The sequence below is a fragment of the Mytilus edulis genome, chromosome 7 (genome assembly GCF_963676685.1).
Source record: "Mytilus edulis chromosome 7, xbMytEdul2.2, whole genome shotgun sequence".
NCBI classification, from domain to species: domain Eukaryota; kingdom Metazoa; phylum Mollusca; class Bivalvia; order Mytilida; family Mytilidae; genus Mytilus; species Mytilus edulis.
Window position 1 is genome coordinate 76,502,157 of NC_092350.1, and position 60,948 is coordinate 76,563,104.

At 32.6% G+C, this 60,948-nt stretch overlaps 3 protein-coding genes across 3 annotated transcripts; 1 reads left to right on the top strand and 2 right to left on the bottom strand.

The window, feature by feature from the left end:
- The first annotated feature begins 3,498 nt into the window (after nucleotides 1-3,498).
- LOC139483435 (uncharacterized) lies at nucleotides 3,499-3,936 on the top strand. Its single transcript, XM_071267457.1, has one exon. The coding sequence runs from the start codon at nucleotides 3,499-3,501 to the stop codon at nucleotides 3,934-3,936; it is 438 nt and encodes a 145-aa protein (XP_071123558.1).
- A 6,444-nt stretch (nucleotides 3,937-10,380) lies between these two features.
- LOC139482222 (uncharacterized protein R10E11.5-like) lies at nucleotides 10,381-17,256 on the bottom strand. Its single transcript, XM_071265952.1, has 2 exons — nucleotides 16,083-17,256; nucleotides 10,381-12,143 (listed from the first exon to the last, which is right to left on the bottom strand). Exons 1-2 carry the CDS (start codon nucleotides 17,104-17,106, stop codon nucleotides 11,761-11,763), a joined length of 1,407 nt encoding a protein of 468 aa, XP_071122053.1. The 5' UTR covers nucleotides 17,107-17,256; the 3' UTR covers nucleotides 10,381-11,760.
- A 17,817-nt stretch (nucleotides 17,257-35,073) lies between these two features.
- Nucleotides 35,074-60,454, bottom strand: LOC139482250 (MAM and LDL-receptor class A domain-containing protein 1-like). Its single transcript, XM_071265983.1, has 17 exons — nucleotides 60,320-60,454; nucleotides 54,840-54,998; nucleotides 53,452-53,649; nucleotides 50,601-50,753; nucleotides 48,919-49,077; nucleotides 48,567-48,761; nucleotides 47,877-48,038; nucleotides 47,382-47,525; nucleotides 46,559-46,756; nucleotides 45,890-46,051; nucleotides 44,868-45,011; nucleotides 44,159-44,415; nucleotides 42,300-42,411; nucleotides 40,498-40,697; nucleotides 37,732-37,892; nucleotides 36,510-36,706; nucleotides 35,074-35,159 (listed from the first exon to the last, which is right to left on the bottom strand). Exons 1-17 carry the CDS (start codon nucleotides 60,375-60,377, stop codon nucleotides 35,113-35,115), a joined length of 2,706 nt encoding a protein of 901 aa, XP_071122084.1. The 5' UTR covers nucleotides 60,378-60,454; the 3' UTR covers nucleotides 35,074-35,112.
- Nucleotides 60,455-60,948: the final 494 nt, after the last annotated feature.

Genomic DNA, 60,948 nt, shown 5'->3' on the forward strand with positions numbered 1-60,948 from the left:
TATCCCGTTTGAAATAAGTTTTCTACAAGTACAACCAAACTTCAGAACCAAATTTTTATACCTATTGAAGAATTTAATAAAGGTTTTAGTAATTTGTGGTAACAAAATCTCCGACGTACGTTAAAATCAAAAACGTCACAACAGACACAGGCATAACAAACGGGTTGTGAAATATAAACACCGTAAGATGGTGCCAAAGGAACATCACCAACCAAAACGAAAAATTAATAATAGGGAACGAAAAGTCGTCCCTTTTGTCGTAAATGTTAATGCGTAGTCTCCCGTTTAAAACCGAAATATCCAATTCTAGGAAAGGACAGTTATTACCGTTTTAATTTGAGTTGTTTAAAGTTAGTTCCTTTAGGTTTTCGGCAGTATATTGAGAAAATCATCTTGATTATTTAACGAAAAATATCATGAAGATAACGGTAAGTGTTGTTAAATTTATCAATTAAATGCAATATAGACGAGTCTTCACTGAGTTTGGACATACACTGTGATTCATAACAGTACAAAGAAAATTGTAATAATTCAACATAAAAAATTGTGAGTCATAACAGTCTGCTATTAAAGGGGCGTAATTAGTGCCCAAAAGGAATACCTACAACCTGTCGATTATCTTTGTTGCCGAAACGTACATAAATATCATCAAGGAAAGAATTAACAGTTTCAATCATCTCATCACACCTCCATTAAGTATATCTAGCATATTTACCTTTCTCATTAAGAGGCTTTACATGAGTTTCAGCAAGTATATTTTTCAGACTCGGACTTCTCTTGAACTGAATTTTAATTTGCATATTGGTATGCGTTTACTTTTCTGCATAGGGGGAGGGTTGTCGTCTCATAAACATGTTTTTAAACACGCCGCAATTCTGCGCCTGTCCCAAATCAGGAGCATCTGGCCTTCGTTAGTTTTGTTTGATTTTTAATTTTTTTTCTTGTGTATAATTTGGAGTTTAGTATGACATCCATTATCACTTAACATTTTTTTTTTATCAAATCTCAATATTCCACTTTGACAATTTGCTGAAAGTGACTATACAAAATAAAAATAAAGGTGAATCTTGTCGTTAAATTTAGACTAACGTACTTCAATAATGCCATTGAAAAGTTAATCGTGAAACTCGTGCTTAAAAAATTCCCGCTGAAATGTGTGTACTCGTGGTTTACGGAAGTAACATATCGGACGTAAGTGTATTTGACACTATTTTTCTCTGTTTGATTATATTAAAATCGTGTTTTATTTGCAATATTATTATTTTTGAAAAATAAACTTGATTTAGAAAAGAATGCTGTTTTACTGGATAAAACAAAGACTCTTTTAACTGTTATTGTGGAAATGAAATACGTGCTCCCTTTTCGTTCGTTCGTACCTTTCGTCAATTTGTAAGAAAGCTCTAGTAAGTGATAGTAAAATTATAGTAGCCCACAATGCATTTTATTCCACTGTATATACATATTGATAGCCTGGTATCCTGACCCAACATCTAGCTGCGCGTCGTGACAAGATTAGCCAGGACCCCAGGCTAACATATTGATAGTTTAATCAATCGTGTCATTGAACAAATCTTCATACCAACCTCTGAGTATCTTTCCCTCTGAAACGTCGGGACTAAATCCTGCGACTATATAAATATGCACGGTTTATGTACATAACGTCTTGAACTTCTTTTTTTCTAAATAGCTTTAGCAAATATCATTATCGTGTTCAAATTTAGTTCAGATTAAAACAAAAAGACTAATTTATATAATTCTAAATTTGTTATCCGTACTGTTCATCAATATGTATGTCGTGTTTAGTAATTAAAACAAGCGGAGAAGAAAAAATAGCGGTATGCAAACTAATATTTGAAGTTTAGATAGTATACAAAGTTTAGGCAGTGGAATAAAACATTCATTTCCCATGGCCTCGGGAGATATGAAGATTTGTTCACCCTCGAAATATCACATTTCCCTCGGGCAGATCCAGCGTGAAATATGAATATTCTTGGGTGAACAAATCTTAACATCTCCCTCAGACACGGAAAAATAAATGCATAGTATGAGTGCATTTCTTTCTAACACACACGATGCAAACGGCTAAGCGCGCACATGTTTTGATCATGTCTTTCAAACATACGTTTGCAAAGTTCACACAAACTCTGCAGACGATACAAATGCGTCTGCAGTTTATCGTTTGTTAGTACAAACGCTACATTTGTTTCTTACTTCAATCGATTAAACAAAGTATTTGTTTCTACGTTTGTAAAAAGTCTGGGGCCGTATGCATAAAACATCTTAACTTAAGTATTCCTTAAACTTAGATTTTACTAAGAATTTCCTTAGTTAAGTAAAATTCTTAAATGGTATGCATGAACTTACTTAAGTCTTCACTTAACTAAGGAATACTTAAATCGGAACCTTTCTCTAATTACCGTATGAGATACATTAATAGTTATCCCATAAGGACGCGGTGTGTCAGTGTAAGATCATCCCGATGGCCGGAGGCCAGAGGGTGATCTTACACTGACACACCAAGTCCGAATGGGATAACTATTTTACATCCCAGCTGTTTTAGATCAGACGAAAAACCATTTACAATTCATAAAATCTAGTTTAAAACGCCACACAACCATTATAATATACTTTATATATTACTATATGATGTATACCCTTTATGACCCCCTAACACGATGAGTTGATATCAAACAATGTCAACTCGCCCCACTGGCCAATCGGCCCACACTATATCGCCACTTTATGAAAAAAATCGCCCCGCTCTTGTAACCGACTCGCCCAATTTAAAAAAAGTGTAAAATCAAATTGAACAATCAGTCTGACAACTCATTTATTTAACGAAAAGGATTTAAACCCCACTGAGTAAAGGTCTGCCAACTCGCCCCCAGTTATAAAAATATCTTGCTTCCTTTAAGTATGTTAAATTTTTGATAGTTTGTATCCAGTCGTCCTGGTGAAGTGGTATATGTCGTGGCTTGATATGCTAAAGGTCTTGAGTTCGAATCCCAGCATATACACTGGATTTTTTCTACGTGAATTTTGATAGATAGTCTTCTCCGTATAGTTAATTATGAGTTTTATACTGGATTTGACATTCCCGCCAAAATGTTACAGAACAAAGGGAAGCATGCATAACAAAGAAACTTAAACTAGGGTGATCTGGTTGGGGTGATCCGGCTCAGATCACCCCTGTTAGAACAAAGGAGCTGGGATGTAATATGTATATGTAAGAACATGATAATCCTCTTCTTCATGGTTAAGTACGAGCGTTAGCGAGTACTCATCATGAAGAAGAGGGTTATCATGTTCTTACAAACTTAGAACATATAAACTCTATTCTTGATTAATTATATGTACTGTGTTAAATGGTATACATGAACACAGTTCTTGAAAATATGGCCAAACAAATAACCCCTCTAGCTAACTGTCTTGCTCTAATGACTATTAAAAGTATTATTATTTTCAAGTCAGTAACATGTATGCATCTTTAAGTCTAAAATGAATCAACTTGTTGGAATTGGAACTTTTGAATTAAAAGAAGAAGTGTCCGAGAATGATTTGATGCTTTTACCTACTCAGGACCTTGTAAAATATGAAAACGAGCCGGTCGTGTGTGAGGCTGCGGCCCCGCGTAGATTTTCTGTTCCATTGTCGGATTCAGACTTACAAGAGAGAATTCTTAAAGCTATTCCGAAAAAGACTAGAAATAACAACAAGTGGGCTTTAGGCGTCTGGGTTGCGTGGACTTTAGAAAGAAATTTGTATCAAGAAACAATAACTGATGGTGGTAATGCAAAACCAAGTGATCCGAATTTACTCTCAAATGAACTTTTAAACTATTGGATGGCACACTTTATACAAGAATGTAGACGTGTTGATACCAGTCCTTATCCACCAAATTCATTGGTCCAGTTAGCATCAGGCATTCAAAGGTAAGTTACAAATTTTAAATTTCAATATAAATAACACCAGGACAGCCGTTACAAGTAAAATCATCAAAATCAACATTTTATTGTATAAACAAAGTTGTCATTTTCAAAAATGGAAAAAGATATTGTTTAGAAATTTGAACTGCTTGTGTATTAAAGAATATTTATTACAGTTAAATTTATACAAATAATTGAATCTTGATTAAAAAGCCTGGGGTCATAACTATTTTTTCAGTACACTGTCCTTGCGAATTGCCTCTAGGCAATATTGGCAACACTAATTGGCCCTTTGTAATTCAGAGCATAACAATAAGATAATCACTAAATAAGAACATGTTTTGTGTCATTCTTCACTATTAAGAGGGTGAAAATCCTTGCATTTCATTGGTCGAAAGCACTTTACTATGTTCTAACATCCGTGTAAAAGTTTGTTATGATTATCAAAGTTTATTGATCAATGCATGCTTTTATTTTAAAGAGCTGGGCCCGTATGCATAAAGCTACTTAAGTTAAGATTTTCCTTAGTAAACACTTAAGTTAAGGAAACTCCGCCCTTTTTATCTAAGTGGTATGCATAAAAAATCTTAAACTAAGTATTTCATAAGTAAAATCTTAGTTGTTTTTAGTCACGCCCGCAAAACTTAAGTGGTATGCATAAAACTCCTTATACTAAGGAAACTCCTAAGATAACACTTAAGTCTAAGGTACATATAGAGCTACCTTAAATTTTCAAAAATAGTTAAAAATCAGTCGAAAGTTTGCGTTTTTGGTAGAACATTAATATGTCACCTACAATTTGATTGATCAATATGTATATCAGTAATAAAATACTAATTATTCGTTTATTTATTGCTAAATAATAAGTAAATATTAACGATCATCGTGATTTTCAAATCACGTATAATCAACAAATCAAGAGATAACAGTGAGTAATTATATATACTATTTCCCAATCTCGTTGTTAGATACCGAAAAGTACTAAATTTTTACACACATGTAATTCATGGTACTATTTTCTTTTGTTTACTCTGTACGTGCACGTTTTTTTAAATTGTCATTTGAATTTTCAATTCAGTTTTATGCTAAAGATGTAGGGCATACCCTAAAAAAAATCACTTACATGGACAAAATCAGAAGCGGATTTCTTTCATAAGGGGGAGCATGGACCTCCATTTTGTTGAAACAATTAGGTTGATTGTTTAGAATCACTGTTACGGCAATCAGAAGTCCCCACTGCTACACCCCCATGGAATTCGTCGGTTATATAAGGCATTTATAATACCTTACTCGTAGTGGTATTGCATTATTTTTTAATATTACCTTATATACTCAGTGAGATATATTGCGGTTCCGAAAATATTGCTTAGTACGTTAAGATGTGGAGAATATACTTCCTGTAATATTTTGTTTGAGTAAAGATTGTAGGACTTTTTGAAAATATCCTAGTAAGTTTGTATATGGATTTCTGGGGGAAAAATCTACCCTCCCCCTTTTTTGTTGTTGTAAAAGGGAAGTGATAAAAATGTTAATTTCACATCAAAATAGATTTTTTTTTAAACCATAAGCAAAATGTAAGCAAGGAAGGTGGCAGCGCATAATAAGCTGAACGATTATGGTGAACATTTTATTGAAAAAAGTGTTTTGTAAAATTATTTGTTAGCACAATAATGTCATGCTTACAATGCTACACTCAGTCTTGTGCTACGCCACTGAAACCTTGATCTTGTTTAATAGCGTTTAAAATATATTGTCTCCAGAAAACATTGCAACCATGATAATTAAAGATTAAGAAGAGGAAAGTTTTGTATTACCAAAATATTTTTCTTCCAATGCTCAACCGTCAAAACATCAACCATAAAAAGCGTTGTCTTACGCCAATTGTTATCATTATACTATGTTACGTTCTATTGAATTGTTTTACATACCTATATCAATTTAATCCCAGCTTGCTAAAATAAAAGCATGCGTTGATCAATAAATTTAAATAATAACAAACTATTACACGGATGAGTACATGTGATGAGCTAATATATATTATACGGTAACTAGAGAAAGGTTCCGATTTAATTATTCCTTAGTTAAGTGAAGACTTAAGTAAGTTTATGCATACCATTTAAGAATTTGACTTAACTAAGGAAATTCTTAGTGAAATCTAAGATTAAGGAATACTTAAGTTAAGATGTTTTATGCATACGGCCCCTGGGGTGAAATTGATATTGGTATGTAAAACAATTCAATAGAACGTAACATAGTATAATAGTATAATGATGAACAATGGGCGCATATAAGACAACGCTTTTTCAGATTGATGTTTTGACGGATGAGCATTGGAAGGAAAATATTTCGGTAATCCAAGACTTTCCTCTACTTAATCTTTTAATGGGTGTAATATTTTCTGGATACTACAATATGTTTTAAACTCTAACAAAACATGATCAAGGTTTCAGTGGTGTAGCACAAAACCAAGGGTTGCATTGTAAGCAAATCCTTTTACAAAACAAATAATTTTACAAAACACTTTTTTCAATAAAATGTTTACTAATAGTTCAGCTTATTATGCGCTTGACATCTCCCTTTCCAGACCCCTTGCTTACATTTGCTTATGGTTTGAAAAAAAATCATTTTTGATGTGAAATTAACATTTTTATCACTTCCCTTTTACAACCAAAAAAAGGGGAGAGGGTAGAATTTTTTCCAGTAATCCATATACAACCTAGCTATAGGACATTTTTCAAAAGTCCTACAATCTTTACTAAAACAAATTATTACTGAACTAAATAATAGTAAGTATATTCTCAACATCTTACAAATGTAACGTACTAGCAATATTTTCGAAACCGCAATATATCTTATTAAATATAAAAAAAAAAATTGATACGAGTAAGGTATCATAAATGCCTTATATAATCTTATATAAACTTCGAATTCCATGGGGTGTAGCAGTGGAGACTTCTGACTGTCGTAACAGTGGTTCCATGAACAATCAACTTATTGTTTCAACAAAATGGATTCTGAGGTCCATGTCCAACCCTACCCCCTCCCTTTTATGAAAGAACTCCTTCTTTTGGTAGGTCTTAAAACTTTTCGATGATGTCCCTGTAAGTAAAAAAATAATTTAGGGTATGCCCTACATCTTTAAAATAAAACTGAATTGAAAATTCAAATGACCCCCCCCCCCCCCCCTAAAAAAAACCCACACACACATGATAAAAATCTTCATTCCTTAATTCTGTTTTAACTTACGGTTACAAATGATACCCGCGCGGTGTATTTTAAAAATTTAAAAAACGTGCACGTACAGAGTAAACAAAAGAAAAATAGGACGATGAATTACATGAGTATAAAAACTGAGTACTTTTCGGTATACATGTACACACGAGATAAGGGAAATAGTTTATAACTACCCACTGTTATCTCTTGATTTGTTGATTATACGTGATTTGAAGTAAATTACGATGATCGTTTAAAATATTTAGCAATAAATTAACGAATAATTAGTATTTTATTACAAATATGTGGAACAAAGGTATTATTACTCCTATACCTAAATGTTCAACTACAGATCCTAGACATCCATTATCATATAGAGGTATTACCTTAGCACCTTGTGCATATAAGCTTTATTGTGGCGTTTTAAATAAAAGGTTAACTGAGTGGTTAGACAATAGGGATATAATAAATGATGAACAAAACGGGTTTATTAAAGGTAGAAGTACAATAGATCATATCAGTACATTAACATCTGTTATTGAAACTAGAAAAAAATGTAAGCTGTCAACTTTTGTATCTTTCATTGATTTTAAGAAAGCCTATGATTCTATTGATAGAGTTTTGTTATTTAATAAATTAGGAAAATTGGGTGTTAGTACAAAATTTATGTATGCTTTAAAGGCTATTTATTCTAATGTAGAATGCAGTGTCAGATTAAATGGTAACATGACTGAATGGTTCAATGTAAATACTGGTTTAAAACAAGGCTGTGTATTGTCAACAGTAATGTTTAATATATTTATTAATGATTTAATTGATGATATAAAATTGTTAGACATTGGTATTAATATTGATGGTGAAAAATTATCTATCTTGCTGTATGCCGATGACATAGTTTTATTAGCAGAAAATGCTGAGGATTTACAAAAATTATTAGATGTTTTAAATGTATGGTGTAATCAAAATAGTTTAAAAGTAAATTTGAGAAAATCAAATGTTATACATTTTAGAAATCCTTCTATAGCCAGATCAGATTTTCATTTTAGTTTAAATGATGAAAATATTGAGTATGCTTCAAATTACCAATACTTAGGTTTGTTGTTAACAGAGTTTTTAGACTACCAATTAATGGCAAAAGCTGTAGCCAGGTCAGCAAGTAGGGCATTAGGTTTACTTATTGTTAAATGTAAGGCACATGGTGGTTTTCAGCACAATATCTACACAAAGCTATTTGATACGATGGTTTGGTCAGTCATAAATTATGGCTCGTCTATTTGGGGCACGAGAGATTTCTCGTGCATCACTGCAGTACAGAATCGCGCCATGCGTTTCTACATGGGTGTGGGTAAATATACCCCAAACGATGCTGTGTCAGGTGACATGGGCTGGAAACCACCATGTGTTAAACAGTGGATAAATATTTTTAGACACTGGTCCAAATGTACAAAAATGGACAATAATAGAATTAATTATAAAGTTTTTAAATGGTCAGTGATGAAAGGTAGTTGTAAATTAAAAAATTGGTGCTACAAAGTTATGGAGATGTTGAAATCATTTGATTTTGAAAGATATTGTAAAATAAATGAAAATTTTCTTGATAGTTATAGTATATCTCAGTTAGAAGAGAAAATGTTTGATAAATATAAAAAAAGACTGGTGTACCAGAATTTTTTCATATAGTACTGGTTGTAAATTGAGAACATATAAACTTTTTAAACATACTTATAACACTGAGCAATATTTGCTACAAAAAATGCCACTGCGCCATCGTAGTGCTTTTTCAAAGTTTAGATGTGGTGTAGCACCATTAAAAATTGAAACTGGTCGATATGAAAGAAAAAATCTAGACGAAAGAGTCTGTTTTAACTGCAATATTTTAGAGGACGAAAAACATGTACTTTTAAATTGTCCCTTGTATGAAGATCTAAGACGTGCTCTTTTTATTGATATATTGTGTCATAATGATATGTTTTTAAACTTGTGTGATGAAGAAAAATTTATATATATGTTTAAAAATACCAATATTTGTAATATTGTTGCCAAAACCTGCAATAACATTTTAACAAGGAGAAACAGTATTTTATATCATTAACTACTGTATTTGTAGTATTTTATAAAATGAATAAGTATTATTTGTATTTTAATAGTCTCTCATAATTCTTTTAAGAATGGCACATACATGTATTTAATTGTTTTAACTATGTTTACTGTATAATTAATTTTATAATTGTATCTTGTTTTAATCATGTTGTATGTGGTGAGACTCTAATAAACTATTGAATCTGAATCTGTATCTCTTGATTTGTTGATTATACGTGATTTGAAGTAAATTACGATGATCGTTTAAAATATTTAGCAATAAATTAACGAATAATTAGTATTTTATTACTGATATAGTTATTAATCAATTTATTTGTAGGTAGCCTATTAATGTTCTGCTAAAAACGCATACTTTCGATTGATTTTTAACTATTTTTGAAAATTTAAGGAAGCTCTATAGGTACCTTAGACTTAAGTGTTATTTTAGGCGTTTCCTTAGTATAAGGAGTTTTATGCATACCACTTAAGTTTTGTGGGTGGGACTTAAAACAACTAAGATTTTACTTAGGAAATACTAAGTTTAAGATTTTTTATGCATACCACTTAGATAAAAAGGGCGGAGTTTCCTTAACTGAAGTGTTTACTAAGGAAATTCTTAACTTAAGTAGCTTTATGCATACGGGCCCTGTTTACCAATAACATGTGCATGCTTTATTGAAAGTTCAAACAGGGTCAGTAAAGACTTATCAAACGATGTATTTGTTTCTACTTTTGTAGCGTTCAGAAAACAACAATTAACGAGACACAACGTTTACAAAATTTTGGTTAGAAAGAAATGCGGCCTTTATTTCATTGAGCCGATTGGTAAATTTTTCAGTCCCATATTTACATTTTGTACCTGGGAAATTATTATGCAAATGTATTCCGACGTCAGAAATATAGTGGGCTTGACCAGTTAAAAGGCATTGAAAAATTATATTAACATGAATTATTAACATCTATAGCAAAAACATACATTTTTTAACACCCCAACTGATTGTTTGTTTTCTAAGTTTAAATTGTTTACATGCTTTATATTAAGCGTTGCGTTTTAAATTTTCTGTTCAAATTTCCATTTTCATTACATTTTAATAAGACTACACATAGAATTACGATACACGTTATAAATTAAGCAAGGAACAAATAAAAAAAGAGCAACAAATTGTCTGGACAATTTACTACCCAACGTATCAAAAGGGATAATTCAAAAGTATTCGTATCTTCGACAAATGGCTCGGTGTTGAGATTATAAGGTTTGGCCAGTCATCCTCTGTAGGAGCATGGTTTTCTTTAAGATGATTTATGGTGTTTGGTAATACTTTTGCAAAAAAATGTTTCAAAATGTATAAAGGCTGAAAAACGTTTGTTCCATTGTATTTCCGAAACAAATTGTCCATTGGGAGCACCTTCCCCCCAACAATTAGGGATAAACTTGAAAAGGGGGGCTGTTTTTTTGTCTGAGTCAAAAAAACAATTTTCGTGCCCCGGGAGAACAATTTTATATATTTTTTTCAACGCAATCAATCAAGTTATTTCGCTCAAAATTAAACACTATACAGTATCGGGGAAATCGGGACCCAGTTTCACGAAGCTGTCTTAGGACTAAGCCATGTCTTAGGATGGCCTTACGACATATCTAAGTCCAGAGTGGGTTTCACAAAGTGGTCCTAAATCAGGACATCTCTTAAAGTTGGTCATAAAGTTAGGACAACACGAGAACTGTCTTATGACGGCCTTATGATAGTTATATACGTTTATTTATATAAATTACACTATTTTTTATATTAATTTTGCATTTTATCTTACCATTATCTAATTATCTATTCTTCCTTTCCTGCTTATATTAACCAAATCTTTATAGATTAACGGATTATCATGATTTGTCAACAATGAAAATTCGATGTCTTGATATCAAGAATGCACGATTTTTATCTTTTTAACCTTTTATAACCAATTCAGGCCATGGAAATTGAATTCAACTCACTTGTACCAAAAACATGTCATCATTTATATTCTTTTTTCTTAATTTTGTATTAAAAAACTTCATATGGATATTGGTGAATTATTTATAGATGATTTATATATAAACTACATTTATTTTTATATCAATTGTTGCAAATTATGTCATTATATTAATCATCACGTTTAGTATAATTTATGATCATTTTATTTCGTTTGTATTTGAAAATTGAAAGAACTTGCGACAGGTTTAGGATGTCTTAGCTAAGATCATCCTAAGACAGCTTCGAGACGAGGTCTGAGATATGTCCTGGGATATTCATTAGAAGATCATAAGACATGCTCTAAGATATATCTTATGACATGTCTTAGGATAGCTTCGTGAAATCGGCCCCTGTTTTTTTAAATTTTTTGTTTTGTCCTCTGCAGAAAAGAATATTTTTTTTCTGAATAATTTGGGATCAGAATATTTTTTTTAGGAAAAAAATCATAACCACATCATGGAAGTTAAATGGTCGTTCCCTGAGTGAATGGTATAAAACCATGAGTTTTCTGAGAAAAAAAACCCCAAATATTTCATTCATCAGTATATCTGGAGAATGGTGAATCCTGAATCGTATGTGTTGTAAACATTCATATCATTAGTATGAGCTTTCACATATAGATTGTCACCCACATTAAGTTGGGTAATGGTCATTGCAGCATGTGATTCGTAATTATCATCGCCACTTTTAATAGCTCTAGCAAGTTTCGACGAATTCTTGTACAAGATTGCTTCTGCTTTTAATGATTTTGACGACACAAAAAATGACACGAGGTAATATCCCGCTTTCTCGCAAGTAAATTGTCCTCTGCTTGTCATGGATGAAGCGCTACTTATCCCGTGTCGTGCGTTTACAGTCGTGAATGATATAACCTCACCAGATGCCATTGTTTTCTGAGTAGGAACCCATGCTGACAGAAAAGCTGAAATGAGATAAAATATATCAAAGTGATTATTAAATGGAGACATTTGTTTTACGTACGACTTAGACCCCGTTTACACTGACAATAAAGATCGAGTAAAGATCGATCTTTGGTCCAGTGTAAACGGGTAAAATCGATCTTCAATCGGACTTAAAAAGTCTACCTCTAGAGGTGGTTTTAAAAAGATCAATCTTATTTATATCGATCTTTTTTTTTGGGGGGGGTGGGGTGTAAACGCTTAGATGGATCGCAATCGATCTTTTTTCGGGTGTTTGTTATATTTAGATAGGAAATTAAAGGTTAGACCGGTTCTTTATTTTAATGTTGTAGTGTAAAGGCACTGGATTAAATCAGATCGATCTCGATCGATCTTGCCTGTGCAATGTAAACGCGACCTGGTCTTTTTAAGATCGATTCAAATAAAGATCGATTTAATTTCGTTGCCAGTGTAAACGGGGTCTTATAAGTATTAAGGGTAATACAACCACTCTTTGTACGTTTATGATTAGCCTCTAGTCTACAAATGTCGAATTCTCTATTTCATGTTCACGAAGATTAGAAAAATTTGTTCCTGTATATAATAACTATGTATTACTAATTACATTTTTACTGAAGAAATCAGTCCTGTTAGAATGAAGAAGAAAAGATAGATAAGGAGCAATGAAAACATCATAGATAAAATAAAATCTAAACATGTTTTTTCTTTCTTTCTGAAAATCCCAAAGCAGGTCATGGGTTCGATTTCCAACCAAACCAAGGACATGAACATTTGGTATTGACTGATTTTCTGCTAAGCATGAGGATATAAGGGAGTAAGAATAAATACTGGTCGGCCATGAGTTCGAATAGTGTGTCTGGGTAGGGTGAGATATCTTCCTATGAACTATATTACCTTGTGAACCAGTACGTTTAATATCCGGTAAACGTCTAGCACCTTACTGTTAATTAAGTTTCATTAAAAACCTCTTAAAATTTAATGAATCTTTTTTAAAAGCCACAAAAAAAAAAGCAAAAGTCTCCCGCCTACTGTGCATCCTTGAATTTCACGCTTTCATGTCCATGTTAAAATCCCACTTTCTAAGAGACTAATTATGCTTTGACATCTATACTATTAAATGAGAAGGCCTCATTTTGTGTGTCGCTTCTCTTCCTTCCACAATAAATTGATCATTATGAATTGTGTTTCATAGGTACCATGCATAGTCGCTATTGTCATCCTTGCATCTGATTATTCACTTTGGTTATTTTGGGAGAAAAACGAAAATAATGACGTCCGGATCGATGTTGTTTCCGTTAACGGACTGACTTTTTTGGGGGCTGTTTTTAAATTTTCTTGGTAGCAACCATTTGATTTTCTGGGTGGGGGAAAGGGGGATTTTTTTTGGAAGTTCGTTTCCACTTTTTGGAGAAAAAAATGAAAAAAATAATTTGTTTTTCACCCTGAGAACTGAGAAAAAATAATTGTTTCACACTCAGCTGCCACTATATGTAATGCTAAAAATGATAGAAAAACAATTGTTTTCAACTTGTCGCCAAAAAATAGATTGTTTTTCGTACATTCGACGAAAAACAACGTTTGTCCGGGACCCCCCCCCCCCCCCCCCCCCGAAAATCAAATGGTTACTGCTTTTAAGTTAGTACTTGGGGACAGGACAATTATTTTCACGTTTTCTGTATCCTTTGATCATACCTATTCTATGAACAAAGTGTATTTGCTATTTACAATCAATTCCAACTTGGCAAGTTTATCCACGGTGGTCAATGATATATTATATATAGAGTTTCTCTATATAATTTATCAGTGACTGCCGTGGATAGAAAGTAAACTTGGAATTAGTAGTAAACAGCAAATATACTTTATTTTTTAGTACATATGTTCATAGTATTATAGAAAAACAGAAGAAGAAAAAAACGGACTTTGGAAAAAGGGGTAGGGCTTAAAATTGACCTGTCACCACAGTACCCGCAGGTTAAGACATTTGATACCTTGCCTAAATTTCCTCCAGTCATAAAATCTTTTTTGAAAATTCATTCTACAACAATTTAAATATACTTCATCACGCACTAAATGCCCGCGATTTCGCTGGTGTGTTCTAGTAAGCATGAATCTTAGGAAGTGATAAACGAAGTTTTTACATTAGCTTAACATATTTGTTCTTTTCGTATGAACTTCATTGGTTTTCCTGAGTAAAAGTTATATCTCTTATTAGAGCATTTGCATTATTCACGTATCAGGATACGTGCACGGATCGACGTATACGTTTCGAACAGATTTGTTTAAAATAATGAGTTTACCCCGATCTCAATTAAAATTTAATGCATTATATAATATTTTCATCGGGACTAACTTGACTTAATTTATATTTTCCTCATATACGTGTTAAACGGATACGCCAGCAAATACTTGATTAATGCAAATGCTCTTTTAGAGCTTTCTTACAAATTGACGAAAGGTACGAACGAACGTAAAGGGAGCACGTATTTCATTTCTACAAAAACAGCCTAAAAGAGTCTTTGTTTTATCCAGTAAAACAGCATTCTTTTCTAAATCAAGTTTATTTAAAAAAAAAAATAATATCGCAAATAATACACGATTATAATATAATCTAACAGAGAAAAATAGTGTCAAATACACTTACGTCCGATACGTTATTTACGTAAACCACGAGTACACACATTTCCGCGGGAATTTTTTAAGCACGAGTTTCACGATTAACATTTCAATGACATTATTGAAGATCGTTAGTCTAAATTTAACGACAAGATTCACATTTATTTTTATTTGTTACAGTACACTTTCAGCAAATTATCAAAGTGGAATATCGAGATTTGCTATAAAATGATGATACAATGATTTTAGAAAGTAATGTTGAATAAATCTAAAAAAATAAAAAAATAAAAAGACTTTGTATATCAAGAAATAAATCTACAGTTTTGCACCATATATATTGTGGATTTTATAATGACGATTTAACAGTACACATGTTTGGAAGATAGACACGAAGTTGTCACATTTTCGTCCAGTGACTAATATTTCATGAATGTTCAGGACTTAGGCAAAACGCAGTTATACGCTAAAATAACCGTTCCATTGCTCCGGTGTATCATATATCACATTAAGGCGATGATTCAAAAGTTATGAAATGAGCACCAGCATATGACATAGTTATAGTATAAAATTCATCCTATTTTTTCATTTGATTATTTTGAGCGTTGCAAATTATGAATCAAGGAAGTAATTTTATGTTTCTGATAGGGAAGAAGACATTTGTATTTGCTTTGACATTTTCTTAGGTTAAACAGTGCAACATTGTAATATTAAAAGTGGGGGAGGGGTCGGTTTTTAGTTTTCTAGGGGACATTTTTTTCGTCTGACAACTCTATATTTAGAATACTTTGTAGTGTTACCTCCTCCGACCTGGTGGTATCAATAATCATATTCTAACCTATCGTACGTCCCGAAATCCTAAATATATCTCAAGAAAAATCCAATTTAATAAGTGTCGTAGCATGCACGATTATTGTCCGAAGTTCCACGACTATTATATAAATGTGTCAAAATAAAGGATCCCTAAAACGAGTCTTACGTATGATTCGTCAAGCATACGTACCTTTTGTCAATTTGTAAGAAAGCTCTACTTGTTCAAAATTCATCTAATATCAAAAACACAGCATATTCATATACAGAACAATTTTAAGTTCTTTGGTTGTTGAGTTTCTTTTACCACTAACTCATACCCTACATAATAATTTTTATCATAGATATATAGATAAATCATTTTGAAATTTCACACATCATATATGCACATATATCTACTGCAATATTACGAAATACATGAAAATGGGACGAAACAATGGTCAAAAAAATTACTTTGAGCTATTTTATACACCGTGATAAAAAAAAAACTCAATCGTAATTAGTATTGTCTGTAAACTAACCTCTTGAATTTATGGCATTGACCTTATCATTCAAATCGTCTAGCCTTGATTCATGACCTCCTAACCTTTCATTATTGACGCTAGCTGTTGACCGAACTCCATTCATACCACTCCGAATTGCGTTGGTGTTTACAGTTAACTCTTGTATATTTGAACGGAGCGCATCCAATCTTTTGGAATGAGTTTCAAGTTGCTCTGATAAATTTGATGCATTGTTATTCACAGACAGTATGGTTTTTCTTAATTCTGATTGCATGATTTCAACATGGTTGGTTAAATTTTTCATTTTTTCATTCACTTTGTTCACAGTATTGACCATTGAAGTGAAATTCTTTATTTTTTGAAGGATTTCATTATCAATTTTCTCTTCTATTTCTTTCCGTAGTGTCGCAATGTCCTGTTTAACTTCAGTGAATTTGTTCTGGTTATCTCCAATATGTTCATCAATCTTTTCAACAAGATCTTTTTTCACATTATCGATAGTCTTTGTCATATTCTCTCTTTGTCCAAGGATTTCATGTGAAATTGTGTCTTTCGTGTTTTTCTGTAGTGTCGCAATGTTCTGGTTAACATCCGCAAATTGGTCCCTATTATCTCCAATATGTTCATCGATCTTTTGCTGAAATTCTAACTTCATGAGGTCCACAGTCTTTGAGGAATTCTGCACCTTTTCATCAAGATCTACTTTCACAGTATGGACAATCTTGGTAAAATTCTTCCTTTCTTCTAATTCATGCAAAAATGTCTCTTTCGTGTCTATCCATAAGGTATCAATGTCCTGTTTCAATGTTTCTAACTCCTCGTTTATTTTGCATTGTATCGTAGTATTAATAATCTCCCGTAATGGAATTTCTATTGACCGGACAATGTGTATGCTGATGTTAGATGTATCCACTATTGCAACAAGAGGCGCCCCTCTGTTGTCCAGTATTGGTGCAACGAACTTATATAAATCCTGACACTTGGATGAATAAATCATAAAAATTAAATTCAAAATCGAGATATATCTATGCCCTAATAACATTTTGAAAGATCATGAAACTCGTTCATATGATTAATTCCGAAAAATAGTGAGAAATTCTAGAAAATTTACAATCTTGCCTTAAAATCTGTAAACGAAAATGTAAAGATTTGTTCGTTCTCAAAATTTATATAACTTAAAAAGTTTTATAAATATCAGATAATTTATACTTTCAAGAGGGTCACCTATCCTAGGAAACGTCAACTTTACTCAATTTCTAATTTTTAAATAACACTTTACAAAGTCACAAAGTTCAACAAGGACTATTACCAACGCCTATGCACGAAACTTGTGAAAAATTACAAGGACATCATTTGAGAAATGTCTATTTTTTTTTAACTTGAAGCGGGACGGACGAATGCACAGACCAGAACACAACATGCCTCTCTTCTTACGTAGGTGGGGCATCAAACAATTAAATTAGAAGATTTAATATACGAAGTACAGATCTAAGAGTACTTGCAGATAATTAAAGCTAGTCAAGGCCTGTTACATATAATTAGTTTGTTCCGCAGACCAAATTACGGACACTGAATTAAAGGAATGTTCGTTAAATGTCTAAAACATAATGTCAAAATTAACTTATTATAAAACTAACCAAAACTCCTTATATCATCTTACTTGTCCAAAACAAAACAAAAAATCATAATTTTTATTTTTTTTGGTAAGACAATGACAGATTCTTGGGACTTCTTAAAATAAAAACACAAGACACATTTTTAATAGACTCGTCTCAGATGGCATATTTGTGTTGTTTAGTTGCTGACCTTATGTCGTGCATATTTTTTTTTTAGATAATGTTGAATATAGGATCAAACTTGTTTAAAACAATCATCATTGACCTTAAATATTTTTTCTAGGTAGAGCAAAAAGTATTTTCAAATAGACATTCATCAAAACCGGTAATGGCTCACCGGAGCCTCTAGTTTCTGCATAAAGTAAAATTGTTGTCAATTAAACGATTCGTACTTAAACGCAGTGTAAAACGATGTCAAGATTGAAAAACAAATTAAATACTTGATAGGGTTTTACCAGCTGCCAAAGTGACCAAAATACTTGAATACTTCTTTGAGATTCACAAGTTCAAGTACTTTTTTTATGTACCTACTAAAGGGAAGATCGTTGCGTTTATCAACCACTTAAACAAATAAATTGAGAATGGAAATGGGGAATGTGTCAAAGAGACAACAACCCGACCAAATAAAAAAACAACAGCAGAGGGTCACCAACAGGTCTTCAATGTAGCGAGAAATTCCCGCACCCGGAGGCGTCCTTCAGCTGGCCCCCAAACAAATATATACCAGTCCAGTGATAATGAACGCCATACCAATTTCCAAATTGTACACAAGAAACTAAAATTAAAATAATACAAGACTAACAAAGGCCAGAGGCTCCTGACTTGGGACAGGCGCAAAAATGCGGCGGGGTTAAACATGTTTGTGAGATCTCAACCCTCCCCTATACCTCTAACCAATGTAGTAAAGTAAACGCATAACAATACGCACATTAAAATTCAGTTCAAGAGAAATCCGAGTCTGATGTCAGAAGATGTAACCAAAGAAAATAAATAAAATGACAATAATACATATATAACAACAGATTACTAGCAGTTAACTGACATGCCAGCTCCAGACTTCAATTAAACTGACTGAAAGATTATGATTTCATCATATGAACATCAGGCACAATCCTTCCCGTTAGGGGTTTAGTATCATACCATCATAACATATATGAGAAGAACATAACCCGTGTCATGCCAACAACTGTTTTTAGAATAAATGTGTTTAGTTCCGATGCAAAGACCTTATCAGTGACTCAATATTAACGCCAAAATATGCAATCTTTAATGACTTGACAACAGTATCGTAATTATATCCCTTCTTAATAAGTCTATTCAAAGGTTTTGTAAGTTTCTGAGGTGAATACTGACACCTTTGTACTTTATAAAGAATATTACCATAAAAAAATGGATGTGAAATACCTGAACGTATCAGAAGTCTGCATGTTGAGCTATATTTACGAATGATGTCTTTATACCGATGATAAAATTTAGTAAATGTTTTGACTAGTTTGTGATATCGAAAACCCTGGTGTAATAATTTTTCAATAATACATAAATTTCTCTCGTTAAAATCGAAAACATTGTTACATACACGAGCGAATCGTACAAGTTGAGATATATAAACACCGTAAGATGGTGACAAGGGAACGTCACCATCTAAAAACGGATAATTAACGATAGGAAATGAAAAATCATCCCTTTTATCATAAATTTTAGTATTCAGCTTTCCATTAGTGATATAGATATCAAGATCGAGAAAAGGGCAGTGGTCATTGTTAGTATTAGCTTTATTTAAAGTAAGATCAACAGGATAAATTTCATTAATATAAAAGCTATTGAAAAGCACACGATTTTCTTTGAGATACACGAACCGTAAATGACCGTTTTAATCTCTCTTCTCAGAAATTGACCGTACCATATTTTTTTCCTTTTTATAAAATGATATTTTGAGAACTCAAATCCAAAGACCCTAGGTCTCTGTCACTTATGGATTACCAGTTACAAATACATATCCCTTATATCAAATTCATAAGGTGAAATAACTATCGTATGGAATTTCGGAATGGCTTCTATCATTTTTTTTCTTCTAATCCTTTTATAGCTGACTATGCAATAAGGGCATTGTTGAAGGCCGTACGGTGACCTATTTTTTAGTTGTTAATTTCTGTGTCATTTTGGTCTTTTGTAGAAAATTGTGTCATTGCATGATAATTACACCACATCTTCTTTTTTTATAAAAATCATTCATATCTGATAAACAAATTAATAAAGAGTTTTGCACTGACCAATATCAGACCATGGGTATTTTTGTACCAATGCGGATTTGGATAAAAACATAACGATTTGCAATACATGTTGAGATATCATATTTCAATGATGTGATTAAACTTAGAACTGTTTTCTCAAGATTCTGGATAAAACCATTCGAACGGGAAATCCAACGATATAATCTATATAAAAAACGAGAAACACTTATGAAACACATCAACAAATGACAACTAATGAACAGCAGATTCCTGATTAAACGTTTAAATGGTACCAAACCTCTCCCTGATCTGAAACATAGAGAATAATACATGGCAAAATCCGTATCATATGTCGTATCATCCCGAGACATCAATATCAGCCCAAGGGCCTTTAGGCCCGAGGGATGATATTGGTCGAGGGTGATACGGCATGTGATACGGATTTTGCCATGTATTATACGCTTTATCATATATTTCAACAGAAGAGTATTATATTATATGAACTGTTTTCTGATCCATAGCACTGGGTAACCTTTAGTTCTACTTTTGTCTTGTTTCAAAGGCCTTAAAAGAACTGCTCAATTACTTATCCGAAGCACCTGGGTTACCTTACAATTTGCGTGCTATTGTTTTAAAAATATTTTGTTTATTATTGTATTAATTTGTGTGTTTTGTATTTTTCATAGTTGTCATAGTTGCATTTAGTGTGCCAAAAAATATGAAAACTTGACGTTCGTGTAGGGGTGTGATAAAGGGTATGCGATAAAGGGTGCGCATCAAAGTTGCGCGATATGGATTAAAATACACGGCATACGTCGGACTGTTCGCGTACGGTCTGTCATATTTTAAAAAGTTGGTCAAGTTTTAATACAAATAAATATATTACAGATCAACATGACATAAATTTCGAATTGATATAAAAAGTTCAATTGTAATTGGAATAAAAACTTATTGTTTTGACTATTTTAATAGGTCGCGTTAATTAATCTCGTAAGCTCCTGTATTTAGCATGAAATTCAATATTGCTCACTGAAATTGAAGCCGACAAAATGTGGGTGAAAAGTTTTTAGAAAATTTTGGATTTTTTTCTAGAAAAAAACGTCAAAACAGCTGTTTCCTTGATCAATTTCTAGTTTTAATATAAAAATAAAATTTGATAGAAACGATACAAAAAAATAACATTAAATCGCAATTCTCCAAATAATGTAACAATTTAGGAAAAAAAGGAAGAAGCCTAAATGTAAAAAAAGTTAATAATTAAAAATTACCAATTTTTAACTACATAAACGCGTATTTCCCGCTTTACGTAACACTACAAGAAACTTTCCTAGGAGCCGTGGATTGCGAAATATCGTCTGTATATTTCCAAAATATTTACGTAAATTGATGGTGTCGTGTGTTAAAACATTTATTGGCCAATCAAATCGGTATATATTATTTAATATTCACGGTTGGGAACCCCTTTAACCCGAACTCCTGCGTTGTAAAAATTACATGCTTTGCATATTCTTTAGCTTTTATATACTTAGTAGGCAACCCTTTTTGTTGGTTGGTTGTAGCATAATATTCTCATGCACCGACTTTTAAAAGAGACCACCAAAACTCTACTTGTGGATACTCTTATAGTATTAAGTATCCTATCCCATTAATAGGCGCTTGAATACCAGATATTTATTTGGAATAACCCAAGATATATGAGGTTGTGAATGAGGTTTACAGATATAGAGAATAATGCCCCTCCCCCCTCCCCCCAAAAAAAGAGAAAAAAGAGAGAGAATATAAAGTAAAGTTGACAAAATAACTAAACTCTGCGTTTTCTGCATACCAAGTTAATGCAAAAATTTATTCTATGATTATTTGCAATCAAAACATAAAAAAAGACTTGTAGTTTCAAAGGACGTTGTGATAAAAATGAAACATACTCCCTAATACCAATTATAAAGGTAAATCAAAATGTTCTTTCGTTCCCCAAAACTGGGGAAGATCGGTTAATTGATTGCGTGTCGAATTCATGTAAGGTCCAGGGACAAATGTTTGAAGCTTGTCCAATACACGAAAATAGAACTTTATGTGGGGGCCGGGGGGGGGGGGGGGGGTATGTTTCCTATTTTTATAAAAAGATATTCTCATCCCAGATATTATGAACATTTTTTTTTATTCTGGTCAAGCAGATGACAAAAAATAAATTCTGAATCCAGATTTTCCCCATACCTAAAAAATTTGAAAGCGTTGAAAAACTAAATAAGATTGATCGCGCTTTTTGCGAAAACAAATTTCCGACTGAGACAAAAAACATAGCCCCCATGAAGTTCAAATGGTTGCTCCCTAATTACTACCCCAAGGAGGTGGAGCTAGACCGTGCATTAACAACTTTTGAGATGGTAGTTAATGCACTGGTTTAAGCTCCTCCCATTATTTGCTTTTCAAACGTGTTCTCTACGGCGGGATTGGAGAGTGAAATAACTAAAAAATCATTCACTCTGCTCAACGCACTCTGCTAAAAATAACCGAGTTAACTCACCAGAAGATCAAAGGAAAATTTACCATTCATGTTACAATGAAATTTCGTGAAAGAGTTCCGACAAAATTCTCGATTTTTGGAACGAAGCATGCACAAAAAACAGAAACAGTTGAAGAGCTATCAGACCAAATAGAACCGAATAAATAGCCAAATCATGCAGACGAAGATCAACTTTGTCTAATGGAGTTGAAACCTTAGTTTCTTTATAATTTCAAAATTTATTGATAATTTTAAGGGAGTCGCAGAATACAAACGTCTCTTTCGCCGGAATGATTCCTACGTCCTCAGTTTCATATTTGAGAGATCCATAATACATTCCAATTTAAAAAAAAACAACAAAAAAACCAATATATTTTATATATAGATATGGAAGACGAATGCTCGGAGACGGATGACATTGTTTTTGATTTTTTTGGGGGTTGGGGAAAACCTATTTTTCTCTCACTACGAATTAAAGTTAAAAAAAAATTTAAATCCTTCAAAACGATTATATTGATAAGCATTTTTTTCTATATTGGGCTATCAATAATAATTCTAACCTGTTCTGGTGATAAATTTTTCACTTTGTCAGATTCCAGATAACTCTTTATGTCGGATAACTAATAATGCTGTATATGTTATAAAACTTTATGCTCAGCGCTAGCTTCTCATTACTATTTCCTCATATATTACAAACTAGATAAGATCAAATATAACTAATTTCATCTAATCTACTGCTTAAATAATTTTTATTGTTATCCCATATATCCAAATTATTACAAATAAGCTAAGTTACAATATTTATATTTTTCTGTGTTTCGTTTCAATCAGAAATTTAACAAAATTGATAAATGATTTCATTTGTGTAGTGCAAATTCTAAAGGGGCACATAATTTAAAGTATAAGCATATTTTATAATGCTGAAAAGATAAGAATGGCTAAAAGAATTACAGAACAAAGAAATGCAACCACCCCCCCCCCCCCAACCCCCCACCCCCCCACCCCTCACCCCTCACCCCTCGTTGCCCCTAATCTAAACCCTCACTGTGTCGGATAGTTTCGTTGAATATATATGACTGTTTTTGCCTCCAAAAAGAATATTGGTACAAAGTGTTGTTAATATATGTATTTTAAATTACTGACGAGGTGAACACAAAGAAAAATATTGCTTGACTCACGAAAAAGTTTGCTATGTATTCTAACCAAATTAAAATCGTAAAAAAAAATCACTTGTGTTTAACCCATTCAATAATGAAAAAAGAACCTCACTAAAAATATGGCCAAATAAACAATTAAACTTCGGACATTTCTGCATCTTATGGTATCTATTTAATAAAAATCACTCATAGACTTACTTGGTAATATTTTTTTGAAAAGTACCGATTTTAGTTGAAATGATCGGACATTTTTTGAGTGGGAACTCACTTTTGTCCTATGACTGTAAGCGTCATATATCTTGAATTAATATTGAAAGCGGACTAAAATTCTTTAGTTGTATTAATATTGATATAAAAATATCTCCATAATTCGCCATCCATAATAATTATTTAAAAAAATGTTTATTTGGCATGCCATACCCGATAAAAGTGCGGACGTGAAAGAAAGCACTCTTCTCGGTTTACGATACACTTACGATGATACACACGACGTAACTTGCGATCAACTTAGTAGTTCTTTACGATGCCTTTGTGAAACACACGTAACGGGAACGTAGAACCACACGTAAACCGATCGTAAACTGATACGATCATCGTAAGTTAAGAAGGCTTTGTGAAACGGTGGCCAGGCTATTTATCACATATATATGCAAAACTACTGTATTTACTACTAAACATATGATAAAAATAGTATAATATCACAATATAGAAAGACACACTATAAAATATCAATTGAAATGGCTGAACTCAATAAAAAAAAACCGTGGTAACACAAAAAAACCCTACACTGAACGAATAAATTTGATCTATGATACAAAGTTAATAAAGATAAGGGATGCATAATTAAACATGTTAAAGTAAAAGTATTATACCACAATGTAAACAATTTTAGAAAAACGTCAACTTTGAAAAACATTACGTCATATTTTACACAGGTAAATGAAAATAATTATCGATCTTATAATTTGCAATTGTTTGTTCTTAATAATATACAATGATTAAAAAAACTGAATTTTGTGTAAGATGTTTGTTAAAACAAATATACTTTTAACACAATTTCTGATTGTGTAAATTGAATAATTGTCAAAATTTAAACTTTACAAGTGTCCAATTAAGAGTTTCTGATTGTTCCACATATTTTCAAACTTATTTATTCGAATGATTGATTGTTGGTTGCTTTACGCCGCATTAGCACAAACAGGCTATATCGCGGCGATATTTATTCGAAAAAAGACACTAAATAACATTCTACATCTTCATAAAACCTTTTCAGTTTGTGAATCCTTATTGAAATTAAATTACAAGTATTAACATATGCACTACCTTTTTATTCCAATTAGGTATATAAGAAGTTTCTATCAAATAACCAATGATACGTTTAATGAAGATATTCTTTGGTTTTCATCTAATATTTCATTATTTGTTCATTAAAAGATTAGCAAACTAGACGAACAAAATAATACCACACTTATGCTGTCTATCTGTTCGTAATTGCTGTTTTTAAAGTTGTTTAGATTATTTGCACCACAGTAAACATTGAATCAGGAGATGAGTCTACATGCATAGTAACACGCGCTGTTACTTTAACTGTATCACCGACATTTAAATGAGCGGTGATAGTAAGTGCATGAGTCTCATAACCACTGTCACCATGTTTTGTTGCTGACGCTATAATATTCGAATTATGCTTTATATCAAATTCTGCATTAGGAGTGTTCGTATTAACAAAGCAAGAAATAAGGTAATATCCTTCTTTTTCAGCAGTAAATATCCTGTTGTTCCTTAGAGATGACAGATTGTTGATGCCATGGTTAGTCCTTAAAATTATAAATGGTATAACCCCGCTAGCTGATACAGATCCACGTGATGGTGATGCTGTGAATATGGCTATAAAAACACAAGATAGTTAGAAATAAAATTAAATAGTGAATGATTCATTGATTATAGTTTAAAACCGAACCTTCACTAATGTTTTAATAATGAGGCGTGGCGAATACGAAGAGGTCATAGCAAACTTTCAATAAAGTTATTCACACTTTTGGGCAATTTTCGTAAGCTCTTCCAATCTTGATTTTCAAAATAACATAGCTTTATGAACGTCTGAAGATAGTCGAATACTACGGAAGCCGATAAGGGCCATTCAAAAAAAAAAAATTATGTCGTAATTACGACATTACATGCATGTCGTAAATACGACATACCATGTCGTAATTTCGACATAACATGTCGTTATTACGACATCGCTATGTCGTAATTTCGACATAACATTTTGTAATAACGAAATCACTATGTCGTAATAACGACATCGCTTTAATATAAAAGAATATGTTTTACGATTGCCAAGAGACTAAATGACACAGAAATTAACAACTGTAGGTCATCATTATGCCCCTTATAATTAGAAAAGCCCCCGCATAGTCAGCTATAAAAGAAGGACGAAAGATACCAGAGGGAGCATTTTGAATTTCCTATCTCTTCAAAAAGTGAAAAGTTTTAAAAAGGTTGCCGTTATTATCACATAGCGGTCAGGAGTCTGTAATTCAGTTGTTGTCGTTTGTTGCTGTGTTACATATTTGTTTTTCGGTCTTTGTTTGTGCATTATTAAAACCGTTATTTGTCTCGTTTGAATTATATTATTAAACATCTGTCATTTCGGGGACTCTCCCTCCGGTATCTTTCGTCCCTCTTTTATAGCTGACTATACAGGGCCTTTTCTAATTATTTGGGGCATTAGGATGACCTATAGTTGTTTATGTCTGTGTCATTTAGTCTCTTGGCAATCATAATACATCTTCCCTTATATATACAGCGATGTCGTTTATATTACGACATAGCTATACATGTCGTTAAAACATATTTTTTTTTTGAATGGCCCTTATCGGCTTCCGTAGAATACCGCACTTTTGAAAAAAGGATGGGTAATTTTCATTTTTTAGTAAAAGATAATTTTTATTATATTATGAAATGAAAATACAGAGTCAAGAAAACCGACATTATATTGTGGTTACTGTTTTCCTGTTTATTTATATCTGTTTTTACCTTTCATTTTATATTTATAATTAAAAAGGGTTCTTCGGAGGTCGTGCCGACGGTTGATTATATGATGCTTAATCAGGATTACACACGAATAGGGAATGCTTTATAACGACTTTATGCTTTGTGTATAGTCTTCCATTGAACAATTAGAAAGTCATGCATTTGGTAGCTGAATGCCCCTTTCAACAGCAAATTGCCAACATCCAAATATTACAGGATTTTTTATTATATTATGAGGTTATATGAGTTACTTTTCTTTTCTTTTTTTTTATTACTTCACGTTTTGATTTTTTTGCGTTCTTTTTATACCTTTATAGCAGAGGCACTTGTCTCAGAAAAAAAATATCCTATATTTCTTTATATAACAAAGGTACATGCATATAGGTGGGAAAATTCTGAGACGAGTGCCTGTGCTTTATAGATATAATATTATTTTCTCATTGTTGAAGGATGTTGTGAATGATGCCAATTATTATCATAATTTTATACTTTATTTATTAATAGCTTTCTCATTGTGTATCATGTTCAAATTTTCAAGCAGAATAAAAATAAAACAAATACATCTTTTTAAAGAAAGACATTAAAAAAGTTCTACAAAGCTTAACAAAAACATTCTCATTAGATCTATACGAATGCAAGATCGGGAAATTGTATCAAATATTTTCGGGCAGTACTGAAGAAGTAATTTCCTAGCTGAACCACATATGAATGACTGAATATCTACTACTGAAGGGAAGCAATCCCGTCAAAATTCCCCCGTCCCAAGAGTCATCATCCTATATTGACGCTTCACAACATAAATCCTGACTAGATATCGCCTCTAACCATCATGGATTTATTTTAGTAGGGCGCCAAATGTTACCTGATAGCATGATTCTCAAAATCTGGAAATCACATTTTCTCCTCCGGGACTTGAAACCAGAATGTGTATTCGAAGTCAAAGCTCAAGCTGACCGAGCTGAAGAAGTACTTCCCTAACTCAACGGATTACGGCTGACAAAGTATTTACCACTCAAGAGACGCAATCATTCCGCACATGTCATTAATTGAGATATTAACCTGTGTACTTAAGCATAACTCATAAGCGAAAAATTTCCAAAACTATGTTAATTGACCAAAATATTTAAAAAAAAAATAAAAATTTTGTACAATAGCTGATTGACATTTTTTTTATTCCCAAGAAGTGGCTTCGTTACTAATGTTAAGATTGCTTATAAGCTACATCTCACCATTATTAAACTGTAGACCATATAACAAATCAATCCTGTAAAAAAGCAAAGGAACTTTTCACGAAAGATTTCTATCGATACACTTTAGAACAGGCAGACGAAACGGACAAACATACAGACGGAAGGAAGAAATGGCGATCGTAAGGAATGATTTGATTACAGTCAGCGTCGAGCAGTTACTACCCTGTCTGTAATCTGTTAGGCCATCAGCTTATTTTTGTCAGTTTCTGGATAGTCATCAAAGGTACCAGGATTATAATTTAGCACGCCAGACGAACATTTGTAACAAAGAGTCATAAAAGTATTTGACCGTGACGTCATCGACATTATGTTATGATTTACTCCTTAAAATTGGAATTTTAACTAAAGTTTAAGGAAAGACTAATATTTTTTCTGTCTATTGGAAATAACATAAAAACTTTTTTTATGTTATTTCGTCATAGACAGAAAAAAAGATTACAGTCCGTCGTTCCTTAAATATAACATTGGCAATATAAAATGTAAAATATACATAAACTGCACAAGAAGTTTATAGTCTGGTGTGAAGCATATTTTGGTTGATTGGTCAAACATTAAATAAAGATTGGCTTATTCCATATGCTTTATTTTTTTTCCTGTTTCGTTGAAGTATTGCTTACATCTCAATTTCTTTTCATTGAAATTGTAATCAAAGCGAAGCCGAACAACTGAATTGAGCCATTGACAACAAAAAGATTTTACAAATGCAGCCTAGAAAAGTTCAATCCTAAATAGATATGTTCCAGACCGTATGAGTATTTGGACCGTACGCGTACGGTCTGGACCGTATGCGTACTTTTTCAAAATACTCGGTCTGACTAATATTAAGAAGTTGGTCATGTTTACTATATACAAATGCATATAACAGATCAACATAACTTAACTCTCAAATCAATATAAAAAAAGCTCAATTGTAATGGAAATAAAAACTTTACATTTTAACTATTTAAAAATTTAAATCTGTTAATCTCTTGTATTTATCATGTCGACCAGTACATTGATTGAATTATGATCACTGTAATTGAAGATATTGGAAGTAAACATAATGTGGGAGGACAATTGTTTTGAAATAGCAACTTTACAAAAAAATGAAATGCGAAGACCGGAACATGCATGAACTTCAAACATGTAAATGTAAAAAATATACCGTTACTTGTGGTAGCAAGTGTTACATTGGGCGAGAGTACCAAATTAGGATTCAGATATACAGTTAAACAAATATTTAATTTCAATTGTTCGTTTGTTCATTTTCTACATTTAGTTGTAATAATAACAATTTGTAAAACTACAAAAAAAGATTGTGATAAATGTTTGTTTAGATTTAACCCACACGATCCAATAACATGTATGGTCCGGACCGTACGCGTACGGTCCAAATACTCATATGGTCTGGAACAGATACATTAGATTCCGCAAACGGGTAGCAAATAAAAAAAATCGTCTTATAAAACTTTCTATCCACCTGTCTATTGAAATTATATCTAGTCCCCGTGCAAAAAAAATATAAAAGAAAGTCGATTACCTGTTGGAAAACTAGTCGAAGTTTTATATTCTTGAATGTGTGATTTTTTTTTACAATCTTTGTTCATGACATGGTCTTTATAGATTAAAAGTATATAAGAGGAGTGTAGTCCAGAGACTCAAACTCCCCGCGATTTTAATACTTATGAAGCTGTAACGGAAAGTGTAGAATCAAATTTTTCATTTATAGACGAGATGTGAAGGGTTGGTACAACTTGACTGATTACATAAAATATTTGTGTAAGTCATAGAAAACACAACGTTAACTCATCTGCAAGTGACAAGTGCATGTGTTTACCTCTATTAGATATTGCATCCAGTTTCTTCTGAACATTTGCATTAGTGGACTGAAAATTAGCCTCAAGTGAATGCATGCGATTTTCAGTTTCATATGTTTTATTATTCAGTGTATCAAGTGTTTTCCCAACATCATATTCCATAGTCTGCAGTTTTTGAAACAGTGCGATAAAATCTTGTTTCCTCGCATTTGCCTCAGATATTACTAAATTTTGCCGGCTGTTAGTCCCCTGAATCTCTTGTTCTAGATGGTTTGTACGGTTTTGTAAATTCGCCATTGTCTGTAAATCAACAACTCTTTGTAGTTTCTTCAAATTAGACATATCATTTTCTAACTGTTTTGTATCGTTTCGTAGCTGAACATTTTCATGTTGAAGCTGACTGTTCTGCAATTTAATTGCGTCAGAGGTTTTTGTCAGGACGCTGACTTTGTCTTCAAGAAAGTTTGTCCTATTCAGTAAGCCGTATACGCGATTACTTTCCGCCATTGAACAATGATCTAATGCATTCATTTTATTCACTAAATCGGTCTGTGTCGAATAAAGCTGTTGCTGCAACTGCTTCATTTGTTCCTCAAGTTGCAGACGCGATTGTCTTTCCTGGAATATAAATTGCATCACAAATTTATAGTGTTCATCCGTCATTACAGATCCCGGCGTCGGCGGTGGTATCGTCTTTCCGTCTAATAAAAATCCGTGACAAACACAAAAAACTAACATAAAAATGAGAATCATTTTTGACAGTACTAGCGTATTCAACTGAACCATAATACATCAATACAATAGTATTTCAATATTTGTACTATAATCAGTAGATAGTATAGTTAGATTAAAAATCACATGAATATCGATATCCTTATACATAATGTTACATTGAAAGATTCAAAAGCCGCTTGGTTTATTTTATTAATTTTTAAATATATCAATCAAATGAATGTCTCACTGAAAATAATTTCTTGACTCATATACAAATTAAATCATATCTGAAGTTATACATTGAATTGTGACTTTAGTTTTCTATGTTGCTTTGTCTTTAGTTTTCTATGTTTTGTCTAGTAGACTATTATTTGTCTGTTTGTCTTTTCTTTTTTAGTCATTGTGTTGTCAGTTAATTTTCGAACTATGAGATTGACTCTCCCTCTTTTACTACTATTCACATTATTCTAGTGGCTAAGGAAAAGGCTACTCTAGTGAAGAAGATAAAGCATTGTTTAAGACCTAATCTGGTGAAGGACTTTTGAGCGATTTTAAAGTTAATCAACTAGTAACAAACATATCAGTGAAACTGAAAGGAAACTTAAAAGAATATTCCCACAGATACCTAAGTGCAGATAATTATCTGTTTTTTGCGTTTTTCAACGCTTATTTCAAAATTATTAAAACATGTTTTTTTTTTGTTTTAGTACCTCTTTTATTAAAATGAAAACAAAGCTTAAAATGAATGTCCGGATAACATTACAAGACTTATTATACAGGATAATTCGTATTAAAAATTGCATAACTACTGTTTAATGATTTTTTCTCTGGCACACGGATGTATAGACTTATACTTATGACTCGTTTTAAGTTTTTTTATATAAACATAAATTCACCACAACAAGAAGGTTGTTTGTCTTTCACATTACATGTCGGTTGTTCATTATATTTGTCACTAATTAACCCATCAATACCGATCGGTATACATATATTTAGAAGTATATGTCTACACAGTAAACGCACAGAGCGTCAGAGGACAGCACATCACAATTAATGTGTTGTCAATTATTCGAATATATATGAAAAAGATCTTGAATTTTTTTTCTTCTTTTTATTACATATATAGTGTTTTACGGGCGTATGGCATTTGCACTGAATTTTAAACTTTTCATTCTTTCATTTGTGCTTATTTTATTTTTTCATTTCCGCCGATTTTATATTTGCTGCTTTTGCATTTACCGTTTAACATAGGAGAGTGAAAACGATCGCGAGAAAGGTATAACTTTTTTCTACACATCTTAGTCTTTAATGTCTTTAAATGATATGTCTGCAATACTTATAGGTGGAACTTTTAAGTGCTGTCCGAAATACTTGTATCAGTTATATACTGCACACAGATGTAATAAAGGGCTGCGCTTTAGCGCATGATACGCCCGTTGTTTGAAAGACGACGGGCGTATAAAAATGGCAAAAAGACTACAATGACAATGAGGGGCAGCAAGAAGATAACAGGGAAAGTGAAGATGGTGAAAGTGACTCTACTGAAAGTTATGATCTAAATGAGGAAGTAGGTGATGAAAGTAAGGATTTCATTGATGATGAAGATAAAGCTTTCATTGATGATGAGGAGGCCTCTTCTGAGAATGAAGAAATGAGGATTTTTCTGATCAATGAGGACTTAAAAGCTGAACTAGGTTTAATCATCAGTGTCTTCTTGAACACTGATGATTAAACCTAGTTCAGCTTTTCAATATTTAGCATAAAAAACAAATATCATTAACATTGGCATATAACATAGAAGTCTTCAATGCAATATAAGGAAAGTGATATATGATTATGGGTTTTAGTAATTCTATGGCTGATTTCCAAATTTTATAGTAGTTTAAAAGAAGGTAATTTTCTTGGGGTATATTGCTCATAGTTAGATTCTGTTGAACACAGTAAGGAATCCATACTAAATTATACAAAGATGTATGCAAAAGTTGTTCAAATGGTGCTTAATATGGTGGATAATGATTATTACCTTTTTATTGTTTAGAATATTCACAAGATGATCATATTGATAAATGTTTAGGAGACTTGATTTCCTTATTTTTTTCATAAAATGACACCCTTTAACATTTAAGGAATATTTAGTCACATGTTAGGATTTTCATGTTGCCACTTGTTCACTTATTATGTGCTATTGTAGACTAGTTATGTTTTATAACATTTTTTATTGCGCTCAACCCTTCCACCGAAACCGAACTCTTTAAAAAAGCTGCAATGCTAAGGTATCATTTGTGATTTCAATTGCAAACCAATTTTAACAAGAGTAAAACATCCTATATGCAAAAACAGTATTTGATTTTTATCCATAGCTTAGATAGTAAAAATGTTATCATAAAATGATATATGCCTCAGGGAACAGTTAGTATCCCAGGGACTGCTAATGTGCTTTCTCTTGCAACCATTCAATAATAGTACAAACGTATGACATTCATGGAACCTATTTTTTACAAGAAATTTAATGTTTTAAATTGAACTAAAGATTTTACAAATTTTATGTTTTCATCAGATTTTATTAAGTATTATTTGTTACATCAATAGATATAAACAATTCACCAAAGTTTCATAGACATTGGTGAAAGCCTTTTTGAGTTATTGTCCGAAGTGTTTAAAATCCCCCCTTTTTTATGAATAAAGCCCCATAAATCCAAAACTTAAAAATCTGAAATTTATAAAAATTGAAAGGGAGCTTACATCAATAGATATAAACAATTCACCAAAGTTTCATGGACATTGGTGAAAGCCTTTTTGAGTTATTGTCCGAAGTGTTAAAAATCCCCCTTTTTTATGAATAAAGCCCCATTAATCAAAAACTTAAAATCGGAAATTAAAAAAAAACCGAAAGGGAGCTTACGTCAATAAATATAAATAATTCACTTAAGTTTCATGGAAATTGGTGAAAGTGTTTTTGAGTTATTGTCCGAAGTGTGGACGACGGACGGACGGACGGTACGACGGACGGACAACGGTATACCATAATACGTCCCGTCTAAAAGACGGGCGTATAAAAATGGAAACTACTTCTCTTATTTACGCACTCTCACCAGACAAACAGTGTTATGAAGTGATGTGAAAAATAATTTGCGAACTCTGCTGTCAAAACAACTTTCCTTTGTGGCCGAGGTTATGCATATGTCTTTGAACAAGCAATGCATAACGCAATTATGGATGCTTTTCCACAATGTAGAATAGATTGTTGTCGTTTTCATCTGTCTCCGAATGACGCAGGAAAACCCAGTTTGTTGTGCTGAGCACAAGAGTATAAAGACAAATTAAGTGGCATTGATAAATAGCTATCCCAATTGACCAACAATTCATAACATTTGTACTACTGGCTAACGAAAAAGGTCTATGATGATAAAAAAAAATACAACTGTAATTTACCGACGCAAATGAAAAACTAAATTGGCGCAAATGAAATGCAGATCGGCGCAGATGCAAAACGCCGGTAATTTCAAGTTTATGAAATTGTTCATAAGATAGATTTATTAAATTTCATTCATTCAAAGGATATATTTCTTAATTGGCACCTCGAAGCTATTTATGTACCAAGCTACTTTGACATTTAGTTTTCATGACAATGATTTTATCATTATTGATATCTATTGAATACATTTTTTAATAACAAAGTTGCTTTATATATAATACATTTTTTAAGTTAAAAAAAAATTTCAAGTGTTTTTTTGTCCAAAGAAATGACTTTTTGTCCGTATTTTTTTGTCTGTGACTTTTTGTCTTGTGAAAAGTAAAATCACAAAAATACTGATCTCAGAGGAAAATCTAATCGGAAAGTCCATAATCACATGGCAAAATCAAATGACAAAACACATCAAAAACGAATGGACAAGAACTGTCATATTCCTGACATGGTACAGGCATTTTCAAATGTAGAATATGGTGGATTAAACCTGGTTTTATAGCGCTAAACCTCTCACTTTGATGACAGTCTCGTCAAATTCCGTTATATTTCCAATGATGCGTAAACTAAACAGACATAATAAATAAAATAGTCAAAATATGGGTACAGCAGTCATCATCGTGTATCAATTTTAAAAGGAACAATTTAACAGAACACAATAACATCTATCTACAAACACATTCATTGATTCGCGTGTCTATACGTTATGACTTTCTGTCCTACATGCTTGTTGTCAATAATTTACACATCGACAACGCTCTGTATGAATAAATATAAAAAAAACTATAATGTCTACACTTTTCTTTGAGCATAAAGCATGACATGAATTAACTATTTCTTAATCTGTTTAATTATTTAATTGATTAATTCATTGGTGTTAAACGCCACTTTCAGTATATTTGGATATTTCACGGCAGCCAGTTTTTATTGGTGTGACCAATTACCTTTGGTAGGAACTGACAACCCAAGTCAAGAAAGATAAGAGTCGCACGTACGGGAGCTGCACGTAGGGGGGCCGAAATCATAACATCAGTGTTAACAGGCTCGATTCAGTAATTGAACTACTGTAAATTGAGAAATGATTGCGAGGTTTTCCTTAATGCGAATAATGCGACTGTTAGAGTATCGCAATTAATGAAACTTGCTTTCTGAATTCGATGCTTCTAAAATCAATTTAAATTCAATGAAATTTATTTGAATTGGAGTCAGCAACATGGTAAGGTAGTAAAACTTAAATGCAATAGTTCATGGTGATTCTTTATTTAATTCCTTCGATGACAAATTATATCCGTTTTACCATAATAGCCAAGGTATCTGCCAAACCAAAACCTGAAATATGTATTAAACCATATTAAACCATGATTCATAAAGATGTACTTATTTTAAGTTCGTAATTCTTATATATATTGCCATTGAAGCTAATTCGTTGTCCTAACTCTTTTGAAATTCGGGAAACAAAAAAATTAGCCAGGATAATAGAAAAAAGCATCGATATTATTTGAGTTTAGAGCGAGTTAATATGTTTCTAAAGAAATTGTTTGATGCTATATTCTTTTATTTTTATGTTCTTTTGCGACCAAGTAACTTAAATACTTATTCTATTTTTAACTGAAAATGAGAAGATACAGTTAGTCTGCAATTAAAAGTTAAATCTTACTTTAACAAAACAGAGAAAATTTAAATAAAGTATCAAGGCAAGTTATAGATATTTCATATCTTTTGGACAGTTTTTTTGGAAATATTTCTGGTGTTTCGTAAATTAAACCATAGCTTTTGTTGAAACCCCCGGCAATAACCTCACGAGACGAAGTTGAAACCCCCGGCAATAACCTCACGAGAACTCGTCTCGTGAGGTTATTGCCGGGGGTTTCAACAAAAGCTATGGTATAATTTACGAAACACCACAAATATTTGCAAAAAATATGAAAAATCTGTTTTAACCTATTGCATCTTTCGCTGTTAAAAATTGTGTATTTCAAATATTTTTGTTTGTTTACTTAAAAAACTCATTAAAAGTCTAGATGTCAGCAGTGTTTAATAAAACGGGTGTGGATCAAACAATTTTATAGTGGGGGTGGGGGTAAAGCAAGCCAACATATGAAAATACTATTAAATAGGTTATTTGTTTACCATATTTCAAGTTCTTTAAAAAGGGCGTGCTTCCTGTCCCCTCCATCCCCTAAAAACTAACCCGCCTTGCCAAACAAACGGTTAGATGTGATTCATGTAAATGTAGCTGTACAGTGGAGCCTATAGAACGTTTACCATTTACAATAACCGAAAATCAACATATTTTTAAACTGTATTTGTTTGTTCTGGGAGCGAATCTTGGTTCATTTAAAACATAGGACAACAGAGTTGGTGTATGTGGGTTCGATTCCCACCCTAAGCAATCATTTATTCCAGCTGGTGCAAAGCGGGCAGTTTAGCTTAGTGGCCCCACACTGACTTTGTTGTTTCTATCAAAAAATTCAGGCGGCCGCGGCCAGGTCTTGACAGTTTTTTTCTTTTGAATACCTTATACAACAAAACCATGGTATAATTGTGAAAATTATACCATGGATAGCTAAGAAATCGATATACCATGACTTCCAAATGATATATGTTTTTCATTCAGGGTATTTATACATTTAATTTCATGGACATTCATGAAGGATACATTTCCTGCCAAATGCTTACTTTTGTCAACCCACTTTGTTTTGTGGTTATATTCAGCATAAGCAAACACCGGGTACTGTTGTTGCTTCATATGTAAACAAGTGCTAGGATAAGATGAGGAAGAACTATATTCTTTATCAATGACAGCAAACCATCCTTTGGCATAGGTATCACATGGGTGGCCATCTTGGAATGTCATGAACGAATACGCGTACCATCTGCAGTTTAAAAAAGCCAAATAAATTGGATTCATAATATAAATATATATATAAGTTTTAATTGAAAACTACGTTCAAACCTATGATTGCGTTGGATAAAAACCGCAATTTTTATACGTGTGCATGTAAAACAAATTTCGTTGTAGAAGGGTCTAAATACAGCACAAACAACATTTTCCAAAAACAAAAAAAGTGAAAAAGTATATTTAAACAAAACGCATTTGACTAACAGGTCAAACAACTGATGTTCTTAAACCCTGCTGACTGCCATTGGCGATTGCCAAATAAAATTGATCACGAGATGTAACAAAATGAATCTTAAATATATATATATAAAACTGTTAATGGCACACACTGCAAATATGTTTCAATAAGATAAAATATCAATGTTTATGTAGATGATTTGGTTTTTGGTACAATAGGTATAGGAAGATGGGGTATGAGTGCCAATGAGACAACTCTCTATCCAAGTCACAATTTATTAAAGTAAACCATTATAAGTCAACACGGAGCCTTGGCTCAAACCGAACAGCAAGCTATATCACAGGCAAACCACCCATAATTGAAAAATATAAGGACACACATCAATAGCACAGGAACACATTCTACTGTATAAACACAGCAAGAGCAACAAACTCTGCAGTTTCAACTGGGTTTTCAATTGGGTTTTACTGTAAAATCAAGTTTACTTTATATCTTATTGCATATTAATTTTGTTTACTTACTAATCTAGAAGATCAATGAGGAAACTTACCACTGTCTTCATAGACGTGTTTTTTATGTTTAGGTAATAAAAGGGGTGGTATCTTGTAATCTCAAAACAACAGCTTTTATAAAGCATTCTTTCTAAAACAAATATCATAACGTAAAGATCTTAGCAAGTAGCGCTTTGTATGCAGCTCTAATTTGTCATCAAGATTTTATAATTTCTTTTGATTAATTTAGTTTATGGATTATAAGCTTATGATCTCCTAAACATTGTTATACGCTCGAATAGAATATAAAATATTGACGAAATGACTTACGAATTTAGTTGGTATTTAAAAAAGCAACCGTCACCATACAAATCATCGAAACTGCTGTTAATCAAGTTTTTGGAAGAGAACCAGTTTATGTTATTTGTATTGGTTCCGTCAAAGATCATAGACATGACTAGTACCTTCTTCTTGTACAGCTCTAATTTAACCTGTAAATATTTTATTACATTGATTAATTTATATTTCCTTCATTTTGTTCCCGTTCGTTTCCATCAAAATGAAACTTTACTGTAATTTCCGTAGATATCTAGTAGGAACGGAGAATATTTGCTGTTTTCACAGTTTTTAAACGCTTCAAAAATTTAAATGTATGTACAATGTCATTCTGGAGACTAGATTAATGATACGATTTAAAGAATAAGGTTTGTTTGTGTTGCAAAACAGAGGTAAATATCTTATATGTTAATAGGGTTAAGAGATATTTACCGCAATTGTCTGTTCTGAACAAGGTTCCAAAAGCATAGAAAGTATTTCACAATGTCTACTAAATCTCACTATAACAAATGTTCAGTTGTTTTCGTGGTTTTTTAAATACACATATATGTATACTCAACTATAACACAGTCAAGGTTGCCATCACATTTTAATATAAATTATTAAAGGCAAAATATAAGAATTTAAGTGTACATGTACAAAGTATCTATGTTTTATTAATTTAAGGCGAAATGACTATATAAGTAAGCCGCCTACCACTCCAATAACAACAAAAAATCGCAAAAAAACTATTTATCTGTCTGTACGTTTAACTCCTACCCTTACCCTTCCGGAGCACCTGAGATCACCCCTAGTTTTTTGGTGGTGTTGTGTTGTTTATTCTTTACTTTCTATATTGTGTCGTGTGTGCTGTTGTTTGTTTGTCTTTTTCATTTTTAGCCATGACGTTGTCAGTTTGTTTTAGATTTATGAGTTTGACTGTCCCTTTGGTATCTTTCGCCCCTCTTTTATGAATTCTTGATAATCATTGACATTTGAATATTTTTTACTTGTTTCATATTCTTACATCGGATTCAAACTTCTTTTAATCTGATTTCTATTGTGCATTTTGCTTTGTTTTATTTTATTTCATATTGGCTAGAGGTATAGGGGATGGTTAAGATAACACAAACATGTTTGATTTTAAATATACCAGGTAGATACAGGAGTGCTTTAGCAAAATTTAGATGTGGTGTAGCACCCATCAGAAAGGAAACTGGTCGTTATGAAAATTTTGATATTGAAAATAGATTATGATTTTACTGATGACTTTGAAGATGAAAAACACGTTTTGTTAAACTGTTCTGTATATTCAGATATTCGTAATGTTATTTTTAACCATGCTAGTAGTGTTGATGAGAATTTTTTACATATGTCAGATTATGAAAAGTTTATAATTCTTTTTACAAATGAAAATATTGCATTTCCCATAGGGACCTATGTTAAACTCTCCGTTGGCTGCCATCTTGGATGATGGAACGGCTACAAAGTAACAAAACTTGGTCAGCACCTCATAAGGAACATTCATGCTATGTTTGGTTTCATTCCATTCAGTGGTTATTTAAAAGAAGTTATTTGTATGCATTTCCCATAGGGACCTTTGTTAAACTAAGTCCCCCGCTGGCGGCTATCTTGGATGATGGACCGGCTACAAAGTAACAACATTCAATCAGCACCTCATAAGGAATATTCATGTCATGTTTGGTTTCATTCCATTCACTGGTTCTCTAGAAGAAGTTCAAAATGTAAAAAGTTAACGACGACGACGGACGACGACGACGGACGCCAAGTGATGTGAAAAGCTCACTTGGCCCTTTGGGCCAGGTGAGCTAAAATTGAAATGAAATTAAAAAACATACAAGACTAACAAAGGCAAGAACCGCCTAACTTGTGAAGGTGCCAAAATGCAGCTAGGTTCAACGTGTTGTTTTGTGATATCCCAACTATCCCCCTATACATGTACTTCTAGCCAATGTAGAATAAAGAAACACACATTAATACGCACAGCTAAACTCAGTTTAAAAGAAGTCCGAGTCCGATGTCAGAATAGGTAACAAAAGAAACTAAGCAAAATGACAATGATACATAAATGAACAAAGGAATGGAATTATCAAACGTGTTATTTTCAGTTTTTACTGACATGCCAGCTCCAGACCTCAATTAAACTATTTGAAAGATCACGCCTTCATCGTATGAAAAACAAGTACAATCCCTCCCGTAAGGGGTTTAGTGTCATACCATCATAAAATATATGAGAAGCACATAACCCGTATCCTACCAACGACTGGTTTCAGTATAAATGTGTTTATTTCCGATTCAAAGACCCTATGAGTGAATCACTATTATTACCAAAACATGCTACCCTTAATGACTTGACAACAGTATCGTAACTATATCTGTATATCCTTTCCAAATAAGTCTGTTAAAGGTTTAATTTGTTTTAACCTTGGTGGACTACTAAGATTAAAAGGGACGAATTAATTGAAGATTTACAGAGTTGTTATGTTGTTTTGAGGATGGAATCCTTTTTCAAAAGAAAAGCCAGCCCTATACATTTCAGAGAAATATCTGTTTGATTGAAATCAGGTTATAACGTTACCACGTTTACAGTCTACCATGTTAAACAACCCGTATCATCGATAAATGACAAAGATATATAAAATAAATACTTGTTTTAGATAATTTGTTAAAAATATATGTATTACACATTCAATTATCATATGGTTATCGTTTACTGTCTTGTACATACAAGAACAGCAAACAATAACAGTGATAAACTACCTGTTTGATGTTTGATGTAGACCAGTTATCAATAATAGGACTCTTCAGGTGATGTTTGGATTTGACATTGAATATTGATATATCTTCGTTCTCGGGTAAACAGTTTTTAGATATTGTACATAGTGAAGGTGTTTGTTTTCTCCATTTGTCATAAATACTGTCACCATTGCCACTCTTTCCAAGGAATACCAGATGCCATTCTGAAGTTATTGTTCAACATTGTTAAAAGTTTATATTACATCGGCATTCTAAAATTTCAAACTTAACTAGTTCAAATTATTCAGAACGACGTTTAAAAAATTATATCAACATATATTCAACTACAGAATAGGTTTGTTCTTTCAATTGTTTTGATTCGCAACTAGTGAGTTTTATGGAGACGACATTTGCGTATACAACAAACCTTAACTTTAAAAGGTTAATTTGGCATAGCAATTTTTATTTCTTATCTTAAAATATAAAAATAAGAAAATTTGGTATGATTGCTTATGAGACAACGATTCACCATAGTTCAAATGAAGGGGATATAAGCAATTACCAGCAAGCATCCGAAATATGTTGCTGTATCACTTCTTAACGTGAGTCTTTGATGTTCTTTCTGAATAATCGAGACTTATAACTTTTGTTAATTATATCTATTTCTTATAAAAAAAAAAACTGCTAGCCATTTATCAATCGGATACATATTTAGTCATTTCTAGATATAAATGAGGCCATTGGAAAAGTAATTTCTCCTCTTGTTTTATTTATTAAAAAAAGAAATTTAAATCCAAGATTATAATTTCCTTCAGCATTGTCCTCTATCATTAAGGTAAACTATTTTATCGTTGTTCTCCTCTTATATTTGATGCGTTTCCCCCAGTTTTAGTTTGTAACCCAGAGTTTTGGATTTTAAAATTAAGATTTATAAGTTTTGAACAGCGGTATACCACTGTTGCCTTTATGTATGTTCCAGACCATATGAGTATTTGGACCGTACGCGTACGGTCCGGACCGTATACGTATACTCGTACGGTCCGACCATACGCGTACGGTCGGACCGTATGAGTATACGCGTATGGTCCAGTACGAGCTGACCATACATGTGATTGGATCATATGGGTTATATTTAAACAATTTATCACAATCTTTAAATTTAGTTTTACAAATTTTTATTATTACAATTAGATGGATAAACTGAACAAACGAACAATTGAAATTAAACATTTGTTTAATTGTATTTCTGAATCTTATGTTGGTACACTCGCCCAAGGTGACACTTGCTACAACGAGTAACGTAATATTTTTTACAATTAAAAATTAGGGGCGGATCCAGCCATTTTAAAAAGGGAATTCCAACGGCCAGAGTAAAGGGGGGGGGGGGGTTCCAACTATATGCTCCCATACAAATGCATTGATCGTCCAAAAAAAGGGGAGGGGGTTCCAACAATTATGTTTACTTAAGATATCTTCAATTTCAGTGATCATAATTCAGTTAATGTATAACTGATTGATATGCTAAATACAAGAGATCAACAGAGTTGATTAGCGTGATTTTTTTAAATAGTTAGAATATAAAGTTTTTATTCCAATCACAATTGAACTTTTTTATATTAATTTGAGAATTAAGTTATGTTGATCTGTAATATACATTTGAAATTAATAAACTTGACCAACTTCTTAATATTAGTCAGACCGTACGCGTACGGTCCGACCGTATGAGTATTTTGAAAAAGTACGCATACGGTCCAGACCGTACGCGTACGGTCCAAATACTCATACGGTCTGGAACATGTACAAAACAGATCACAAACAGTTATTACCTTTAACAGCTTTCTTTGGTAGAACAGAACACGATTGGGTGTTATCTATTGTGACGTCATCGATACCTATGTTTCCTTTGAGTCCTTTACTACAGGTTACATTTATCAGAATCTATAACAAAAAAGTAATATAAATTTTAGCTTTGTAATTTTGCAAAGTTCTCTTATTTCTTTTATATTTTTTTTATATTTTTTGGAAAGTTTTGACATGCATTCCCTATCAAATAGAGAAAAAAAAGTTCCTACGTATTAGTGTAAATATAAAATATGTTGAAAATAGTTTAGTTGTAAAGGTATCAAAAGAAAGGTGAAGGACTTGTGATCCCTTTAAAACATCTATTGACTGATAATTTTGAAAAAAACAGTAATGTAAGAATGCATTCTAAAATAGAGAAGAAAAAAATATGTTTCTCAGATATGAAGTACTTTGTTCGGTGTACCGGGTAATCGGGACGTTCTGATATGCTCTTCCAATCGACACGTTATTTTACCTTCTTTTAAATCGAACGTCACTCATGAGTCATCGAGTACCAAATGTAAATCAGGGTATCTATGCTGTATTTTTTTTTACCACATCGGACAACGATGGAGATAATACGCTATCCAAACACACGTATGAAACATATACTTAGACTATGGCAAGCCGTTCTCGTCAAAACTATGTTTAAACCCGTTTTTCGAAAAAAATACGCACTGAGATTTAAAAACCTAAAATAACACACTGAGAAATCGAAATTACACACTGAGATTTAAAAAAATAAAAAACACACACTGAGAATTCAAAATTACACACTGAGATTTTAAAAAGACACACTGAGATGAAATAAATTGAAAAACACACAGTGAGAATTGTTAATTACACACTGAGATTTCAAAAATACACACTGAGATTAATATGCAAATTACTAATGAATATTCATGAGATGAATAATTCAACAGATTAATATCTTGATCTCAAGAACTCTTGTCACTATAATGAAATGCTATTCCTTCAACCAACATTCGTAATAAATTTCAAGACTTAACATCGCTCATATTCATAAGTTTGTTGCCTATAATTCAGATCATTACTACCAGTGTATCGGGATATTTTTTTTTTTACTTAAAACCGTTGGTTCCTTTTCAAAAGTCTTCCAACTGTTTCCCTGGTTTCGCTAGTTAATCTTTTATATTTTTGTTACGTTTATATGCTATAATAGACACCTGGGTAAAAATTTCACTGCATTCTTTTGCAGATTGTTCCAATGTTTTCTTATAATTTTAATAAAGTTTTTCACCATTTGGTTATATTTTGTAATAAGAGTAAGTGGGTATTTTTCTTGTTCTTGTATTTCTAAAGTTTTTGTATTAATAATTTGGAACCAAATCGAAGGACTAACGAGTTCTGTCCCCTTGTTGTTTTAAGCTTGTAATAGATTCAGATTAAGTATGCTAATTAGATATGTGCGCATAAAAAGTGCGCACAAATCTCAGTGTGTAATTTTAAATTCTCAGTATGTAATTTCAAATTCTCAGTGTGTGTTTTCAGTTTATTTATTCTCAGTGTGTCTTTTTGAAATCTCAGTGTGTAATTTTCAATTCTCAGTGTGTAATTTTCAATTCTCAGTGTGCGTTTTTCATTTTTGTAATCTCAGTGCGTCTTTATGAAATCTCGGTGTGTAATTTTTAATACTCAGTGTGTAGTTTTCAATTCTCAGTGTGTAATTTTCAATTCTCAGTGTGCGTTTTGAAGTTTTAAAACCTCAGTGTGCTTTGTTGTAATTCTCAGTGTGTAATTTTTTCGAAAAATGGTTAAAACCTAGTTTTGACGAGAACGGCTTGCCATATTAGACCTATATCATTTCATCGTATACACTTACTCTGTAATGTAAAGCACTGGCTACTGAAATTTGACCTAGCTTCCACTTTTGTCCTTGTCGGCCCTTGAGTTCCCATATAACTGGAGATCTAGATCCTTTAACATGTACTGACACAGAGAGTTTACCAATACTATCTTCATCCATATGGTACCAGAAACTAACACATGTTCCATTTGTAGGTGCCAGCCTTGTACTTCGTATACTGGCGATGTTCCCTAAACTTTGGGGTGGTGAGCATTCAGTATAAAGATATTTTCCTTAAAACAAGCGAATATACATTAAACCGATTTAATTTTGAGAGTAAACATGCTAAACACAAAAATATGATTTCAATAATGTTATTTCATGACTATCATTTTACATCTTCAACATCAGACACTTTTTTTTAAGAATTAAGGCAATATGTTCTAGAATGAATCATCTATAATTTTACTGATTCATAACTGCCCGTAGATGTCATGGTGTTTACGTAACTGGCATTCATTAATATTTGTGCAAGAACTTCTCTAATACGTATTGTGGTCCCTATGAAGAAATTCTATCGACATTTTCTCTGTCTGTCCATTTGAAGTATTATAACAGAAACAGTACTTTCCAATGTTACTAATACACAGAATAGGTGATATCAGAAATAAGAATTATTAGTGTTCCGACGCTTGTTTTGTGTGGAATGGGTATGGTAATTTGAAACTTTAAAGAAAGCAATTACCAGTTTTATTGTGGTATGTATGATCCACAAAAGGACTTGCGTCTTTCCTTTGGGTGCCTCCCATTCCAACCGACCAATCAAAATCATCATTTGATCCCACGGCGTTTGTCCAGGAACAGAGACCAGATTCGAATGTACAGTTACCTAGTGTTATAGTATCAAACTATATTTAAAATAGTTTACATGTAAATAAATTGATAAACTAATACACATCAGATCATTCTACAAAAGTATCTTTTACATTTAAAGGATAGTTGTGTCTAGGCTGTTTTTTGGTGTTATTTCGAACTCAATAGTTGATCAATTAAATTTTGATATGCACACGTGGAACATAATAACGCACTTTTTCGTTTTCTTGTGTAATATTGTTTCGAACAAACATGATTTACTGCTGCCAATAATCCACTTTGTCAAATATTCTTACCTGGCATTGCTTTCAAAGATTATCACATGCAATAGACACCTTTCGAGTTCGACGCATTTCCGTCAAAAACCATGGTTTGATTAAACATAATTCTTCGTGCGTTTAGGGGCATCGTCACTTCTGTTCCCATGTTGAGCCAATGGTTTTAAAACTATTATCTATATTGCATGAATTATTCAGCAAATTGAATTCTGATAATTGACAATCAGCACTGCTGTCATTATGGAATTGTCATTAAGAACCAACAGAACAAACATTATATCTAGATTATCCTGCACAATGACGACCACTAAGACGCTTGATGAACGTTAATAGTGCAGTGATACAGGCGACCCCCTCTATTTTGAGTTTTTCCGGAGATGGACAAACTCGAAAATGGTCTATTGATTAACTTTTCATAAAAGAAAAACTGAACATCTTTTCGAGCGTACACGTTATTTCCATACAATGTAATGGTAAAATTAAAAATAATCAAATTGGATAAAAATTGTTATTTAAATCTATCAAGGACATCCGAAATTATTGGACTCTTTGAAATATCAAGGTGATGTGTTATTCAAAATGATACGAGATTTGACATATGTATATGTATTTATACCACTTTTTCCAGAATAGCAACCTCCTTGCTTCATATGAATATCGTCAATTGCAATATCCCCATGATAGTCTGAGCCTACAACACCTTCAAAGACAATATGAAATGCACCGAAGTTCGCAGGCACTTCAATTTCTCCCAGTAACCACTTCTTTCCTTGGTCACCTATATAAAATATGTACCCATCAATGGTCTTTGATCCACAGAAATGAAACAAACATTGCACAGAGATTATGTAATACCATTCAAAACAGGAAACATTTCTTTGTAAGTAAACATCGTATAAAAATAAATTAATAAATTAAAAGATCAGAGAATGTGAAAGTGGTTATGTTAAATGTATTTCTTGTTTGAAATTATGACAAATAAAGCAATGGTTTGTTTCGAATGTACTTTCAGAAAGGCAAAAGGACAATGCATGTCTGTTTCTATAGATAAATCTTTTCAATTCCTATTTGTATAATCCGTTTTTTATGTAGCTTATAATGTAGTCTACAGGCCAACATTGTACCAGGCTAACTTTTGATACAGGTTTGGAATCATGATAACAATTCAATTTCTTCTTATGAGTTAATCAACAAATTAATAAATAAAGATGATATTTGAAATATGCCATCGGCTATGGCACCATCAGTAAATATTATTATCTGTCAGCCCTAAACTTTATTATACCCGTTTTTGACCATATCGAATTTCCTAGATTTTTCTTTTGTTTCAAGTAGACATTAAGCTTGCTAATTGTCTGTCCATACATATGATACCAGAACTGTACACATAGGTCCGATGATGGGGATGGCTGTTCTGGTGTCATCAATCGAGCGATATCGCCTGTCGCACGTGGACTTGATGTTTCAATAAACATAAAGAACCCTGCAGAGCGAAAGGTTTAGTAAAATGTATGCTAGTCGCCTAAATTTTCATTATATTGACAACAATGTGTAAGCGATAATAACAAACCTTATCAAACATGTTTTACCCTTGGATACATTTAATTTAGAATTCAGAAAACTGAAGGCACACTCAAGATCTGTACATTTATCACTTTTTGGTTAGTATTAGTATTTCGATCTAGTTTTCTTACTCAATTTACTTAACAGATTTCTAGAACATTCAAAGGATTATTAAAAAAAACCCAATCATTTAATTTTCCTCAGGAAGTTCATGTTACAATGCTGGATTGTCATTAAAAAAGTATAAGCATATTCTTGAAAGGAAAAAGAGAAGGTCCAATGTAAAGTATTTCGCTATAAAATCAAGAATATGGATTAAGAAGAGATAAAAGGTTAACGTTCAACTGCTTTAAATCTGAATAATTAAATCAGCACGATAAGCGAATGTTGCATAAGATTATTATAATTATGTTGCATAAGATTATTCTGATTATGTTGCATAAGATTATTCTGATATGTCTTGGAACTATTTTGATAAACATCGCTTCTTTACTTTGTTTTGTAGAACACAATTCAACATCGATAGTAGAGTGTTATATGTATACCTTTGTTCTCCATTTTGTATGTATGGTCGTTCGTTGGTCCAGTGTCTACAGACGAAGTTTCTCCTGTCTGTCTCGTCCAATCAAAATCATCTGAACTGTCCTGCTCGAATTGACAGATATCCGAGCTCTCAAAATCACAATTTACTTTAAAACAGAACAAAAATCATTGAAGATAAATAGTTATATTGCGTATTTCTGTTTTAATTAATTATTTTCTTCATAGTCACTGTTTTCTTTATAAATTACTGAAAATTTGCGATTATGTTGTACTGAGTAATATAAACTGGTTCATACCATGAAACAATTTGTATGCGCTATTATAAAAAAAACTTATTGGTAAATCACTAAAGGAATTGTGGAGTTAAATTGACTTAACAAAAGAAGTAGGACATGCGATACCAATGCATCGATATTACTTAAATAAATCTGATATATGACATTTTCTTCTTTACAAATAACAATAACAAAACAGTTAGATCGGTTTATCTGCTTTACCTGAACTTTTACGTGCACAAGAATCGGTCATGAATTTTACGTCATCAATTGCAATATCGCCCTGATATCCAGTTCCTCGCATTCCCTCAAACACGATCTGGAAATTACGACTGATTTTTGTAAGTGGGAATTCTCCTCGAATCCACCCATTACCTTTATTGCCTGTAAACCGTTAATAATTTGAAAGTAATAAGTATTAAGATATTCTAACATCAATCTGATGCTTTATCAACCCAAATCAATATTCAGAATAATGTTTTTTTTAAATCTTTTAAAAGTGATTTCGTACAGGATATTTTGAATCCTCAGGATATCATGTTTTACACACACACACATTATAAGTACGGTCATGGATTCATTTGGTCATAACCTGATATTACAAGAAATAGTGTATAATAATATGTAAATGAAATATAAAATAAATTGTGGCAAGATGAAAATAAATTAAGACCATTAAATGTTTCCTCTCCTTATTAAAAGAATCGGCGTTTAACATTGATAAATGTAAACTTCTTCACTACTTGAGTTCTATATTATTTCCCATTTCTGGAGTATTTCATTTATACTTACCATAATCAACCTGACCTTAACAATTATCATAAACAAATAAGCAAGGATGGTGGATTTTACTTGTTAAATATGTTATGATTTTTCTGTACACAATGGGTATTATTAATCTGCAAAACAAACCTTTTTTGCTCCAAACAGCGATTCCTAGCAGACCATTTGATTTCACATAAACATTTAAAGTTCCTATATGTGACCCGTACATGTGGTACCAAAACTGCAAACATCCTTCCTCCGCAGGGAGAGACACAGGAGATATCAGCCGAGCTTTGTTACCGAGTTGTCGTGGATCAGATGCTTCAATGTGAATATAGTGTCCTGTTTTAATAAAGATAGAAAAATGATAAGTTGTATGATTATTTAGTTTTAATCAAAAATATCGTTTGCAAATTCATGAGCAAAGACTACAACAGAAAAAAAAGTTAAAACATAAATAAAGAAATACCCAAAAACAACTTTCAACTAAGTTGTTTACCTGCAATGGATCCGACTGTATGGTCATTTAACGGACCTGTACTTGGTGACGGGGTTGTTCCAGACGTTCTTGTCCAATCAAAATCATCTGTTTTGTCCTCTGTATATCCACATAGATTGGATGATTCAAAATCACATGACAAAGATTTCTTCTTACTTCCTGTGAATAAAACAAATGATAAGTTGTCATTAGAATTTCAGACCGACCGAGCAAGGGTTGTATAGCCATTCCAAAAAAAAATTAACGATCTTGACTGGCTATACAGCCCTTGCACGGTCGGTCGAAAATTCTAAACTTCCACCATCATTGGAATTTCCAAGAGAAAACAATATAAAGTAAAATCACATAAATATTTAACTCAGGGTAAAATTCAAAACGGAGAGTCCCTAACCAAATAACAAAATCAAATGACAAAACACATCAAACAAATGGACAACAACTGTCATATTCCTGACCTGGTACAAACATTTTCAAATGTAGAAAATGGTGGATTGAACCTGGTTTTATAGCGCTAAACCTCTCACTTGTATGACATTCGCATCAAACTTCCATTATGTTTACAATGATGCGTGAACAAAACAGACATAAAAGGTAAAATAGTCAAAATATGGGTACAGCTGTCATCACTGTGTCACAATCTGAAAACAAACAAATATAAAATACATTGACCAATTTGAATGTGAATTGAATTTCAACCATGTTGAAACATAAACAGTTGAACAAAACAAAACAAAAATAATATAACGAATGCTTATGAAACAACAATCGAACCAATTAATACAACAAGCAATTTCTAAGAAGAAGAAAAATAACAGTGTATAAGTGAGTATTGGAGTTCCTTAATGTTAATAAACAATTAATAAATAATAAACTAATTTAAAAGTAAATAAAATATGTGAAAAGGGAGACAACAAATACTATGTATAAAATAAAATTGAGAATGGAAATGGGGAATGTGCCAAAGAGACAACAACCCGACCATAGAAAAAAAACAACAGCAGAAGGTCACCAACAGGTCTTCAATGTAGCGAGAAATTCCCGCACCCGGAGGCGTCCTTCTTATACCTTTTAAAGATTGAGTGAACACAAATAATGCAGTCGCATTAATTGTTGTTATTATTTTGTATGAGCTGAAAAAAAGCAGTAAAATAAAAAAAAAAGGGTCAATTAAAATCCAATTGTCAGTGGACATCAACATCATGTCAAAATTGAAAAAAGGCGAACTGAAAAAAAACCCCAATAAAACACTTCGCATAGAAATATCAAACCAAATTAAACAGTAAGTGAAAACTTTCAGGTAAAAACTGTGGTGTGCTGGAAGGGTACTCAAATACTGCTACAGCATTCGTGTTAAAATATAACAGACAGAGTCGACGAAATCAACTCTCAAAGAAGATATCTAATGTAAGTGCTCAAGGAAAAAAATATAAAGGTGAAAATGGCGACCGATAAGTATTCTTATAACGCATCTTATGTTTCTTCAGATTGACGCCGCCGCTGATTCTTAAATGCAAGTGAAGTTGTTTTCAAATTTTAAAGAATAATGGTGTTAAAACGTAAGTAAATTCGGTGTTGTTAATATCAGTTTACGAATTTGTGATAATTTCGTTTTCCGGTTTTACAGCACAATGTTAAACCTTTGCATATTGTTTTCGTCTATTTGATTGAATATCAGTACTTACCCGGTGAACATGGTCCTTTCTTTATGTCAACATCATCTAATGCAATATCGCCACGGTAACCAAGACCCCTGATACCTTCAAACACTATCGAAACACGACCAGACTTGGCAGGGATATCAAATTCTCCCAACCTCCATGCGTTGCCTTGTTCACCTGTTTCAAGAGAAAAAGTCAAATATATATACAAAAGTCCAACATACGGAGCTATCACATCTTTTTAGATCAATAACATTAACACCATAATGAATGACAACTGCCTGATCATGTATGTCGGGAAATATAAATGTGCTATCTTTACATTTTGTGTTTCCCTGTGCTGTTTCGGCGCGTTCTGTTATACTTGCAAACGCTTTACGGCTATGCCTTTCCAACAGTTTGTCTCGAGAGAAGATTATTGCAGAAACAAGTACACACTGAAATTGGTTACATAATAAATGCCAAAGAATATCTGTCATATTTTATATGTCAGAATTTTGATTTAAGCGAATAGCTCGTCTACATTCCAACCATGATTTTTTGAAAACATTCTAAAGCTAACAATATTTAGCATAAATTATCGCCTAAACATGAAAAAAAAGCAAAGCTAAGACACCCATCATGCATATCAATTTACAACCGTCAATAGATGAAATTTACAAAACGGTGCAACTTTGATAATGATGGTGGATGGATGCTGCGTGTTGCTCAGTTTTAAGTATCTTAAGTGTTGTGGCTTTGATTTTTTTAATTGTTTGTCTGTTTGTCCACGACGTTGTCAGTTTTTTTTTCGACTTATGCGTTTGAATGTCCCTCTCGTTCTTTTGTCTCCTTTTAAAGTCCAGTAGCAAATTAACATGCATGTTCCGGACGAGAACGTTATAATGTTATTTGAATATTCACCCTCTTTTGTACACGACCAACACGTTAAACCATATTCTAACATGACGTCCTCCAAACGCTTTGAGTACACACCCGTGGTAAAATATGAATATATTGCCAGTGCTGTTCCGATTGTACTCCCACGTCATATGCTTTTTTATGAATGAGATACCCGACGTCATAGAACAATGACGTTAGAATGTAAGCATTTTACGGGAAAATACACGCTTGTGAATACGAAAATCATCACAAGGAAACATACACAAATGATTTTAAAATGTGGCAAAAGCCCTTTATTGAACATCATATTAGAATTGAATAAATTGTCATTCAAATTCATCCAAAACTGTCTAAATACATTATTTTAAATAGTTTAAGCATGTCACTAATGCAGTTTGCTCCGTTCTTTTACGCTAGTTTATTAGTGCGTTTATTTATGGGAACGGCAAATATTTGCCTACACCTAGAGCGCTTCGATCCAAAAGAATTGCCGTATGTGTCCTATCAGAATCGAAATAATTCATGGGGGCTTGAATATATCTAGATTTTACCACGGGTTGTCCCTTTATGCCGATATTTTACCCCTCGCTATCGCTCAGGGGTAAAATATTTGTCATAAAGGGCCAACCCGTGGTAAAATCACGATATATTCAAGCCCCCATGAATTATTTCTTAAGTATAAATATAAAATATATATATAATTTTAACGTCACAGTTCACATGGCAACAGTTCGCATATCACCTTAAGTTGGTGTCACACATTCACGATTTTTACTGCCGTCCTTGAAAGGACAATTCCCGATTAAAATTTGTCAAAAGTCTGATCAAGATCCTGTGAATCGTAAATGGATATACAAGCTTTAATTAAAATTTTTAAAAATATAATCTAATCACGACAACAATCAGATATTGTTCAGGAAGCGTAGATATTCTACCGTTTCCAAGCGAATTTGTCCCGATAACCCCGTTCTCTATCCGCTTCTGATTCGATTTGTATCTTTCGCATGGTAAAATTCGACCGAGTCTGTCATGACTGCGTCCCGATTCTATCGAATGTAATCCGACAAAGATCAGACAGTGCCAGACAGTGAACCGACGCTGACGGAAGCTATCCGTTCGAAAACTGTCAGCATACTCGGGATGATCAGGTACTGTCCGAACGTAATCCTATAACGGTCCGCTCTATCGCCTTATAAACGGATTTGTCTGGTCTCAGTCGTATTGTATTCTGTAATTGTCCTGACTCTGACTTGGGTATTCTTTACGAATTTCGTATTAATAACGGGATTGTTCCGGAACGGTTTCGACAAAGAAGTTCGCAATCGACAAGATCTGGATGCAATCTTGACTCAATCGGCAGAAAAACAGCAATGAAAAATTTCTCCAGATCATTCCCGTTCCACAGGACACCGTCCAGGAAACAAAGAACACTGTTAGGATTTTGATCCAATACCGCAAAATCTGTCACGACATAGTCACGCTTGCAATCCGACTAGACAAAATCGGCTGAGTTTCCCCGAATGTTACGCACCTAACTGGTGCTTCGCTGAACTACCCGGACCACTTCCGACCCGTAGGAATCTGTTACTAACTTAAACGACTGCGTTCAGACAATGATATGACATTCCAGAAAATTGAGGATAGTGATCCGACTTTTTCACTTTTCGTGTCTTATAGCTGTCTGATCTCAAACAGGAGCAATAATAGGCAATGTGTGAACCCCGCATTACACAGGCACATTATTCCGACTGCTTAAGCGGAAGAGCAGAAAATACTAATCTTAAAGTCTTTAGTTTCTAACCACCCGTGTTTTGAATTCACGACAATCCGCAATCGAGGCGAATCTGTTACTACGAGAAGGGGTCAAATTAACCCAAAATATGTTATTGTTTAGTAAGGTAACAACGTTATTTTTTCTTCCACAGAACAGACAAAGAAGAAGTTACATATATCTGATCTTACTGAATCCCTACTTTACAAATGACAGCTTTACCTTTTTTCCTCCAGACTGGTTTCCCAGTGATGCCATTAGTTTGTAGATAAACATTGAGAGTACCAGTATCTTGTCCGTACATGTGATACCAAAATGTGACACATCGATCAGACGACGATGAGGTTTGTTCAAGTGAAACAAGTCGGGCTTTATCACCTTGAAGTCGCGGACTTGAAGTCTCGATATGCATATAATAACCTTCAATATAAAAAAAAAAAAAATTATTTCAATGTTTAATTGTGCTGTTGAGTTGCTGTTTGATTAGGAAAACAATACTCTATATATGCCTGACGTCCGTATAGCACTTTTAGCATCTACCGTCAAGTATACCTCACAGTCCTTTTTATTCATGTTCACTTTAAATGAACAGCTTCAAAATACAGGATATATAATATCCGAATACTGTAGATACATGTAATTAAGAATTGAATGCTTCTTTTTGTAAATTTATTGGGGTGTAAAAGCGTTGACCGAAGTACATTTTGTATGAAGCGCGGAAGCGCTTCATTCTAAAAATGTGCACACGGTCAACGCTTTTACAACCCTATAAAGTTACAAAAAGAAGCATTCAATACTTATAATTACATTTTTTAGCTATGATCATGAAAACACGAATTTTATATATTTTGTTATTTAATTCACCTGTGCACTTTATTGTTGGTCCACGTGTTATCATGAATGAAAAGTTGTATTGAGCAATGCAACTGTTTCCGGAATAACTAGTGATGTACAGTTAGCCAATCAGAATAAAGTATTATAATGAAACATACATCTAATGTAATTATTTGCGTGTAACGAACTGAAAGTATATGATTATAATTACGTAAAGCTGTTTTAAAGTTGTAGGATATAGAATAACAGTCGTTGTTTGTGTTTTAATTGAGTGATCTTAAGATGTTCTATGAGCCTCGTCTATGAAAACACATATACATATACTGGAAAATATCAAACAGACCCCTTCATTAGTAATGGAGCCAATATTGTGAATTGCAAGTCTCTTGGTCACTGTAGTAAAGTAAAATTCTAGAGATTTAAACTGAGATTTATATTACACATGTTAATGTTAATCGATTTAATATGAGACTTATATATAGATATAAAAAGATGTGGTAATAGTACCAATGAGACAACTGTCCATCAAAGTCACAATTTATAAAAGTAAACCATCAAGGTACAGCCTTCAACATGGAACTCTGCCTCACTCCGAACAGCAATCTATGAAGGGCCCCAAAATATTACTTGTGTAAAACCATTTAAACACGATAACCAACGGTCCAATCTATATAAAAAAACGCCAATTCTGGATCTTCTTGGTTGTAGCTGACTATCAGGCTTTTCCTATGTACTTGTGTGGATGGGTTGATGTCTTACACGTTTAATTGTTTTACCTTTATCAGATTTCTTTGTGTGATCGTGGTCAGGTCCTGTGTCTGTCGATGGAGTTTCCCCCGTTGATCTTGTCCAATCAAAATCATCCTTTTTATCCTGCTTATAACCACATATATTAGAGTTCTCGAATGTACACGGTGTCGAAACACATGGATCAACTGAAGAATAAGATAATGCACGTGATGTATTGACTTGATGAACTTATCTTTAGTGATGCAGAAACTTTCAAAATAACATCACTTTATTGAACTATTTTTAAAACAATTTAAAAGTTGAATTTCTTAGGATCAAAAGTTCCTTATTATCGTTAATTAGAATTTTGTTTTTGAAAAATTGAATTTGTTTCACTTGTAATGTTAATGACCCTGTGTATTTGGAGCTCTGAAAATCTCGTACTGTCGTCTCTAAACCATACATCTTAAGGAGGGTAGATCTAATTGATTTCATTAAAAAAAATTCTTAATAAATTGTTCTCATAATTCAAATATTAGATTAACATATTTTAATTGCATTAACAGAGAACACAGTGTAGATACTATTCTGTACGCTATCCGGAAGTCGTGATTTTCGAAGCGATGACTTCCAACTGGCTAACAGGACGGTTTTGCCTACGGTGACTTTTCTCACCATTTGTTTACACCTATACTTATAAAGTGCTTTGAACATCTTCAAGGTATGTAAAGCACCATAAATATGTGTAACTTTAACAAAAACATGCATTAGAATATAAAATATACGTGTGCATCATACCAACTTGATAGAAAAAAGTGAAATCGATGGACAATTTTGCTTTCGTAGTACAAAACAAATAACCTTTTATTGCAAATATTTGCATCAGTTTAAAGTTCAATATATACTGTTTCAATATTCGTTTCGTATTTAAGTAGAACATTCGTATTTCCCATAAAAAATATGTTTTCCTTGAGGATCCCAAAATAAATTACTGTACGATCAGTCCATAACTGACTGTATTCTAGTAGCGATTTCAAATTTTTTTACTGTATGACCAGTCGTGATTTTGAAGAAAAAAACAAAGGCAATTTGAAGGTATCTACGTATTTATATGATATTATGAACTGTCAAGGGAACTTTACAGTGTAATATCGTTCATCAGACAATATAAATATAGATATGATGATTTTTGTAGACTGCAAAATAATTGTATTTTTGTTCCGTCAGTCTTGTTTAAAATCAAACGCCTAAAAAGCAATACTTGATTTGATTGTGGACTTTGTAATAGTGTATAGTTGCAATTATCTATTTAACTATAATATTTTAAAAAACTATTTACATCGTCCGCCGAAACATTCAGATTAAAAGTTGATATTAGTCGACCCTGAGAATAACTTTGGGATGGGGTGAAAAGGAGGCACATTATAAATATCTACTGACTTTGTTATTTGAAAATTGTTAATGAAATGAACATGTTAAATTCAAATCAATATAGAATCATATTCAAAACAGTGTGGTCCTGGCCATTGATTGACGACCTAAATTATCCCATTGACTGGGACAGATTAAGTGAACGTTTGTCGGTAACGACCATTGCTCACCAGTGGCGTAGCCAGGGTTAAAATGATGTGGATGCGAAACTGTTCGCCGAGCGGAGCGAGGTAAACAAAAATTTTAGGACCTTTGATGCACTTTTTTCTTTCGGACGTTTTACCTGTATACATGTGTACTCCCCCTACAATCCGACAATGGCTAGATTTTTGTTTAATTTCAAAATACTCATCAATATATAAGTTTCTCACAGAATTTTGTTGTTTTCTCGTAACTACCATCATTAGATACAGTAATATGTGATGTTAAAGTTTCACATCCAATTGAAATATGAAATCTCAAAATGGACCCATTACAAAGGCCCTTTTGTATATGGAACTTCGAAATATAGGCTCTGAAGTGATACCCCCCTTTCCCGGAATTTGAGCCTCCACATGGGATTTTTTTATTACTTGTCTTAACGCGTTGCAGGGGACAGAAATGCCGGGCGTCCGTCATGTGTTGCCAGATTTTTGTGAAATTTATATCATCAGCAATGTCTTTGAAATTCGCGAAAATAAGTCCTGATCAAATAATAAAACCAACTATGTCCCCTTTAAAATATAAATAATAATTGATATAAAAAATGTACCATTGCATTTGGCCTGAAGCTTTTATTTCTCTTTAGATGTTAAATTAAAAAAAAAGAAAGAAAATGCTTTTTTTTAATAACTGCCCTTGTATATTAGAAGAGATAAATATGTGCACTACGGGGACTTTTGAACTCTTTTTTTGAAATATTGAAATATTGTTTGAAACGGGTATTTATTAGCCCAGAAACGATCACACTCCATAATAAATACTAGTCGTATTTAATGTAATAGGAAACGATATCAGGTAATGATGTGTTCGTTGTCAACTAGTAACGTTGCTATGTCATCGCTCCGCTTGGTTCAATCTCAGACCAAACATGTCTGCAAGTCTACGTATTATCATCCTCTGCGCTTGCCGTTGCCGACGACGCGCTACTTTAAGATGTAGACTTTTTACGAAAAAGTTGACTTGGAAATGATTGCATGATGTTCACATATCCTCACCCTTACATTCAGACACAACATACATATATATATATATATTATATATATATATATATATATATATATATATATATATATATATATATATATATATATATATATATATATATAGAGTCTATACGAATCTACATATATATATATTTGTTGTTGTCAAAATGATGTGGATGCTTGAGCATCTGAGCATACATGCAAGCTACGCCACTGCTCACTTCTTACTTATTATAGAATTTAAACTGTGGGGTCACCATAGGTTCTTAACGCCTTTAATATTAAAATAATTCGAAAAATTATTCAGGAATAACCTTTATGTTTTGATTTATGTTATTGATATAAATCAACACATCGTATTATTCCGGATTAGTTTTTCGAATTACTTTATTTAGGTGTTGAGAACCTTATGTGACCCCACAGATTCAGTGTCTTTAACAAGTACATAGTGAGCAGTGATTGATACCGACAAACGTTCACCTAATCTGTCCCAGTCAATGGGATAATTTAGGTCGTCAATCAATGGCCAGGACCACACTGTTTTGAATATGATTCTAAATGCTGTAATGCATTCAAGTATACGAAAGATATATTTCTTTTTCATGATAATCCAATGACAGAGTTTCAATGACAGAGTTTCGCTGTTTTTATTCATCTTTTTACGGTCAAGAGATTTTGCAGAACTGGTAGATCATTGCATAATTCGTCATGATTCAGAAGAATTAAAGTTGAAAGTGGCAATGCATAGTCCGTATCTTATACAAAGAACCCCCATAAAAGATGTTTACTTAAATTCGAAATAGACGGTGCACAATACAGTCATTATAATTTATGATAAGGAATCCGGAGAGATTAATTAAGTCATATAAGTGACGGATAAAAAAGGGAGATCCGGCGGATTGAAACCCTTTTTAACTATCAATGCATTTGTATGGGAACATATATTTGGAATCCCCTTTTCTCCTGGATTGGACCCTCTCTCCATTTAAAAATGGCTGGAAACCCCATTGTATATTAAGTGGTAAATGAGGAGATGCACTTACAAAACCGGCCAAACATAGTATAACTGTCCAACGAACGAACGGAAAGACGGCCTTCATTATCATTATAAACCCCCGCAAAGTGTTGTACAATTGGGTGTCACAGAAATAGCTCTACTCCCAAAACAAAGTGAAGTAACTGTGATCAATTATAGGCTACAGTGCGGCCTCGAATGTGTGTAAATACATGCATTTTTGTATTACAATTAAATCTGTGCGTTTGTACAATTTAAGTATAACGGAGGACAATTCTGAAACTTATACATACAACAAATCTTCCTCTTGTTTTAACAACATTTTGATTTAAACATCCTTATACTGAATGTAGTAAGTCGAGTACACCCTATTAAGCTAAACATGTTTCATATAAGTTTTCAGGATGTTAAGTTATTGAAATATATTTGTGTTATTTCGAAAAATGACACCTTCTAAATGTATCGTAAATAACTTTGCAATCACTACTAGAATACAGTGAAATAAAGATTTTAACAACATTTAACATCCTTATACTGAATGTAGTAAGTCGAGTACACCCTATTAAGCTAAACATGTTTCATATAAGTTTTCAGGATGTGAATTTATTGAAATATATTTGTGTTATTTAGAAAAATGACACCTTCTAAATGTATCGTAAATAACTTTGAAATCACTACTAGAATACAGTGAAATAACGACTGATCATACAGTTTCAAAATATACAAGCGAGACTGATCGTACAGTGAGAAATTCAAACAAGTGTTATTTTCTTATTTCTGGCTTCAAAGATCTGGTTGAAACTTTTACCACCACTTGAAATATATTTCATTTAGTTAATTAAGTCTGGTATTTACGTTAATTTGTACAGTAAGAGGGTAAAAAGATTATTTTTAGGTTCACAGACTGATTGTCCTTAGTGATGCACTTGAAAATCTATTGATTAAGACAGAGATACGAATAATGAATGTGCTAAATTTAATTCTAAACCATTTGAGAATATCGATGTCAGCTGAATTAATCATTCAGCAATGTACAGATGATCCACTTACCGTTTAATTCAGTATATCCATCAAATTTCACATGCTATCCAAAAAGTTCTCGCTTCGAAAATCGCGACTTCCGGATAGCGTACAGAATAGTATCTACACTGTGGAGAAAGTAATTCATTTGCTAATCTTACTGACAATGACAAAGTTATATATATACCCATCAACACCAACACAAGTGAATAAACTAGGATCCTTTATAAAAAAAAGTCTATTGAACTGAGGACAGGGGACCCTTTAATATTTACCTGAATTTGTGTATATATATTGAGTTACTTAGTTATTGTCTTTATTTGTTTTTGTTGTTGTTATATGTCACAAACTGTAAAGTTTATATGGCAATAAAACTTTGAATTTGAATTGAATTGAAAAAAAGTAAACAAAACACATATGATGAATGGTCATGTGAAGCTTATATTTATTTATGTACGTACTTCGTCTCATTTTGTTATTCATTCGCTTGAAATAAATTAATCATATTGGTTTCCCCGCAGTATATATAATACAAACATCAAATAGACAACCGCACCATTGTAATATCATTAGAAGCAAACAAATTAAGCATTATAACTGTGTTTCATCAGAGGAAGTACTTACATGTACTCTATACATACACGTTCAAAGACATGTAAAATATGTTTACATGTTCAAATACTGTTGTCTACGTTCTCTCAAGTGGCAAATATTTCATGCATTTTCAGAAACAACAATTAAATAATTTGAGCTGTTTTAGAGTATAAAACCATTGCATATATTAGGTCTTTCCACTTTTCCGTGGAAAGACCTATTGGTTTTCTTCTGATTTTTTTTTTTAGTAATATGAGTAAACATTATTATAAGATGTACCCACCAATATTCAAAAGCACCGATATTATTCCAATTAGTTGTATTAAAAGGAACATGTCCATATTGTCAAGTTTGGAAAAAATACAATGGCGGGAAGGTGATCACGACATACTGTAATTTCTATGATATTTGATACATTATATGTTTTGTATTTTATTAAACTATTGAATATTAGTTCATGGGTCGATATAAATTATGTTAGACTGTTCTCAATGTTTTCAAGGACACCTTCACCTCCAAAATGTCAATAGCTTGTAACTTACCATAGTTGATAAACTTCTATAAAAACTTTTCCACTTTTTACAAAACATTAATGTTTTTCTAAAAAAAAATCATTGGACATTATTTAGTTAAAGTTCTAATTGGGACGTGAATTTCTATGGATAATTTCAGCTGAGGTTACTGATCTCAATAAAAAATAATGAAAGTATGACGTGTATATATGCGTCCATTGAGACATGTAAAATATCATCTAAAAACTGATGTTTGTTCAGAGAACAACAGAGGTCTCTGCATGTCCCATAGTATACATGTCAGAAATAGTTAGATTCAAATTAGTCGACTTATCTGGGAATTTACTTTTATATGCATTGTAAACAAAAGGATGTTTTTAACTTTTAACAAGTAACATCG

Bases quoted from the DNA above. Each gene is read 5' to 3' on its own strand.
- LOC139483435 (XM_071267457.1), top strand. From the start codon at position 3,499: ATGAATCAACTTGTTGGAATTGGAACTTTTGAATTAAAAGAAGAAGTG.
- LOC139482222 (XM_071265952.1), bottom strand. From the start codon at position 17,106: ATGTTATTAGGGCATAGATATATCTCGATTTTGAATTTAATTTTTATG. The intron at 12,144-16,082 runs GTTAGTTTACAG...ATCTCATTTCAG, and splicing joins CAATGCCATAAATTCAAGAG to CTTTTCTGTCAGCATGGGTT.
- LOC139482250 (XM_071265983.1), bottom strand. From the start codon at position 60,377: ATGGACATGTTCCTTTTAATACAACTAATTGGAATAATATCGGTGCTT. The intron at 48,762-48,918 runs GTAAACAACTTA...TTATTAAAACAG, and splicing joins TACAGTCGGATCCATTGCAG to GACACTATATTCACATTGAA. The intron at 48,039-48,566 runs GTTTGTTTTGCA...AACGGTTTACAG, and splicing joins CGCTGTTTGGAGCAAAAAAG to GCAATAAAGGTAATGGGTGG.